Source organism: Nicotiana sylvestris, chromosome 11 (genome assembly GCF_000393655.2).
Source record: "Nicotiana sylvestris chromosome 11, ASM39365v2, whole genome shotgun sequence".
Lineage (NCBI taxonomy): Eukaryota > Viridiplantae > Streptophyta > Magnoliopsida > Solanales > Solanaceae > Nicotiana > Nicotiana sylvestris.
In genome coordinates this window covers 44,692,804-44,764,892 of record NC_091067.1, presented here as the reverse complement: position 1 = coordinate 44,764,892, position 72,089 = coordinate 44,692,804, and the positions used below count along the sequence as shown (strand labels likewise).

The following is a 72,089-nucleotide window of genomic DNA, read 5'->3' as shown; positions in this document are numbered from 1 at the left end:
GCTCGTGCGGTAACAAGTACATATTGGTAGTAGTTGACTATGTCTCCAAATAGGTTGAAGTTGTGACTCTTCCAACAAATGATGCCAAAGGAGTAATAGGATTTCTAAGGAAAAATATTTTCACACGGCTTGGCACTCCAAGAGCTATAATCAGTTATGGTGGAACTCATTTATGCAATAGAGCATTCGCAACATTGTTAGAAAAAGTATGGAGTTCGCCATAAGGTTGCCACACCTTACCACCCGCAAATGAGTGGGCAAGTGGAAGTGTCCAATAGGGAAATCAAAAGTGTCCTGACCAAGATAGTGAATGCAACTCGAACTGATTGGGAAAGGAAGTTGGATGATATGTTATGGGCTTATCGCACATCCTTTAAAACTCCAATCGGTATGTCTCCGTACAAGTTGGTATTTGGAAAAGCATGCCATCTTCGGTGGTGCTTAAGCATAAAGCCTTATGGGCACTACGACAGTTGAATTTGGATATGAAAACTATGGGCACAAGTAGAGTTACAGAGTTACATGAACTTGAGGATTTCCGATTCCAGGCATTTGAGAGTACAATATTGTATAAGTAAAGGATGAAGATGATGCATGATAAGCACATTCTAAATAGGAACTTCAAACCCGGAGATCTGGTGGTGTTATACAATTCGAGATTGAGATTATTTTTGGGTAAGATGAAATCTAGATGGTCAGGATCATTTAGAGTTGTGCAAATATTCTCAAGTGGAGCTATAGAAATTGAGTCTGAAGATGGGACAAACAGGTTTAAAGTGAATCAGCAAAGGTTGAAACACTACCTTGGAATGATTTAAGAAAAAGGGGAGAAGATGTGATGTACTTGGAAGAGCCCCAATATGTGACTGAAGTGTAATCTTGAAAGCCTACGTCTACGTCGTGCCACGACGTTAAATCAGGCGCTTCTTGGGAGGCAACCCATGGTCGTGTTGTATTCGTCATGACATGACGTTAACTAAGGCGCTTATTGGGAGGCAACCCATTTCGTAGAGTAGATTTAGTTTAACTTTTGTTTTTTTATTTTTGATAAGGAGGCGAACTAACAAGTTAGCTTTATGTGAATCTTACATGTGTTGCTAGGTGTTTAAGCTACTTGGAGAAAAATATGTGAACGGGAGTCATAACAAGAGGTAAGAGTGTGAAACTTATTGTATATCGGGCACAAAAACACCTTGTGGGCAAGCCTCATAAAGCGAACATCGGAAACACGTCGCCTACAACTTTGCCCCGCATACAAATTGCAGCGCCCCATAGTCTGCCTCGCCATACCTATAACGCCAAGGTTGGCGCATTGGTGTGTACATTGAAGCCTTCAAATTCTCCCTCTCATGCAACCCCGCACCGTCCAATGCGCTAAGGCTTGCGCGCCTCACAATGCATCACGATGTCTAGCCCCTACGTCTCACGCTACCTCACGCAGCCCGGTGCCAAGAGGCCTAGGTAAGTCCCTCTTTTTCTTTTTCTTGTGTTATTTTTCCCTTACACCTAAAACCCTACACCCCTCTTAATTAATTACCCAGCCCCATAAACACCCATTCCCTTGTAAAACCCACACGACCCCAGCATCTAAAACAAAATGAAACAAAACCTTCTACCTAACTCCCAGCCCAATTTTCCCGTGCCCAAGCAGAAACCAAAAATCCCAACTCCTCAAGCCACCACCTCACCACACTGCCTCGTTCTCTCTTTCTCAATTTCCAGGTATGTCTTTCTCTCTCTCTCTTATATTCTATCTTTTTCTATGTAAATTCTTGTTGTTAGGTAATATGCTCTATAAGGTGCAACAATGGTGCAATTGTGCTAAATTCCCAACCCCAAATACCCCCATAGGATATCTTTTGATTGTTGTAGTGAGTGCTTCACACTCGATTCCCAAGCCGATTTGGGAGGGTGGAGCAATCCTTCACCCACGAAGAGAAAAAGACATACCTGGGAATTGAGAGAGAGAACGAGGCAGTGGGGTGAGGTAGTGGCTTGAGGAGTTGGGATTTTTGGTTTCTGCTTGGACACGGGACAGTAGGGCTGGGAGTTAGGCAGAAGGTTTTGTTTTAGATGCTGGGTCGTGTGGGTTTTACAAGGGAAGGGGTGTTTGTGGGACTGGGTAATTTATTTATTTATTTATTTTGGTCAGATACAAGTTTTTATGTTGAGGGGAGAATTGAAACTTTCTATATAAAAAATAAAGAAGGCAACTTCTAGTTTTGTACAGTTTTGGTTCTTTTCAACTGTTTTCTCAAACTCATCTTTTTCTTTTGCTTTTATGGTTGAATGTAATTCTCTTCACAATCTTGTCATATTCGACTTCACTCGCGATTGTGCTCTAATAAATGATATATGATGAAAATGAAAATAGTAACTAACCATGCTATGTATGCTGCATCACTTTCTAATTAAAATAAGAAACAAATTTAAGGATTGTAATACATATTAATATGTCAAAATAGAGTGGCATGATTAGTTTTTGGATTGATAATCGAAAAATAAGGGGCATTTGCATCTATACCCAATTTTTGGGTCACGTTTTAACTTGTGCCCGCATTGTAAAAAAAATTGCAAGTGTACTCACTTTTTCGCGTAACTTCAGCATACGGGGCTGAAGTAGCAAAGGCAATCACGCAAAACTTCAGCATTCTAGTAGACGGGCCTGAAGTAGCAAAAATCACTGAACCAACTGTGCTGAAATTTTTGTTTGTAATTGCTAAACTTAAACATAGTAGCTGAAGTTTTGTTCTCTATTTGCTGAAGTTTTTGTTTGTAATTGCTGAACTTAAGCATAGTAGCTAAAGTTTTGTTCTCTATTTGCTGAAGTTTTTGTTTGTAATTGCTGAACTTAAGCATAGTAGCTGAAGTTTTGTTCTCTATTTGCTAAAGTTTTTGTTTGAAATTGTACTAAATAAGCTGAAGTTTTTTTGTCCTAGATTATTAGTTGTCATTAAGCTTTTTCAAAAATTTCAGCAAAAGATGCCGAAGTTATTTAGTTCATTTATAAAAACTTCAGCACTAAATAAGCTGAAGTTTTTTTGTCCTAAATAAGCTTTTTCAAAAACTTCAGCAGAAGATGCTGAAGTTATTTAGTTCATTTGTAAAAACTCCAGCACTAAATAAGCTGAAGTTTTTTTGTCTTGGATTCATTAGTTTTGTTATAAAGCTTTTTCAAAAACTTCAGCAGAAGATGCTGAAGTTATTTAGTTCATTTGTAAAAACTTCAGCACTATATAAGCTGAAGTTTTTGAAAAAGTTTTCTAACATACTAGATAAATAATCAGATTGCCAACAGTATCTAAATCATAAATTTTGCAAAGAATAAACGTGAAAAAAATAGAATTATCATGAAAAGAATCACTAAGTGTGACCTTAAACTTCCCGTACGTAGAAATATTCACAAATTATTGTCTACTAACTTACGTAATTATTTATAATTTATTTTTAAATAATCTGATAAACATACTTATGGCAATCATCCAATAAACTGAAGTTTCATAGCAGCACCAACAGCAGCAGCAGCAGCAGCAGAAGAGGAGGAGGAGGAGGAGAAAAGGGGCTGAAGTTGTTTAAAAAGTGGGTATAAGTTAAAACTTTTTTAAAAAAATGGGTATAGGTTAAATGTGGGCGACCAAATAGGGCGCCCCGTGCAATTTTACGAAAAATAACCCGTGTTTGTAAATCAATTGAAAAATAGCCACTATTTAATAGAGATAAAATTTGAACAAAAATATCCTTAGTTAAAACACGAAAAATCCAGCATAAGGTAGTACAAAACTCCAGCATATTATGTTGAAATTCCAGCATATTATGAATTCCGGCATATTATGTTGGAATTTTCTAAGTAAAAAATTTGTATTTCAGCATATTATGCTGAAATATTTTCGGATTTTAACTAAGGTTGGTTTTGTTCAGATTTTATTTTGCATGAAAAAATGAATAAATTTTTGATTAATTGTGAAAATTATGGTTAATTTTTAACTAGTAGTAGTCAATCATGATAATTCTGATTAATATTGTAAGAGTGATGATTGTATCTCGAATTTATAAATTTTTGTTCTATTAGTTATTTGGTCTTTTTGGCTTATTAGCAAAAATGCCTATATGATGCATGTGAAATTTGATTAGTGTCGACACTTCAAAAATATTGTGATTCCTTTAATTTCCTCCTGCAAACGAACAATGGTCTAGGAGCACTTCTCTCTTTGAAATTGACTTTCAATTGCTCTATCATCTCCAACATTTTAATCTAAACTTGACTTATATTATAGTACAACAGTTCAACCTTTACTAGAAACACACAATATTTATAGCATGCTAACACACACCCTCAACACTTTACTCCGTCCGAGTTTATATCTCAATATCTTGGTGTTTTCTTAATTTCCAAACGTTAGGTACATTAAACTTAGAAAGGGAATAGAGCTACTAAGTGGAAAAATATCAAATATGTTATGGAATAAAAGCAATTTAGTAAAACATAAACAAGAAATAAAAAAGCAATTTAGTAAAACATGAACAAGAAATAGAGATAGAGAGAAGGAAGAGATTTTCTTCTTCAATTGTGTGTATTTTCCTATTTATTATAAGACCTTTATATAGGCATGAAAAGTGAAGAAAATATGTCATGGAATATGTCATTGAACATAGAAAATATGTCATTGAATATGTCATTAACCATTTGAGAGAAAGATCATGGAGGAAGAGCAGACATCCACCATATTTTAATTTTTATCATAACACTCCTCCTTGGATATCCATAAATAATGTGCCTCGTTAAAACCTTATTAGGAAAAAACCCTATGGGAAAAAAAATCCTAATGAGGGAAAAAGAGTACACATATTTATACGCCTTTTGGTTGCCTTGTTAAAAACCTTGCAAGGAAAACCCAATGGGACAAAACCTTGTAAGGAAAAAGGAGTACAACGCGTAGTAACTCCCCCTAATGAGATCATTAGTTCACATCGTTGAGCCTTCGTATCCCAATCTTGTACACTAGTTTCTTGAAGGTTGACGCCGGTAGATATTTGGTGAACAAATCAGCCATATTATCACTTGAACGGATCCGTTGCACATTAATATCACCATTCTTTTGAAGATCATGTGTGAACAATAATTTAGGTGAAATGTGCTTTGTCCTAACTCCTTTATGAATCCTCCCTTTAATTGGGCTATGCATGTTGTATTTTCTTCATACAAAACTGTGGGTAGTTTATCACACTTCAAACCACATTTGTCTCGAATAAGATGTATAGTAGACCTCAACCATACACATTCTCGACTTGCTTCATGAATAGCAATTATCTCAGCATGATTAGAAGAAGTAGCCACGATTGATTGCTTAGTCGATCGCCAAGATATGACAGTGCCACACATGTAAACACATAACATGTTTGAGATCAAGCCTTGTGTGTGTCAGATAAATACTCCACATCGACATAACCAACAAGATCGGTATTGCAATCATTGCCATAAAATAAGCTCACACTGGTAATTCCCCTTAGATAACGCAATATGTGCTTGATTTCATTCCAATTTCTCCTTGAACGGAGCTATATCTTGCTAAGACATTAACTAAAAAAGTTATGTCAGGCCTTATAGTGTTAGCAAGATATATTAGCGCACCAATTGCATTAAGATATGGTACTTTAGGACCAAGAAGCTCTTCATTATTTTCATGAGGTCGGAGTGGATCTTTATTTATATCGAGTAATCTCACAACCATCGGGGTACTTAATGGATGTGCTTTATCCACATAGAAGCTCTTTAAAATCTTTTTAGTGTATGCTGATTGAAGGACAAAAATTCCATCTTTCATATATTCAATTTGTATACCAAGACAAAATTTTGTCTTTCCAAGATCTTTCATTTCAAATTCTTGCTTTCAACAGTCTACTGCTTTAGGAAGCTCTCCAGGAGTTCTAATGATATTTGAATCATCAACATACATGGCGATTATAACAAATTCAAATTCATATCCTTTTATAAGGACACAAGGACAAATTAAATTATTCTTATACCCTTCTTTCAACAAGTACTCTCTCGGGCGATTATACCACATGCGCCCTGATTGTTTCAATCCGTATAAGGATTTTTGAAGCTTTATTTAATAAATTTCTTGGAAACCTTAATATGCTCCAAGACAATTTAAATCTTTCAATGATATCCACTATACGCATATCAAGTTTTTCATATATTGCCAGATTAAAACCTGAAGTGACTATATCCACTATAAGAGAACATGTCTCCATATAATCAATGTGAGGATATTTACTAATTTTCTTGTGCCACAAGTCGTCTTTATGTCTATCGACTTGAACCTTTCGCACAAGAACACATTTATACCTCAATTGACTTTATACTTTCAGGTGTTGGACTATCCGTCCAACTTCACATTTTTCAAGTGAAGTCAATTTCATTGCGTATTTTTTATTTGGCCAATCTTTTATCCGTCCAAATTTCATGACAGATTTGATCTCAAGATCCTCGTCAATATTAATCATATTGAGCGCTACATTATATTAACAATATCGTCGACAATCATTTTATGTCGGTTCCATTATTACCCAATAAAGACATAACTTATTGAGATATCTTTATTTCATTATTTTCAGGTACCTGAGTCTCTCACATGAGGTCTTATGAAGTGTTATGTCGTGGTGCTCTTCTAGAGCACTTGCCTCCTTATTATGACCATTTTGCCCCTCTCCTTCTTCAAGGAGTTTTATCTTTGGAACCGATTGGTCTGTTACGCTTCATGCGTGCCATAGACTTTGTCCCTTATGGACTTTATTCTATTTGGAGCATTAACAGCTGAAATATGACATTTAGCTTTGGGTCAGCAAATGCGTCTGGCAATAATTTATAAATTAATTATCACTTGAACTTCAAGTTCATATTTTCTTGTACGAGGATCTATATGTATTCATAATAATTCATTTCGCGTATCACTTTCTTAGCTATCCATTTTCTCCCCCTAATATTGGGATCACCAACACATTTCCCAACCTTCTTTGGGAACCTATCTTTGTGCATTGTGGTGGCATAATTAAATCATATAGCACATTCATATTTCTATATAGAAATTATTTGGTTCCTGACCCTGAACCGATTGTGATAGGGAGAAATTTTCATAACTTGGCTAGATGCGTACAAGTGCTGGTGTATATTAAATAATACATCTCATACCAAATTTTATTTTTGGGAGTTTTGTTCTCATAACCAATGATTTAGCTATAATTGGAGGCATACAATTTCCGCTAAACTAACTTGGATTTAAACCAGTATTATCAAGATAAATCATCATAATTTATATTCTGGAATTGTGCTCTAATAATTTGAGCAAGCAATCTTGCAAAAACCAAACTGCAAGTTGATAACAAATGCACATGTGACCATAAAATAGATGCATTTTTTAAAATCATATAATAGTAAATGTCCACATGGCAGGTGACTGAGCCCATATATATATATCACCTTTTATTCCTTTCAGAAATCAAGGGATTCAATCTCAACCTTTAACTGATATATCATGAGAATAAGCAGCACAAGAGAATTCTTGAAGAATCTTCTATTCTTCAATATATGTCAATGTAATTCTTAATTAATTTTTCGCATCATAATGAACCGAGATGGTCAACCGGTCATGCCAATTAATATTTGTTTTAGTAAACCTCTAGTTTACTTGTGGCATATGATTCCAGCATCATGCTTATATTTGTGTAGTACAAATAGAAAGAAGATCGGGTAACCTTTCATATTTACCCGGTATGATTATAGAAATATGAAGATATTCAATCTTCCTTTCATTTATAGTCTCAATATGCCAATCACTTTGACTTATATATTTGAAACTCAAAAAGTTTCTTTTGAGACTTTACAATATCAATGTCATGAATAAGTTTATTCATCCGGGTAGTAACAAATTAGTTTTTCAGAGTTCTTAACAACTTTTGTACTACAAGATCTTTTATCATACCATTCATATGGTAAATGTCTCCTTCATGGATAAAATTATATCATAATAAATTGTCATGGTCAAAATCATCATAAGCAAAATTATTTCTTGCTTTAATTTTGACTTTAATAACTTTTATAAGGCATGGACAAAATAATATTTGGCGTACCACATGTACACGACCAATGACATATTCATGTAACCACACAATAATATTTATTCTCTTTATTTTACTCAAACCTCACTTAGAGGTGAGTTGTGTGGTACTCATATAATCATGAATTGCATGTCTTTATTCATTGCTTTTATCACATATTACCACATTCAACTTTAGGAATGAGTTTGCATTCTCAATGCTTACACAAGTCACATTCTCTTCAAGGAATGGATCATAATCAGCGACGTGCTTTATTATTTTCATACCAATTTGATGGTAAGCATTGCCTTCACATTTTGAAGGACTATTTTGAGAACCCTTATTGTTCTCCTTTTATAATCATAGTGATGATTATTATTATTTTGATATTTGGAACACCCACGTTCATTGTTCAACCACTTATCTTCATTGAAACTTATTATGCACTGTTATCACATTTACTTCAAGAATGGAGCAAATCAAGTGGGACAATTTTCATGCCTTTTCATGAAAAATATATTATTTTTCTTTAGTCATTATTATATCATCAATATGGTACATTGGGACTCAAACCCAATGTCTTACCAATATAAAGGCATGTTAGGCCATAATAAATTGGGACTCAAACCCAACTTTTATCATTATGGAGCATCAGGACTTGATCCTGATGTCTTACTCTCAATCAATGGCATAATAGGCTAAACAATATTGAGATTGATTCTCAAGCCTTAATTTCAATCACATGCCAAGAAAGTTATACACAACTAATTTGCAACTTAGCAAATCAAATTTGATTTCTTAAATAAGTGTACAAATCTCAAATCAGCGTAAAGCTTTATTAATTATTTGTAGCATCTATATGAAATACAACTATTTGTAGTCAGAATATTTCTTCTAAATTCTATTAGAGTTTAAAAGGATCATAAAATCATTGTCATAATATTTATTGAGTCTCTCTCAAAAATATTGTTGTTTTCGGGGTATACCTTACCTATTGGATTTGATTTAACGCCATGACTTTCCTTCACTCAATTCAACCAAGCAATTAGTGAATAAATTTATCGAAAGTACACCTAACACATATATAGTACTAATACATAAATTCAGCATTTATATTACCTGAAAAGTGACATTATAGGTAACAACTTACCAGTTGTAGCTTGTGCATCATTCATATAAAATACTTAAAAATGGTAAGTCAGTAGCAAGCATCAAGTAGGTCATGGATACTCAAAAATACCTCTTCTAGTAGTCATACTAATCATTGTTTGCTTTCAAATGATACGACCATAAATTATGAAGTATACTTTCTCAATAGCTGGTTTGTTTTCCAAACTTCAAAGAAGTAATTAATCAACCTAGATAAAGATGTGAAGTATTTCTTGTTTTCTTCAAGATGATTTATGCAAGTCACGAGCATCTAAAGACATCCTGAACACAACTACAGGGCCAATAATATACAAAATTAAATTCTGAAATTCCAAAGACAATGTCCGGTGCCGCGAACGCTGGCGGTAACCTTGCTCAGCTACAATAGTAATACCTTCAATGAGCTAATATCTTGCTACCGGGTGATCAATACCTGCAGCTGCACGCGAGGTGCAGGGAGTAAAGTGAGTACTCCGAACCAGTGAGTAATAAAAGTAACTACAGTCCGAAGATAAGAAAATCCAGTAAATACACAAAGTAAGCTAAAATCCAAATATACAGCAACATATGGAACTGAGCAGCTAAACAACAGTATAAATACAAATACATGAATGCAATGCAATGCATATGATGGTACATTCCAGTACCCACTGCGGCGTGCAGCCCGAGCCATCCATATTTATTTATCGTCGACGGCGCTCACTGGGGGTGTGTACAGACTCCGGAGGGGCTCCTACAGCCCAAGCGCAATATCTTGGTCAGTCATTGTTACCTGACCGGTCAGCCATTGTTACCTGACCAATTTATATCATACAGTGCCATTGTTACCACTGTTCAAGTATATCATCCAGTGTCATTGTTACCACTATTTCAAGTATATCACACAGTGTCATTGTTACCACTGTTTCAAGTATATCATACAGTGTCATTGGACTCCGGAGGGGCTCCTACAGCCCAAGCGGAATATCTTGGTCAGTCATTGTTACCTGACCGGTCAGCCCATTGTTACCTGACCAATTTACATAATACAGTGCCATTGTTACCACTGTTTCAAGTATATCATACAGTGTCATTGTTACCACTGTTTCGAGTATATCATACAGTGTCATTGTTACCATTGTTTCAAGTCACTTTATAATCAGTCCAGAAAATAATATAATAAGCCCATTAGGCATTTACAAAATAGAAGTTTCCCGCCCGAAATACATTTAAAATGTCATTTGAGTTTTCAACACTTAGAATTACGGCTAAGTTTGCAAAACAGTAATTAAAACCTTGGACTGAAATTAAATGATATTAATCCCCGAAGGATTCTACAAGTCGGCACAAGGCCCCCAAACGTGGCATTAAGCCCAAATATCATCAATACATGTGTGTATCAGTCGCCAACATATTATAAGTATCAATACAATGTGCGAATCAGTCGCCAATATACTATAATTATCACTCGGGGTGGACCAAGTCACAATCCCCAATCATATACGACCCTGCACCTGCCATGGGATGCGTGTCACGCCTCAATATAGCGTTACTATGTGAAAGTCCGGGGTTTCAAACCCTCAGAACAACAGTTGCATCAATTACTCACCTCGAACCGGCTACTTCTTTAGCTCGCGACGCCTTTGCCCCTCGAATTGGCCTCCACGTGCGTCGAATCTGCCCAAAATCGCAACGAATATGTCGCATTATGCTAAAGGGACAATACTCAATCGAAATCAATCGAAAAATATCGAAATTCACGAAACTTGCAAAACCCGAGCCCCGGGCCCACTTCTCAAAATCCAGAAATTTTTACATCAAAATGTTCCTTATATCGCCACAAGTCTATACATACCAAATTCACAAGAATCGGAGTCCATTTGACCCCTCAAATCCCAAATTTAGAATTTCAATTTCAAGCCCTATTTTCTTACAGTTTGGCTATATTTTCATGAATTTCAAGGATGATTGCACAATATAATCATGTATTTAGTTCATAGGACTTACCTTCAATCACTTTCCGTCAAAACCCCTTCAATTCCCGTCCAAAAGCTCTCAAGGTTGCTCAAAAATGGTGGAAAAATGGGTTGGGTTCGCGGATGAAATGTTAATATTTCGGAAGTACTATTCACGACACTGTTCATTGGTCACTGTTCACCCACGCGGTTATTGTTCATGCGCGGTTACTGTTCACTGCTGCAGAAAATACAGCAGTTTTTTATGAAATTTGCAGCACAACTATTGTTTTACTAAAATAGCTCTAACTCCATCATACAAACTCGTAATTAGACGATTCTTGTTCCTATGAGTCACAAATAATAATACGAACATAACCCTTCAATCGAAACTCAATTCGGAGCTCATTTGGCCAGTTCAATACCCATTTCGCTCGTTAAACAATTAACTCACATTTCACGTCAAAAACCCAATCGCGACTTGATGAAATTAAACCAAAATTTTCAGATCAGTCCTATAATTCATGATTTAAATTCTGGAAGTCTCGAAATCAAATTTGGATCTCTAGAACTACAAATGAACCTTTAGATCATTACATTTATGCTCAAAACGGCAAAAATCTACCAAAAATGACCCGTTGGGCATCCGAAACACACCCGAGGCCAGTGGGACCTCAACCAATCATGCCCACATAATTCATAACATCATTAAAACCTGCTCCAATCATCAAAACACCTCAAACAATATCAAATTATCCAAAACTCATCGAATTCAAGCCTAAGTTTCCAAAAACTTCCGAAAATACACTTTCGATCAAAAACCCGACCAAACGATGTCCGAATAACCTGAAATTTTGCACACACATCACAAATGACATAACAAAGCTACAACAACTCCAGGAATTCCATTCTGACTCCCGGATCTAAATCTCACCTATCAACCGGAATTCGCCAAAATACTAACTTTGCCAATTCAAGCTTAATTCTACCCCGGTCATCACAAAAATATTCCGGACACACTCCTAAGTCCCAAATCACCTAACGAAGCTATCCGAACCATAAAATTTGCATTTCGAGCCCTCTAACACATAAGTCAATATCCGGTTGACTTTTCCAACTTATGCTTCCTTAAGAGAGACTAAGTGTCTCAAACCTTACCAAAACTAGTCCGAATGACTTCAAATTTTGCACACAAGTCACATTCGATATTACGGACTTGCACCAACTTTCAGAATCGCATTCCGAATATCAAAATTTTCACTTCCGGTCGAATTTTCTCAAAACCCTTCAAATTCCTATATTTAGCCAAATGACTTCAAAATGACCTCCGGACATCCGAATTCACTTTCGATCACGCTCCCAACTCCAGAATCACCATACAGAGCTATTCCCAGACTCGGAATCCCAAACGGACATCTATAACTCTGAAATGCCTTCCAACCCAAGTTTATGAAATTCTTCTAAAATACTAACTTCCACAATATACGCCGAAATGCTCACGGATTATCCAAAACCAAATCCGGACATACGCCCAAGTCCGAAATCATCATTCGAACATGCTGGAACTTTCAGATCCCAATTCCGAGGTCGTTTACTCAAAATTCCAATCTTAGCCATTTTCTTCAACTTAAGGTTGCCGCAATGAAAAGTTTCTTTCCAATTTGACTCCGAATTTCTTGAAATTCAATTCTGACCATACGTACAAGTCAATATACCTAAAATGAAGTTGTTCATGACTTCCAACTGCTGAACGACGCGCTAGAGCTTAAAACGACCGGCCGGGTCGTTACAGATACTAATCATTGTTTGCTTTCAAATGATACGACCATAAATTATGAAGTATACTTTCAAATAGCTGGTTTGTTTTCCAAATATCAAAGAAGTAATTAATCAACCTAGATAAAGATGTGAAGTATTTCTTGCTTTCTTCAAGATGATTTATGTTTTTAATCAGTATGACCTATTTTATTTTATTTTTTATTTCTTTTTTTTTGGTACTATATGCAAGTGTAAAAATCCAAAAGGAAAAAAATATTCATCCAAGTAAAAGAAAATGTTTAAAGCGGCAGGACAGATTGAAGATAGTTAACACATAAATATGCATAGGACAATTTATATAAAATATCCTTGGTTACCATGTCATGCATCATATCAACAATTAACTGCTACTATGATTTTCACATATAGAACTTCAAATTTTATTCCATTCATGTGATATAAAAGATGTAATATTAATATGTGCTTATGCAATACAGGTGTAGTACGAAGTTGTGTGCATATGAGATTTTAAAGGAATGACAAGTATAAGATAATCATACCTTCTTACATTTCATTACTTACCATATGTAGTTTCTCTTTACATTTAACCATGTGATGATATGTATGGCTTCTAATTGTAATCTTTCCGGATGTAGAAAAAATTTTGTAGATATATATATACAATTAGTAAAAGCAATTTAGTAAAACATGAACAAGAAATAAAAGCAATTTAGTAAAACATGAACAAGAAATAGAGATAGAGAGAAGGAAGAGATTTTCTTCTTCAATTGTGTGTATTTTCCTATCTATTACAAGGCCTTTATATAGGCATGAAAAGTGAAGAAAATATGTCATGGAATATGTCATTGAACATAGAAAATATGTCATTGAATATGTCATTAACCATTTGAGAGAAAGATCATGGAGGAAGAGTAGACATCCACCATATTTTGATTTTTATCATAACAAAATGTATTTAATTTAGTCGTCAACTTAAAAAACAGTTCTCACCATGAATAACTACACTTGAGTAGGACCCCGATAATTAAATCACAATAGTCATTTTTTGCATATCCTTAGATCAATCATTGGTCAAAATCAAATCACAAGTGGAAATGAAAGAAATATGCAAAAAAATCACTTCTTTGGATTCTTATACTTAACTGGAATTCGTTTTATACATATATATATATATATATATATATATTAAATTTTATATATATATATTAAAGTTTGAACATTCTTAACGAAATTTCTAGTTTTGCCATTGCAATTGAATGAAATGCATGAATATAACCCTAAATAACGAGGGATCCCTTTCTTTATCCTAGTGAAGCAGTTGACAACAGGAATCCTATTCCTTCAGGTTTTCACTAGAATCATGTTTGTCTTGTTAACGTCATAAGACGACTTCTTGGGGTCCTATCAAAAGAACATTTCTGCCAAGCAATAACCAATATAACATATTTTACTCAAATAATAAACAGTGCTGTCAAGGCAACTCAAGAAAATAGTAATCCAAGCACAATTCAATTTCATTTTAGTGGAGCTACCACCAGCGATCTTATCAAATTTCAGGCTGCGTGTGACTAGATCTCTTCTTTGAAAATAATGAAGAGGAAACAGAGAATTTCGAGAATCCATGATTAATGCAATAGAACCTTTTAATTTTGATGGTGACGTGAAACATCATACACGGTCCCATATAATTGAATTATTTGAATGTCTTATCACCTGAACAGCTGCAATAATAAGTTGGACGCAATTTGCCGTATACTTTGTCTGGCATAAAATGAGGCAACAAATGAAAGAAATTTCACCCCAAATCATTAATTCTTTACAGTGCTAGCAAACAACAATGTTCACATCATCTGGAAATCAATTCTTTTTCTCTAAAAATAAACAAGGGGAATCAACATTGTGAGAACTCCATAAGAGCATCTCGTATTGATTTGGACTCATTATCTTAATGGCCTTCATCCATGGGATCACTTCTGTTGCACGTTTGAGATCTTAAATCCTTCTCATCCTGCCTTGACTCGTTGGATCCTGATGCAGCGGAAACAGAATCTTCCAGTGCCTCAAGAAAAGATGGGACAGTTAACTTATCTGCACAAAGTGTACATAAATATTAACCAATTTCAACACTCAAACAGCACTGACAATTTGATTGTCCCAGCATGATTCAGTGCATCAGAAATGACTTAGAAACAAAGTTCTGGTACTAAATCAGCAACGACCAGTTGAAATGCTAGATCAGAGGTATCACCAGCGGGACTAAGATAAATAGAGTTACACTCACATGAACTGGAACTCAAGGTGCCAAAAGGCAAAGGTTTGATACTTTACCCACTTTGGCATGATTAAGAAATTGAGTATGGCAGGGTAAAGTAATGGCTTAAAATTTACAATATCGAACTTTCGTATTATATCACATCATATACGGGTCATCCCAGATTAAAATCAGTTTATATTAGTAAAAATTTATGGGGGGGGGGGGGGGGGAGCAATCTTCCATTTAAGGAAAAAGTTCAATCTTATTAAGGACGGAGCCAAAAAAGGAGAGGAAGTCAAAAGTATTTCGGCTCAGAGGAAGAGTAAACATCATCCACAAGCAAACACAATTTAACAGAGATGAGAGGGATTAGACAAAAACTTGATCATTTGGAAAAATTAAGTAGTTATTGGAAATTAATCTATTAGTGTTTCATTCCTTTTAGCTACCAAGATGAATTATAACGCAATGCTTGCTTACATTGACTGGGATCAATTCCAAACTGAGCCAGATCTATTTGTCCAGTTCGAAGAACCTGCAGTGAGAAGAGAGTCAAATTACAAACACAACCTGCAAGCAATACCTAAAAAGCTGAAGCGGCAGGACAGAGAATTTGATCACTCACATAAGTAAACGAGTCTAGTTGCTGGCGGAATGGGGGACTCTGCAGCAACTCCAATAATTCATGTGGTGTCCAATGGCCCTGCAAACATGACAATTTTCAAGATAACGTCACCACTGCAATTCTTGTAGTTTGGGAAACAATGGAGCCAAATTTTTACCTCAGGCAAGTATGAAGCTAGCTCTCCTTCTAGTGGTATTTCTTCAATCAGTGGTAATATGAGCTCAGGCCTCAAAATATCTCCCAATCCCAATCCTGGTACAGAAGCAAGATAAGTTAAGAACAATGGTGTATATGCTATATTGTTTGTATTACATGAACGACCAGATCTGGGCTTTATTCAAGGGAAAAGTATTGCTGTACTCGTACTCGTTTGGCATTAAAATTTCTAGATGATGTTCTCCAATTGCAAGGGGAAAAAAAAGAGGTAAAGGAGAACCCTCATAAGATAAATAGAAGGCAGCAAATGAAGCAGATTATACATCAAGCTTTAATTCCTGTATACCAAAATATTGCAAAATATTCTTCACTCTAATTTTAATCAACATCTCAACAACAGTTTAACTGCGTCAAAATCCTTTTAACTTAAAAATAGTGAATTACAGTATGCCGTCACCAAGCATAAAAATGCTCAAACAAATTATGAGTCAACCAAATGCCTACCTGCATCAGGATCTACAGCCTCATCTGCACCAACCATAAGAAAAAACATTATGTCCAAATGGAGATTAAATGATAAGAGATTGTTAGTCATAACAAAATTGAAGGGAAGCAGTCAACTAAACCTGTGGATCCTATGTTACTCAATATTCTTTGAAGATCAGCCAACTTTACAGGACCCGAAGACGTTACATCACTACTTGCTTCAGTATTCATGCTTGCACTAACCAAATTTCCCGCCCTGAAAGAGCTCAGCCAGATATTTAAATATTTCCAGCCTCCAGCAATTTCATAGAGATAAAGATGGTCGTGTACTACTACTTATAAGGAACACCAAAAGGAAAACAAATCAATCAATTAATTAACTATGCCACTTGCAGGCCTTCGGAGACGGGTAATATGTTCGGCCTAAAGATTGAAGCAGCATAGTCAGTGAGGAATAATATAGCCGACCCCAACTTGCTTAGGATTGAGTCGTAGTAGTTGGTGCTGGCTCAACCTCGAACTAGTCGCTTTGTTCTTAAGTAAACATGAAGTGAGACAAACCCATTTGCACGAGTCCTTAGAAATCTTTGTTAGCATATAAATCTTCCCAATTTTTGTAGCAAGATGCAACTTCAAAAACAGATCTTATACTGCTCAACTATATTAGCATTACCTCGATGAAATATCTTCCTCTACCATATCTTCAGAATTTGGTAATGGAGCTGAAGCTTCAGGCTCATCTTCACCAGGGAACTCTATTCAAACAAGTTCAAAATATACCAAAGTTAAAACAGGTATGTTAAATAATCTTCCAACTTTGGGGAATAATAGAAGCTATACAGATAAAAAATGTCAATTAACATCATCCAAATGTAGGTACTGTAACAATATATTAGAGTGCATTCTCCAAATTAGAATTCCATTTGCAGCCCCTTTAGGTTGTTACAACGAGTACTACACCTCAACCCTAAACTAGCCCCCTTAAAGTTCTTAAAGGTAAGAGATTCACACTTGACACATAATAAATCGAAAATGTTAAGAGCCAAACAACATGACACTTGATGAATAATATTTTCATGAATTGGTATCAATCTAACAATTTAAAAAATTAATAAAAATAAAAAATAAAAATAAAAACATGAAATACACACACAAAGCTCAGGAAGAGCCTGCCACATTGCAAGTGCATGATGGCTAGTTGACAGCTAAATTCGAGTCTGCAAGATCAAAATAGGCAGACAGGAAAGAATGAAACTTAAGGCAGAGAGACATTGGACTGATATCTTGAAAACTCTTAATATTTGTTGCGCTGATCCTCGTATAATCATAAATTAAGTTGGTAGAAGATGTATTATTCTTTTTCCAAATCAACTTTCAAGATATTTAACTTTAAAAAGGAAATAAAGTAAAATTAAAAGGGAAAAAATAGTAAGAATTAAAAACAACAAAAACAGGAATAAATCTTGACTACCAAGTGGTTGATTCAAGTGGAAGTTGACTGAGCTACATATTTGTGCATCATTGTCAGCTGCAGGCTCCTGCACGGAATGAAAGGATAAATTATCACAATGCATGTTCTTGTAACTCAAAAGCATACAGAAATATCCATGGCAGCAGAAGTGACCTGTATCCAAAAGAAAAACTTTCTATCGTCGGTACAGAACTTCAAGATGTAGACCCTTCCAGACGATTGATTGACCTGAAGAGTATAAGACAACAGTGGATTAATAACAGATATTAATTAATGTGAGAACCTCTGAATGACAAATTTAAGGAAAAATATTCAAATGGGAGAAAGTTTGGACCTCCTGTAGTAAATAATGAATATTTAGATCGAGAGTTAATTCCCATGGTCACCCAACTTATGCGAATATCCTACCAAAGTCTGGTTTGGGACAGCAAAGTCACCCAACTATTGCTTTTTTTATTTATTTAAACTCAAAAATAAAGAACACTCATTTGGCATGCCATGTCATATAAAAATATACCTTTTAATGATAAACCATTTAACCCACGTCCCTTATACCCATTTACCGCACCCAATAAGAAAATCGATCTATATTAAGAAAGATGATCTATTATATTAATGTTGAGAACTTTCCAAAGCAGTGCCAATTATATTCTTTTCAAACTATCTATATATATATTAAAGCAAGAAAGTTACCATATATAATTGCATTGTGGTTAAGCCAAGTGGCAAGCTAATAAATACAAATTGTATATGGTAACTTTATTCTATATTTAACTTTGTTAGTCATATATATATATATATATATCCGAATTTGAATTAAAGAATACTTTTGAATTTATAGATAAAGTTTTTAAATTTGAATTAAAATAAAAAAAGAAATTTATCTTTTTTTGGGGTCAAGTTATCATACTTAATTCGATTAATGATCATATGCTGCTAGGAACTTTTGTTATCTTTTTTGATTATTTAAATACTATTGCGCCTGTGAAAAAAAAAATTATTTCATATAACTATAAAACTTTCACATTTAAAACCCTATAATTATAGTTCTTTAAAACAATATATTTGAATAAATAGATTTCTTTTAAAATAAATGTAACATATAGGGTACATGTCTATGGTTATGGCCAGATAACAAAAAAGAGTTTAAAAATCGAATAAAAGTTTACTTACATATATAATGAAGTAAACCTACATGCTGGAGAAAGAAACATCACAAAAATCAGTCAATATACAAAACCATTATTTTTTTCATTTTCTGAAAAACGTTTGTTTGAAGAGTCAATTTGTATAAATGGACATCAAACACATAACAAAATTTTAGCTATACATTTGCTATCATTAATTTTAATTTAGCACCTACTAGGAATTGAAGGGTATAAGCTGAAACCTCTTCATTTAGATGCAGTCAAACCAGCATTGCAAGGGTTTAATATTTTTTTGTTAAAAATATCAATTTTGAATCACTAGATTATGTGAAAAGTTATTTTTCTCGAATTCAACAAGGGGGGCATTTGTTTCTAATTGATAGTTTCTTAGCAAATTTTTAAGTGTAATTAACAAAAAGTATATTTATAAAAAAAAATTGGTATGACATGATTTTTTTTTAAATGTAAACAAATTATTTCAAAATGGGATTATTTTTTAAAATATAATGTATTTTAAAAATAAAAGGATAAGATATTTTTGAATTTTAGTAGAGTTTTTAAGTTATTATAATAGAAGTCATATCATGGATAAAATCAAGAAACTGAAATCTTATGGAATATTTACATAAATATCGGGCCAGATTTATTGCTTACTTTTTTATAGCTAATATCCATAGATGATATACTGGCAACACACGATTATACACATATTATATATGGATTATATATAAATTACACATTCTTGAATTTTTTAATTTAAGTGGTAATGCGAGCATTTATTTAGGTTGATTAGATAAAGCAAAAAGAAAAATATAGAAGAATTTCAACTAAACACTAAAAATATAAATAACATTCTTATGTAGACAATTTCTATTTAAACTCATCCTTTTATAGAGAAATAAAAAAAAATTGTAAAAAAAGAAAGAAGAAAGACATAAAAAATAAGATAAAAGAAAATAAATATAGAAAAAATGTATGAAAAATCTAAAAACCAGAAATAAGAGATGACAACGAATTTCTTCTTATGTTTCATCTATATTAAGTATAAAAAATTTGGAAGTTGATATCATCGATTTTAAATACTTTTTTCAACTCGAATGCATAGATTACAAGACAAGGATATCTTAGAATATTTTTTTTAATTTACATTGTATGTCGTTTTTAAAAAATCATTATTACTAACAAACTGATATGATATCTGAATTTGAATATAAATGCAATTTGATTAGTTTGCATTGAGGTTAAGCCAAGTATGGTGTCGAGATAAAACTACTTGGCAATTTCAAGACAATATATGCAATGTTATATAATAACAGTCAACTAATTTAACATTTAATGATTCAAAGAACAAAAAAATTGTGTATATATATATAGGTAGAGGCAGATATAGAGTGTTGACAATAGGTTCAATTGAACCCATAACTCTAAAAATATAACGAGCTCAATGCTAAAAACTTAAAAATTGAATCCATAAAGTATAAATCCTAGATCCACCTCTGTATATAGGGTATTCCAAATTCAAAATATGTGGCTAGATATTGATAATCTCTAAATGACGTCATAATGATATAAAATTTCACCGGCTAAAGAATCATTTAAATTCTTAGATAGCCGACTAAAATGAATTTTAAACTAAGGATAACATCTTCACTTGCATCATTATAAAGATAATAATTATTGAAATATATATATAAAGTTTTAGAAATTGGAATTTCAAAATAGAAATATTTTTTGAAAGATAACAACATACCAAATAAGTGTTCAAGTAGTAGTAAAAGAGTCATGTCGTAACCAAAGAATCGTTCATATTGTGCCAACATTTGTGCTTTAAATACGAGTTATTATTTCACTTTTTGGCTATTTTTAGGTTCCAATGACACCAATGAGAATAGTGCAAAAATAAAATTATCACTACGAGATTTGAGAAAATGTTAGTCTTTTTTTATGTACTGTTATCACTACGAGATTTGAGAAAATGTTAAGTCTTTTTTTATGTATTGTTTCGTAATTGATATCTAACGATTATCTAGAAGGTTTATATGTTAAGGTTATTTACATATCATTCAAATAAATCGGATATTTAATATGGTTAATGTCAAATATCAAAATGGAGTCATACTAGAAAAAAAAATTACTGGCTAAACAAATTTTAAAATTTTTAGATAGCCGATTAAAATGAGTTTTGAAAATATTTCCACTTACATTATTATAAAATAAATTATTATTTTTTTTAAAATAATAATTTATTTTAGAAACTGAAATTTTAAAATAGAAATAATAAATTATCATGTACTGTTTCGTAATTGATATCTAACGATTATCTAGAAGGTTTATATTTTAAGGTTATTTACATATCATTCAAATAAATCGGATATTTAATATGGTTAATGTCAAATATCAAAATGGAGTCATACTGGAAAAAAAAAATTTACTGGCTAAACAATTTTTAAAATTTTTAGATAGCCGATTAAAATGAGTTTTGAATTAAGGATAATATTTTCACTTACATTATTATAAAATAAATTATTATTTTTTAAAAAAATAATAATTTATTTTAGAAACTGAAATTTTAAAATAAAAATAATTTTTGAAAGATATCAACACACAAAATAAAAGTTCAAGTAGTAGTAAAAGAGTCAAGTCGTATCCAAAGAGTCCTTCATAGTCTCAACTTTTGATTGTTTTGTCATAAATATGAGTTATCATTTTGCTTCCAACTAATTTTAGGATCCAATGACACCAGCGAGAATGGTATCAAAAAAGAAAAATTAAATTATATCTAGGAAATTTGAGAAATAGTTAATCTTTTTCATGTAGTGTTTCTTAATTAATATCCAATGATTATCTATATTTAATAGAGAAAGTTTAAGTTTTAAGATTATTTACATATAATCAAAATAACCCAAATATATTACATAGTTAGTGCTCGCGCATTCGCGCGGGTGATAAAACTAGTAATATACTAAAAGATTAAAGTCATTTACAGTTTTACAGTGATTTACAGTCTCTACAGGCCAGATAATAGTGTGACAGAGGGTGGTGGAAGCCAAAACATTACAAATTATAAAGTTAATTACTCATTTCTTGAAAATTTAAAGGTTAAGTAAATAACCTATTTTAATTTGACATAAACTGCACTGCATGTATACTTCCCTATGGAGACACTGGACTCCCGGGTTTGGTTTTAAAATAAGGTTTTAAACATAATGCTGAAAAAAGATTCGTGTATTTAGCTTTCGTACACTGATTCTGGATTAAAAACAAAATTTTCATTGGTTTTGGATTTCTATTCTAGATTTCTAAAGCCTCAATTTTTGGATGTAAAAGCAATTGAGTCGAGAACCAAAGAAAAGAGCTTCTACTCTCGGATTTGGTGGGAATACAACAGGAGCAAGCACAGGTATTTAATTACCTCATGGATGTTTCTGAGATTGGAAAGAAGCTAATTTAATGACTTTGAAAAGGTGAAGTACTTCCTCCGGTCAAAAGGTTTGTCTATCTTTGTTGCTTCGATCCTTTTAACAAGAATTTACTTTGTTAAAAACAAGAACTTAGAGCCCGTTTGGCTTAGCTGATTTGATTTAAGTAGGTGATAAGCATTAGGTGCTGAAAAGCACTTTTAAGTGCTGAAACTGATTTAAAAAATAAGCAGTTACGTATTTTGATAAAAGTGTTGAAATTAATAATAAGCAGTTGAAGAACTGGGTATACGAAGAGTTTTGTTTAAAAAGAATTATTTTAGGGATAGAATAGTAAATATTTTTGTCAAACCTAAAGTGCTTATAAGCTGAAATTTGATAAGTTGGGGGAGACCAACTTATGGCTTTTGGCTTATAAGCACTTAACTTATAAGCACTTTTAATTTTATCAAACGCGTAGATACGCCAAAAAGTACTTATAAGCCAGTTTGACCAGCTTATAAGCTTAGCCAAACACCCTCTTAGTCATTTTAAAGTAGACCCATTTTCTTATCGGATGGGTTAAATGGGTATAATAGACATTTGGTTAAATGGGTTTTATCATTAAAACATATTTTTTAATATGACATGGCATACCAAATGGGTGTTCTTTATTTTCTTTGGGTGACTTTATTGTCCCAAACCAAACAAAAGTGACATTGATAGGTTATTTCCATAAGTTGGGTGACAATTCGGGGAATAAACTCTTAGATTGACAATCATGTTTAGAGTCACTCATTAGTCGTTAGACAATATTGATTCAGTATTTTGTGAAGAACATCTTAAACATTACAGAAATCTTTTGTTGCAATTGGATAGTTCTTCAGTGATTAAAGTATAAAGCAACGGGTAATAGAAATACCTTCTCAAAAACTGCCTCCTCTGGGAAAACAATCTGATCCTATGATCAACTTTTGTCAAGAAACAACTCTCAGATTTTTATTAATCGCTGTAAATGGGACTATTTCCAGAATAAGAGCAATGATCAATAAAATAAAAGTGAAGCAATACCAAAGACAGAATTCACTATGATTTGGCGGGAAAAAGGATACATCTTCGACAATGTTGAGATTACGGTCAAGCCACTGAAAATGGAGTAGTCCCTCTTCACCCTAAAATATAAAAAATGACACCGTAATTTCACAACAGATATTTAGACATTTATAAAGCAACACTTTTGTAAGATCGCCACCATTTAAGCTAGACGGGGTCAAACTTAGGCGAACAACAAAAATGACAAACCAAATCAAATATGCTTTCTTTTGAATTCCTCATACCCTGCCTATACGAACAAGTCCTTTCCGTGAATCAGGGATAACTTTTTTCCCCTCTATGATCATTTTACCGGCACGAAATTCCATCAAAGTTTCCTGCTCAAAATAATACCAATATATGTCATTTATATCACCAATAAGAACCAATGAAATGTCAAATGAACAAAAAAAATTACCATTTCATAAGGTAGACTACATGTATGCTGCACTTTTTTTTTGTAATTTTGTTTTCTTTAGAAAAGGGAAAAACAATTGAACAATGATACAGGAAAAATTAGCAAAGGTATTCTTATCTTTGACAACTAACAATTTTCATTATGGAGACAATCAGAAATTCGACATACAAGAGAGTAAGAGAATTATGCTATAGGAAAGAAGAAAAAAGGGGCAGAGCTCTCTGTGACTGTCATCCAATCTGTGCATATAAATTGGGATGTTCTGTATACTCCAAGATGAACAAAAGGTACTTGCACATTTTCCGTCAAAGAAGTGGCATCCTTGACTCCTTCAAATGTCTTCCAATTCATATCCTTCCATGTGTGGATGGATCACATCCGACGGCTTCTCTCTCTTCCTCTTTCCTCCTCCGCTCCAACTGGTTGTAAGCTCCTCGGCACATCTAGGAATAACCTAGCTAAGCATCTTAACAACAACGACAACATACCCGGTGTAGTCCTACAAGAGGGGTCTGGGGAGGGTAGAGTGTACGCAGACCTTACCCCTGCCTTTAGTAAGGCAGAGAGGTTGTTTCCGGTAGACCTTCAGCTCAGGACAGGGAAAGGGGAAGGGCAATAGCAAGAAAATTGATCTAACAACCGAAGCAGAAATACAAAACTAGCAGTAGGCAATGCAATCAGGAAACCGAGACACAATACAACAAGAAGTAGTAACAGAAGTCTAGGGGTACGAAAAAAACACGAAAGACACCAAGTGGTGTATCAAAGCTACTGGCTACTGCTAAAAACAAGGACAACACTCTGCCACCTAACCCTCTACCTTTATTCTCAACCTCCACACCTTCCTATCCATGGTCATGTCCTAGCTGGAGCAACGCCATATCTTGCCTAATAACCTCTCCCCAATACTTCTTCAGCTGCCTCTGCCTCTCCGTTAGCCCTCCCATGCCAGCCTCTCACACCTCACCGGAGCACCAGCTAAGCATCTTATTCTACAATATTGATGGCCATCATAGTGTATCATGAGGATCCAGTATTTTAGCAAGAAAAAACACCAAATCCTCTAAGCCTGGAATAGATGTCTTACCCAAGATATGCTACAAAGAAGAGGTTTTGCCTTATGCAGTAGATGTTTTTTCTGTGAAGAAAGCCTGGAGTCTGTAAATCATTTGTTTCTTCATTGCCGGCAGACCAGACAGATTTGGGACCTATTCCTTAACATCTATGGTGTGAAGTGGGCAATGCCAAACAGTGTTAGAAGCCTGCTGGAAAGTTGGCAGGGTCAATCAGTAGGCAAAAGGAAGAAAAAGATGTGGATGACCATTCCCTTATGCATCATGTGGACCATCTGGCTAGAAAGTAATAAAAGATGCTTTGAAGATCAGAGGACCCACATTCCTACGCTGAAAAATAATTGTTTGCAGAAACTATATTTTTGGTGTAAGGAAAGGGTAGTAGGAGACTTAGTGCAGCTGTTAGATTTTATGGAATTGTACAATCTTTATTTGTAATTTTTTCCTATGATGTTTTGCTTGTACTTTGAAAGTACCCCCTTGGTACTTTTTTGAAGCTTCTTAATAAAAGTTAGCTTACCTGATCAAAAAAAAGCAAAAAAACACCAATTTTATAAAGGATCTGCCTCTTTCTTACATTTTTCTACAGTTAAGTTGGGAATCCAAGACAATCTATGCGAAAAAATGGTAAGTTAGGAAAGCAAAGTAGCCAGACAGACTCTATGAAGAAGTCACACCCCTTCCTCTTCAGAGGAAGATTAACAAGGATTTCACCAAGAACCTGCCCCCGAACCTCAGTCCACTTCCAATTTTTCCGAAAGTCATCTCAAACACTATAACCTTACACAATCATCACAGAAGGTTTTTAAAGATCCAAACTCTGCACTTCACTTCTGTCCTCATGACATCCATCCAACCCTTGCACGTGCTTATTGAATGATACATGCTCCAACCTGCCTGTAGCATCCAACTTCTCCTTACCCTCGCTTAACTGATGCCGCTCTTTAACAGTCATGATAACTTTCTGAGTTTCTCATAGCTAATGGCATGAATGACCATAGACTTCTCATCTTCCGATACCTGACCACAACTATGAGCAACTTATCATGTTTGATGCCAAAATTAACGTGCCCGCTGCTTAAATGAATCGTGCAGCGAATTTCAAGACTTTACCAATCTTATTTTGACTAGCATTGCAAAATTTGCAGAATCTATGAGACTGAGAAAACAGCCGAACTTCATAATTATCCCCATGAGAAACCAGCTCATAATTTACATTTTGTACTAAATCTTTTGTTTTCTTATGTATTGGTAATATCTTTCTAACTTAGACACCACAAGCATCACCCCTTTGATTTCCTAAACAAAAGACCAAAAACAATGGATAGCTTTTCATTATACTGTACACTATGCTTTCTCAAACAAGAATCATATGTGGCTGCTTTTGGACTATTCATTCTTCATTTGGAACAGTGGAAAGAGTCTAAAAAGTGATGAATTCAGCTCTGACTTCATCGTAGTTGCTTTTCATCCATATAAACCAAAACAACATACTGGGAAAAGTTACACGCATCGCTTCCTCCATGACCTGCTGGTATCAAAAAGACAATGCAGTAACGGTAAAGCAAAGCATTGCTTAATAAAAACCAGTGGTGAAATTAAGTGGCCACAAATAAGCTACTGGCAGCATGCTTTCCTCCTCCACTGGGGTTGGCCTCCCAGACCAAGATAGCAACGATATTACTTCTGCTGGACATCCATATATACTGAAAATGGATGGAGCTGTTTTTTGGAACAATTAAAATCTTAGGAAAGCCAAAAACAGTTAATGATCAAGTTAACATATTTGCAAACCTTCCTATCACTCCCTTCACCCTTGAGACTTGATTATCAGAAGACAACTGAGGAAGATGCACAACACTGGCTAGCTCCGAATCAGAATAAACCTCCAAATATTGGCTGAAGGTAAAAGGTGAAAAGCAAGAGAAAGGGCTTTCATTATTTAAAAATGTTTTGAGAATACAATATCATTCAGAAAATAGGGAATTAGATATATTGAAGTGATGGGACGTTATGTCGCATTTTCTTAAAGTTAGATAGAATTGAGTTGGTTTGGACCAGCCCAAAATCCAAGCAAAGAATCAACAAGACAGTTTAATAAAGTACAAAAGATCATAGAACCGCCAAATAAATAGCCTAGTCTTACTTATCAAAAAATAAATAAATATCCCAGGCAAGAACCCAAACTGCTTAACATAAAATGTAACTATACTTAGTAACAATCTCTCTAACACCCCACCCCCCACCCCCCTTGTCTGGCAATTTCTGTCCCGCAGTCGATGCTAATAATCCTTTTCAGCAAATGATTTTCACCGATCCAAGTAAGAATCTGCTTTCAAATAGAAGAAAGACAATGCTAGAAATCTACCACACTGGAAAAACATAATAAACTAAGCATGATTCCAAACTCCCTCACATTTCTGCTGATTATGAGAGAGACCTTAACAAAAGAAGATTTCCAGCAGGGGAAACATATAAGCACTAAAGCATAAAGTACAAATCATATCGGACTGACAGAAAATCAAATATAAAATCAAAAAATAAATAAATAAAAATAGCTCAGACAAGAAACCGAAACAACCTAAAATAAAATCTAACTATATTTAGCAACAACCTGTCTCACTCTCACTCTCTCCCCTCACCCCCCCCCCTTCTTTTCCCCGTTCTCTCTCCCTCTTGCCCCTTCAGCCAACCTCTGGCAATTTCTGTTGCACCGTCAATTCTAGTGATCCTTTCGGCGAATGATTTTTCTATCCAAGTACGAATCTGCTTTCTAATGGAAGAAAGACAATGCTAGAAATCAACCACTCTGGACAAAAACAAATCAAACTTAGCATGATTCCAAACTCTCTCATGTCTCTTGCTGATTATGCTTACCTAAAGAAAAGAAGATTTCCAGCAGGGCAAACACATAAGCCACTAAAGCATAAAACATGAAAGTACAATCCAATTTGGATGAGAGTGCACCCGCCTGGACAAGCACCCTCCCTTGACTATCAGGGAGCTTTGCTTTGCCTCATCCACAGGTCAACTTAAACGATGCCTTTGAAAACACTAGTTGCAGGTTGCTGTACCATTCTTGTAACCATCATTTTTTATTGGTACTCTTATAACAGCCATTGATTGTGTTATTGTGATTTTCAACCATTTAACATCCTCCACATCAACTATTGTATTTTCCTTCCTATCTTGCACTCAAGTAAAGGAGGGAAAATGTCTGCTGCTACCGCCACCACGACAGTTTTAAAGCTTTTCAGACATATGCCAAATGCCCAAGAAAAATCTATAATTATGATGTGTGCTACTAACTACAGGTTGCCACCCACACAAAAGTTTCTCTTTTTCAGTTAGGAGAATACCTTTAAAAGAGAAGTTTTCTTCAAAAGTATGAAATGCTTGCACCCAAACCTTATTCTATTTCTCTTCAAATTATAAACACTTAAATAAAGAAGCTTGACACTTCAGGTCTCTAGGTTTATTTTACATCTTCAGATATGTAGTTCAGTTCTTTCTACCACAACTTTTGTGTTAAGAGCAGGAAAAACGCAACACCTATGCAGGTTGTTTACACTGCATAATGATCTGCATCGTACTAATTGCAAAGATTGAATTCCCTGAACTTCTCCAGGTCCTGATCATTGTACAGTGTAAAAAAGTAACAGGCCTGAATGGATTATCTATGGGATTCTATCAACATTACTGGGAAGTCATTAAAAGTGATCTGTTGAATGCCTGGAACTTCTTCCATAGTCATGATCAATTTTAAAGGTGATTAGATGCATCCTTCATTGCTTTAGTCCCCGAATAATGGAGCTAAAGAGCTTATAGAAATCATTTCATACCATAAGATGTATATATCTCAAAAGTACTAGACAGTCAAAACACCTTTTTAAAGCACTTATGCAAGTTTCTAAATCATGCTTTTAGAAAAGAAAGCAATCAAGAGGTTAAAGTCCCACTTAGCTCAAAGCCAAGCCAAAGCATATAGCCTCTACTTATCTAGGCAAAATATGCAATAACAATGTTAATTACCCATAAATGACGACTCTCCATCAGCAAGGTCTCGTTAGAGCTACTACGTTTTCATATTCAGTGAGTCAAAAATGTGATTTATCCATTCTTGGTCCAATTACCCATTCAATTACTCAAAATTTTTTTTGTTTGGACTTTAGGCTCGTTGTGGGATTCTACTGGGTTGTTGTTGTTGTTGTTGTTGTTGTTGGACTTTAGGCTCAAATTCATGAATTTTCTATGTCTGAATCCTCAATCTCAAATCAAAGGATACATAGAGTCATAGATTCATGTATAAAATCTTGAATCTATAAAACCAGTCAATTCCAATTGGAAATAACTTAATCTCAATGCTAATAATACAATTTAAACTTAAATCTAAACAAATTTTATTTCAATTCCAACAATAATTGTATCTATAAATATTCCTGGTAGATAAAAAAAATAATTATATCTAATAATATTAATTAAATGGAAACAAAAAGGATTAGAACCTTGAATCATTGCAAACCAAGCTGGGGTTTCTCTCCCTTTTTTTCTTCTTCCTCCTCTCTTTCTACCTCACTCTCAAGGTAAGGAATTGCTTCGGATGAATCTTATTTGCCTTGTCTCGGTACAGCTTCTAGAGAAGTGCACCCCAATCTTTTGGAAGCCCCACTACATGTTTTAGCTTGTAGTATAGATTATATTAAAACTTTCATTCACGTCAGAAAGCTCCTAAATGAGCTCACTTGATGAACTTCACATAGAGCTAATACAGCAGAAGCTTAGACGGTTGTGATGACTCTATAAAACCCTTTGCTCCTCAGTTTTGTTTTGTGGGCTTTGACTATTCACTTATTTCATTCTCCTTTTTAATGCTCAATGACAAAAGGAGTCCTCATTAACTACGGGTTACTACATCCAGTCTGACAATCAGTCTTCTAGGCTTTTCACTTTTAGAATCATCTTTCTCTCTGATCTTCATGCGTTCTTTATCCTATTCCGATTCGATTTAGCTTTCTTTTAGTTGCTATATGAGGATGAACGTGGCTAGAACCATACTCCAAATGTCAAACAGCTACGGGTATTTTCTATGCATGTCCTTTCTTATACTCCCAAGTAGCCTCCTCGAAAGGATGGTTCTACCACAATGCTTTAACCAAAGAAACTTAAGCGACCCCAACTAGCGAACCTGTATGTCTAATATAACTATCGAGACCCCCTCATAAGTCATGTCCTAGGTTACCTAGACAACCTGAATGACATGTCTAGTCATGAATATACTCTCGGAGTATCAACATGTAGAACTCTAAATTAACCGTTGACAACTCTAGTGGCAATCCGAGTTACAATGCACCAACCCGTTCCAGTATCTCCTACAGGCAAATATACCTCGAATTTGTGTTTGCCCTTCTTCTTGAACCTCATCACTCCTTTCGTGTGAAAAACCTTAAGAAGTACTCGATTTCCTTCCACGAAAAATAAGAGTTTGCCCCTCTTCCAGAACCTCATCACTCCTTTCATGTGAAAACCCTTAAGAAGTACTCTATTTCCCTCCACGAAGAACAAGAGTTTGCCCCTCTTCCAGAACCTCATCACTCCAGTCTCATTTATGTGGTTCTTTGATCTTGAAAAATAATTTATATTGATATTTCATTTTATGATTAAATATTTCTTTGTTTACTTTTTGGATAATACTATCTATATGAATCGTTTACACTATTTAAGTATGTTTTTAGTTAAGAATTTAGTCAAATTATTATTAGTATATGCTCAAATTAATCTGTATCGAAATTAATTATAACTTAAAAAACACATAACTTTTTATTCATAAAATTATCTCCAACACTTAAAAGTCCTATTCAGCACTTGGTACTAAAAGTCATTTAAATTTAACTTAACCAAACAGCCTTTTAATTTTATGATAATATGTTCTCCATGTCATAAGATATAATTACCAGTTATCAATTAATCAATCAACTAACCATCAAGGTCCTGACTGTGGCATGTAAAAGGTGGCCAATATAGTATAACCATTCTTTAAAGACGAACCTCTGTAGAAGCTTTTGTTCACATTGCTAGAGTCCTCAAGATCTGCAAGTCTTCTTGTGTCTGTTCATATGTTTGTATCAACCAAGTCTTTACCTCTAATAAAGGCTTTTTCTTTTAATTAATGATGGTATTAATATCAGTTGGCGCGTAGCTCTACTATTCCATCAGGTAGCTTCTATCTTCCACTAACACATGTAGTCGTGTACCGAGTAACTCTACCACCAAAGTTAGGTGGCTAGGAAGAAATCACCTAAAGTTTTTTGTCTCTGTTGGAATTTGAATCCTAATCCTGAGATTTTCACTTATTTTATTGACGGCTTTGTGACACCCTTAGGTAAAAAAGGGCAGCCCGGTGCACTAAGCTCCCGTTATGCGCGGCGTCCAGGGAAGGGCCAGACCATACTAAGCTCCCACTATGAGACACCCTAGGTACTACATATTTAATCTATTTTCTTAACCTAATACCTTTACAGCTATATCTCAACCTTGCTGGCATAATTCCTTATAGCATAAGTAGCAACCTGCGACAATACGACTAATACACCTTAACTCTACATATGCCCTGGACCTCTTAGCTTTTCTTTCTTGTCCTACTGACACTACTTACGTCTAAATGACTTGTCTATCTAGTTGAGCCTTCTATGCACGATAATCTAGTCAAGCGGCAATTTGCTTTTCCTAACTCCTCCTCCAAGGAAAACAATAAAAATATTAAATGAGCTGATACAAGAGAGTCCTTGAATAAGGACGAAGTTTAAGAACATAATCTTCTAGCAGGTATTAACAGTGCTAAGGTGTTGCAGAACAATAACAATAGAAGCAAATTTAGCGGGTACCTGAATTTGGGGAAAAGCATCCGTCGATGAAGAACCCATGAAGGCTATTATGTGTAAACAGAGAACTGAAAGCAAATTGGTAATTTGGGAGACGAAAAAATAAAGTACTTCACTATATATTCATTTGAAGCACATTAAATTAAAAGGAAATTCAAAATAAAAAAGCTATTCAGATCTTCAAGGATTGAATATAGTTTAGAGAATAAGCCGTAAACCCTAGGTAAGCCCCGCCTTAGGCCCCACATATTTAACAGAAAAGGGCCTAAGTACCCATGAAGTATTGAATTTGGTACAATAAAGTCCTCCTTCCACATTTTAAAGTAAAAAAACATTTACTGTTTAATTTTATGCTCATCTATGTCCTTATTTCTAACCGTCTTCTATTTAAAAAAATTAATTCACGTGTTATATTTTTATTGGTTGAACTTAAAATATAGCCCTAAATACTAACCCACTCGTGACCCTCTCATTACCTACCCGCTTTCTTTAATTCATTTTAACCCAAAGAATTCATTCTTTAAAGACACAACAAAGTCTTCTTCTTCTTCCTCTTTTCATTAAAGTTCTTCAAATTCTCCATCTCCCATCTCCAGTTGCTGAACTTTGTATTGACGAGAGACAAAGAATTGCTTCTGATAGTATTATAGTGGTCAGGTAAACTTCTTAAGCTTTTGATGCATGACATACTTGTTTGTTGTGTGATACTGAACTTTGTAAGGTATTTGTAATGCAGTATAAAAATATTACATCCTCAATCCACGGATGGTACAATAAAGAAAACTTTGAAAGGAAAAATAAGAATCAACACACGTTGCTTGTGGCTTGACAAAGGGAAACTTCTGCATGCGCTTTATAATGCTGCACATGTTACACTGTCAATATGTCCACTGAGTTGCCCGCTGCCGCACATGGAAAGAACTGTGCCTGAAGTTCTAAGGAAAACGGTCCGAAAATACAGTAGTAAAAGACCTGAGGTTATTTCCATTGCCTTTGAAAATCCTGCGGAGGTTCTGGCTGATGAAATCAATGGAAAACGTTCTGAAAAATCACATGTTGGTTTTGGAGGTTCACCATTAAAAAAAGAGGAGGAAGAAGACGTTGTTGTATCTTTAAAGAATGGATTCTTTGGGTTAAATGAATTAAAGGGAGCGGATCGGTAATGGCGGGCTACAAGTGGGTTAGTGTTTAGGACTAGATTTTAAGTTGAGCCAATGAAAATATAATACGTGGATTAAAAAATTTAAAATAGAAGGATGTTAGAAATAAGGAGTCAAAAGTGAAACGGTAAATGCTTTTTTATTCGAAAAGGTGGAAGGAGGGCTTTATTGTACCAAATTCGATGCTTCAGGGGTACTTTATATCCTTTTCTGAATATTTAAGGCCTCGAAAATAAGAAGCACTACTATATTATTATATAATATATACTCCATAATTTATATTATATAATTATTAATAAAAGATTTTAAATTTTAATAATTTTTAACATTTGGTAAACGCAAGATTGAGTGAATTAATTGGATAAATTTTTCTCACTAAATTAAATAATATATTTACCTTCTCATCAATTTTATTTTTCTTCTTTTATGTATAGCCTTTTTTTATGGTTCTCATGATTTTAGTTTCTAATTTCAACTCAAATTCTCTAACTTAATTTTTCCTTTTTGTCACATATGATTGATCCACACACCAGAAAACAAGTTCTTTTGTATCTCATCTTTTTTAACTAAGAAATTTTCAAGACAAATGTCGCAAAGTTCAAAATACAATGGATAATGGGCTCACCATTTACCATTTTCACTTAAGGGAAGAATTCAATACCATATGACGTGCGTCTAACTCATACGTCATGAGTGCCATAAACCCTAGGTAAGCCCCTGCCTTAGGCCCCACATATTTAACAGAAAAGGGCCTAAGTACCCATGAAGTATTGAATTTGGTACAATAAAGTCCTTCTTCCACATTTTTAAGTAAAAAAAACATTTACTGTTTAATTTTTAGCTCATCTATGTCCTTATTTCTAACCGTCTTCTATTTAAAAAAATTAATTCACGTGTTATAAGAATGAGAATCTTTAACGGGTCATTGACTCCACTCACGAATAAACACGTGAGTTATGAAATTTAAGGAAAGCTTTTTGATGAAAACGCACAACGTGGGAGAAATTCGTAAGGGAAGCACAATTATTCCACGGCTAATCAAGTAGTTGGTAGCAAGTCTATCACTCTACGTAAGCCTAGTCTCAAATCATAACGCGAAATAAAGGAATTAAAAAGGCAAGGATAACTCAAATAGTACAATTAAAGCATGGCGTGAACCTAAGTCTACCAGGGGATAATTAGGAATTCTAGCATACACACAGACACTAGTCAGCTCATACGTGCGTAGCTCCCACAACATGTAACACATAATAATATAACACTTACGAGGTAAATTCCCCCTTCACAAGGTTAGACAGGAGATTTACCTCGCTCTGAAGTTCCATAACTGACTCAAATGCTCTAACACCTCCAACCGATGTCCATCGACCCAAAACTAGTCAAACAACATGCAAATCGATCAAAGTATACTCCAATGCTTATAATTAATTAATTTATAACAATTCCCAACTTCGGTCAAAAAGTCAACAAAGCCAACCCTCGGGCCCACGGGCCCTAATTCCGAAACTTTTTGAAGATAAACATTACCCATAACATTACGAACTCAAATATATTTAGTCCCAATTCCATGTCCAATTTCGTGGTCAAAATCCAAAATACCAAATTCTAGGTTTCTTTCAAAATCTCACAATTTCTACTATGTTTAAATCCTTGTAGAATCCATGTAGTTAGTTAATAATATGCGGGAATTACTTACCTTTACATAGATGATCAAACTCTTCTCTCCATGAGCTCCAACCCATTCGAGACCTCCGCATTCGCGGAGCCATTCGAGACCTCCGCATTCGTGGAGCCTTCTAACCTCTTACCTTCGCGGGCCATGAGCCGCGTTCGTGAAGGCTTAATGCCTGTCAGGCCCCAACTCCCCTTCCTTCTTCGCGTTCGCGATCTCCAAGTCACATTCGCGTAGTCTACCCCAGCCTCTCCTATGCGTTTGTGTCTCCTTCATCACGTTCCCGATGAGTAAATCCCAGTAGCCCCAAAGTCCTTCTTCGTGAACGCATAAGACCATTCGCGTTCGTGAACAACAAAACCAGACACCAGCAGTTGCAAAACAAGGAAAATGGTCTGAAACCACTCTGAATCACACTCGAGCCCCCTCCCCCCCGAAAGCCCATCTAATCACACCAACAAGTCCCAAAACATAAAACAAACCTGCTCGAGGCCGCAAATCACACCAAACAATATCAAAACTATGAATCGACAATTGAAACCTTCTTTCAACTTTCAAACATTCAAACTTCGATAAACGCCTCCGACTCATATTTAAACATTTTTGAATGACGCCACAATATTAACAAGAATTCCTCCAAATTTGAAAGTATCAAATCTCGGTCGTAGGTAACACAAATACTAGGCTAAAATGAAAGATCACCCCTTCATCTGGTGACAATAATAGCCCACTCGAATACGCATAGAGAAACATCTTGCACCACATCTGTGGTACCATTACAGCTCATCGATACCCAATTGATAGCAAGCACTCCACATCACATAAGAATGAATAAAAAGGAAACAAAAGCATACGCCTCAATGGAATCAAATCGCACGACGAGGAATCAAGAAGGGAGGTGCTCCTAACAGCCTTGTAGCCTCTTGAAGATAAGTACAGACATCTTCGTACCGATTTGTAAGACTTTACTAGACTTTCTCATGACTCGTGAGACCTAAGTGTCACACCTCCTTTTTCACCTACACCCCTAGAAGGGTATAAATATAAGGGAGTTTTTCTAATTAAAGAACAATCGAAACGGGATTTATTTAAAGATTCAGAGTCGCCACTTGGGATAATTTATGGTGTCCCAAGTCACCGGTTTAAAATCCCGAATCGAGGAAGTTGACTCTATTATCGGTCTGCGAACACAGAAATCCGGGTAAGGAATTCTATTAACCCGGGAGAAGGTGTTAGGCATTCCCGGGTTCCGTGGTTCTAGCACGGTCGCTTTGATCATACTTGGCTTAATCAAATTGTTTAGTTACTCAATTTTAGATCCTACGTGCATTAGCCGCTTTTAATTAGGAAGTTATATTGAAACAGGTCACGCGTACATGTACCTATTTGTTTGGCGTGTCAAAAATCCTGTCACGCGAATGTGTCCACAATTAATAACGCTTTGTTATTAGTAAGAAAGTTTGGCCGAAGTTGCACGAACGCATACCTCAATTTATTTTGGGCATCTAAATCTAGCTGTAGCAAATCAAATCGAATTAACAAATAATGACAATAGAAATCTTATAGGCTATAACCAATAGCAAATTCACATAGTGTTAAATACACTAAAATTATCCAAATTAGTAGAATAGTTGAAATCTAATATACAAAAAAAAACGGAAAAAAACAAAGAAAAGACAATACCACATAGACGGGATTAGAAAAAGGAAGAAAATGTTATGATATCAATTAGTTAGTAAATAAAACGCACAAACCTTTCCAGGGAATCAAATTGGTTTAATTTGAAATTTGCAATAGCTTCTTTCGCAAGGTGCACCACACGAACGGAGATTAGCTTTTTTACTCGTTAACAACTTGTAATTCAACAACTATCACGAGAAAACTGTGTGTGTGCGTGTTTTATGTATGTGCACAGGCGGAAGGAGAAAAGAAGGGATTTTTCGAAGAAGAGAAGAAGCCACGACTGCTAATCTTTTTTAGTCTCATCTAGGTCTACTCATTGATTTATTTATTTTTACACAAAATGGTCTTGCATTTGCATCAAGTCAAATTTCAACAAAATTTCAGCAATAACATATTTGCATTCATCAGTATAGAACACAAAGGTGAAGGATATGGACCTCAAAGTGGATCTCCAACAGAAATGGAACGAGCCGTTGATGACCAAACAGTGGTTGGAAGCCTCGACGAAACTACGACCTATATCCTGAAGCTAGCCGGGAACGTGACAACATTCAACGACGGACCTCGCATCGGCAACCAAAATCAACAGACTTCCGGACCTCAAACAAACACCATGATTTTGAATCCAAAACCGAAATCAAATGAAGAACAAGAAAAACAGAAGCTCTTTTATATATGTACACATATATTTTTCAGTTTCTTTTGCGTTTTTTTTTTGGTTTCATTCTTCTTTATCCCCTGTATTTATGTATGTGTGTATGTTGCTGAGTAGTGACGGACGAAGAAGAAGCAGCAGCAATGAGTGGCCGAGGCTCTGGTTCGATTTCCGGCTTGGTGAGGGTCGTTTTCTTGGTGAGGCAGTGACGTTGGGGTGGAGCTTCTTTCATGGCTGTTGCGGCTGAAACTCCATTAGAGCTCTATGTTATTATTTCATTCCTTGTTTTGTTTGTCAAGTGAAAAGGAACTCACACACACAAGATTGAACTCGAAAGAAGATGAGGACGACAGGGAAGGGTCTGTTCGTTTTGGTCTTGAGAACGAGGAAGAAACCCGGCGTCGATGGGGAAGGTCGTTTGGTTCCCGGAGAAACAGAACGGTGGGGAAGGATCTGTTGATGTTTGTGGTTGGTTCTTTGAGAGGATGAGGTGTGTGGAAGGAGATGGAAAACCAGGGGGGGTGCTTGAAGACGACGACACGGGGGGGTGCTTGAAGACGACGACACGGGGGGGGGTCGTTTTTGTCTGCGCAGCCCTGCGTATTTTTTCCTTTTTTTTCAGAATGTTATTGTCTCTTATAATCATCAATGTTAGTGTCCTTCCCACTACGAATCATTTCTTCATATTAATTGTATCCACTTAACTTAGTGCCTTTTTTTTTAATTTAGCTATTGCATTTCCTAAACCCTACCATTATAGAAACTTCTTAAGTTAGGTAAACACTTCTCCTAAGCTAGACTACCCAAATTACCCTAAAAAATTAATTAACCCTAATAATTATTACAACTAATTAAATACCAAATTAAAAGAAAATTGCCAAAATTAGAAAATTAGAGTAACATGCAACATGACTATTTTTTATGATTTTTCTATTTTTGTCAAACAACAACTTACTTAATTAATCTAAAAATGTAAAATAAAATCCTAAATGCAGATCAATATATATTTTTTATATATTTTTATGGTTTGAAATAAATGCCAAAACTAATCCTAATTAATTAAACTAAACATGAAACTATTTTTGTGTTTTCGAAATTATATAAAGATAAAAATGAGGTACTATTCTTTGTATTATTATTATTATTTTCATAAAAAATTTATGAAAAATACATAAACTAATTTTTTTTTTTGTAATTTTCATTTTTCTTATAATAAATAAAAGAGTCAAAATGAGTTGAAATAACTATATTAGGCCTAAATTAAATATTTACATGCTAAAATATAAAATATTGGGGAGGGTCAAAAATCACATGTCTACAGCTGCCCTTCTTTGACTGGAACGCGAAGAGTTTTCAGAAAAAGAATGACTTGACTAGTTTTTTGACCCGACCCTTATTTGGAGGGACTAAAACTAAGAAGAAAAGGGGAATGTGACCGAACCCTGGTATTTGAGCCGCCTACATATTCTTGGTTATAAAGGAATCAGGCCACGTGTAGTTCAGAGATGAGTGAGATGATGGAATATACCAAGGTGGAGAGCCGATCGAGGTGCCGTTCCGTCGAGGTTCCGGTCCGCGGTCCTGTTATTACATCAAAATGAAAAAAATGAAAAAGACTTACTAAGTATGTCAACTATGAGTTACAAGATTCCTATCTATAAGTCTTCTGAAGTTTGATCTTGAGTCTTGAATGGTTTTTCATGCAGACTTCGGGTTTGAACCTTGACGCTTGCTAGTTGCAGATACTAGTTCGTTCTTCTTTAGATTTTCGGATCAAGACCAGACATGTAGTGCTTGTGACCTCAACCATGTCTTGGGCAACCCACATCTTTCATCAACTTCTGCATTTGGATTAACTTCTTGCCCTTCTCCTTTTTTCTTTATTGTGACTAACTTCTGTTGACTCACATTTTTGCCGCGAGCTCCTTTTGTTGCTGACTTGAATTGTAATTTGAAATGCTTTCCCTTTCTCCAGGTGGATGCCTGATTGCTGAACTCGAATTGTACTTTGAGATGCTTTCCCTTTCTCCAGGTGGGCTTCTGACTGCTGAACTTGAATGTATTCTCTTGCTCTCCAGGTGGGCGCCTGATTGCATGAACTTGAATTGTATTCCCTTGCTCTCCAGGTGGGCGCCTGATTGCTGAATTTGAATGTATTCCCTTGCTCTCCAAGTGGGCGCCTGATTTCAACAAAATAGACAAAAACAAAGAAAAATTTCTGCCCCAGTTTGGTAGCTGGGCACATATGTGAGTGTAAACTGAATCATGTTACCAAATATCAATAAGAACTTGAAAGCTGAAACTTGAACTGTACTCCCTTGCTCTCTAGGTGGGCGCCTGATTACTGAAACTTGAATTGTATTCCCTTGCTCTCCAGGTGGGCGCCTGACTGCTGAAACTTGAATTGTATTCCCTTGCTCCCCAGGTGGGCGCCTGATTGTTGAAACTTGAATTGTATTCCCTTGCTCTCCAGGTGGGTGCCTGACTAATGAAACTTGAATTGTATTCTCTTGCTCTCCAGGTGGGCGCCTGATTTCTGAAACTTGAATTGTATTCCCTTGCTCTCCAGGTGGGCGCCTGATTGCTGAAACTTGAATTGCTTCTCCCTGTTCTCCCAGCGGGTCCCTGATTTCAACAAAAATAGACAAAACAAAGAAAATTTTCTGCCCAGTTTGGTAGTTGGGCGCATATGTGAGTATTAGAAAGAATCATATTACCAAATATTACTAAGAATTTGAAAGCTAGGTCTCATTATCCGGGGGGTCCGGACAACTCTTAACTAAACGACAATTTTAAATCTAAGCTATATCTTTTAAAGGTATGACTTCCGTTAAATCTTGTTATCTAAGAGGGTCTTAAACTACTCCCCATTATCCAGGAGGGTCCTAAAAATCAAAAGTCAAGTTTTAATCTAAGAGTGACATTTCTTTACGGCTGAATTATATTACTCTATAACAAAACTTACGCTAAATCTTGTTATTTAATGGAAATCTTAAAGCTGGGTCCCATTATTCAAGAGGGTCCTGACAACTCTTAATTAAACGATAATTTTAAACCTAAGTTTATATTTTACAAAGGTATTATTTCCGCTACATCTTGTTATCTAACAACAATCTTAAAGCTAGGCCCCATTATTCAGGAGGATCCTAAAAACTGCTAATTGAATCCTATCTCCAACGTGCGAACTTTAAAACCATCTTATATTCCTTGGGATACATTTATGCTAGATTTTACTACTCATGACTATTTTGAATTTTAAACTAGGTCCCATTTTCCAGTAGGGTCCTGAGAATTTACGATCAAACCTGTCTGGTGCTTTGGCTTTCCTTACGGAGGGTTCTCCGAAATGAATGAAATTTTCTGCCCCTGTTTCAATCAAAGAAAATCTTGTCAGTTTAAAAATATGGTGGTTGGTTTGTGGCCTTGAATTTTGAGGGCGATTGCTCCTTCACTTCCCATGATCACTTTGATTCCCACTCGAAAACCTTGCTTGTTTATTGACTAAGCACTTTCTCTGTCACCCTTATCACGGAAAATACCTCTGATCCATTCAAACCCAATACCATTGACACGTACTGAACCTTTGTGTTTCCCATGAATCCCAAAGCACATTAATTATCATCCACTCAGTGCGCATGCTATTATTTCCTGACTTAAAACACCAGCCTTGGCCTTGAGGTCTATTGCTCCATCGCTTGCCATGATAACTTTGACTTCTGCTTGGAAGATCTTGCTTATCACTGATTTACCACCCTTTTCGTCAATTTTGTCACGAAAAATACCTCTGATCCGTTCACCAAACACCCTCCATCTTGTTGCATTGTTCATGGATTGATATGTACCAAACCTTCGTGCTTCACCGAAAATACCTTTGATCTGTTTTCCTAACACCCACCATCTTGTTGCATTGTTAATGAATCGATATGTACCAAACCTTTGTATTTCACAAGGATCCCAAAGCATGTTGATTGTTACCACCTCAATGCGCTTGTTGTTTTTTCCTGACTTATGATATTTTGATGTGTTAGCCAGACCCCGTTTTGTGCAATTAGAAAGCTGGTGGCAAATTTTGAAGTCATTTCTCACTTGTTTCAACTGCACAGACTCAAAGAGAGGAAGTAACCTAGACAAAAGGCACAGAGTAAAGGACAAAAGTAAAAGATGATTCCTAACAAGAGAACTATAAAGTGGAAACCTATCAGATGTGGATACCAACTATAATGACCATGACATGCACCTGTGGCCTATTCTGTCAAGCAAGTCTGATGTTCAACTCTTGTTGTACTTTCAAACCGTGAAACTAGGCTTCAATGCTCTAATTATCCAATCTGATTCACAATCCTTATTCGACTTGTAGTGCCCGAAAGGTTTTTACCATCAAGCCTCTCTCATTTTGTTCTTTCTCTCAACTTACAGTCGCCTCCAGGTGCCCGTGAAGGTTTTCACCAATAAGACTCTCTCATTTTTGATTTTTCCAGTTTGGATCAGAGTGTCGCCCTTGATATGAATCACCTATACTTGCTCGACTTGGCATCCCTTGAAGACTGATCAGAAGGTCTTTCTTTGGACCGTAACGTGGGCTTTTGGATAATGTTAGAAAGAAACGGTATCAAAGGCTCAAAACAATTCAACATGGGTTCAAAATTACAACTTTCGGAATTAGATTTCTTACAACAACCACAACTTCTGCCCCAGTTTCTTGCTTGGGGATTCTTGGATTGTATTTTGATGGGACCGAACCGTGAGACTGTCTACGTATCCTTAAAAGGAATCAGGTCGAACGTAGTTCATGACATAGGAATTGCTCTGTTGTGATTTTTCTTTTCTTTTCCTTTCTTCCTTTTTCTCTTTTTGTTGTTTTGTTGTTTTTTCTTTCTTCTTTTTCCTCTTTTTTTCTTTTCTTCTTTTCTCTTCTTCTTTTTGTTCAATTTTCATTTTTCTTCTTTCCCTTTTCGTTCTATTCTTTTCTCCTTTTCCTTTACTTATCTCTCACGCTTCTGTTTATGATCTTTGCTACTGATCCCGAAAGAGGGGTATGAAAGAAAATAAATAAGGCTCTAAGGGGTAGCGAAGGATAAGGTGTTTAGATAGCAGAACAAAATGCTTTCGTCATTCCAACCTTCAAAACATGCCAAGTACAAACAACCCAATTAAACAAACCAAAGAAAACATTCGTAACATCTTTTGATTGAGCCAGACTTGATGATCATATCCACACATTCGCCTTCTACATCTGTTACATACAAAGCACCATTGGACAACACTCTCACTCTCATTACCACGAACGACTCCTGTCAATTTGGGCAAACTTGCCTTTAGCTTCAATCCGATGCGGTATGATACATTTCAATAAGGTTTCTTTATGCTCTATCTGCCCCAGTTTCACACAATTCGGGCTTGAAGTGATCTCAAAATACCTTTACTTATTTCCCTCAAATGTCCCTACATCTTCAACATTGTTTCATTGCTTCGTGATTAAACTAACTTTTAAAACCAGGTCGAGAATTATGCGTGCATGTCATGTGTCATACCTCCTTTTTTGCCCGCACCCGCAAAGGAAAGGGACGTAAAGGGAGTTTTTCCAATTAAAGGACAATCGAAACTGGATTTTATTTAAAGATTCAGAGTCGCCACTTGGGAGATTTGTGGTGTCCCAAGTCACCGGTTGAATCCCGAATCGAGGAAAAGAATGACTCTGTTTAACAGTCTGCGCACCAAAAATCCGGATAAGGAATTCTGTTAACCCGGGAGAAGGAGTTAGGCATTCCCAAGTTCCGTGGTTCTAGCACGGTCGCTCAACTGTCATATTCGGCTTATTTATCTGAGTTTTAATACATGTTGAATCTATGTGCAAATTTTAACTTTTAGCCGCTTTTATTATTATTATTTTAAAAGAGAATTGCAACGTCGTTAAAGCACGTCTCGAACCAAGTCACATAAATGCACCCGTAGTTTTTAACATATTTTAACGTCGTTGAGATTTGATTTGGGTCACATAAATGCGCACCCGAATTTAGGAAAGTAATTTTATTAAATACGCGCCTAAAGAGACTATCGTGTTATTATTTCGGTGAAGGCCGTGGATATTCGCTAAACGGCCTCTCCCTAAAGCTAGATAGTTATTAAAAATAGAGGACCTCGCCACTTATACGTTTTATTTTTGGCGAGGCACGCCTCTTTTATTTTTAAAAGGACATTCCTAAAGTGTCTACATTTTTTGTTTAAGTTTGTCTCTAAAATAAAAGAAAATAATCCTAGTTAATTACATGATTGAAAAGGCCATCACTTATTTATCGGATTAAAGCAAGCGCAACTGGAAAACTGCAATCAAACTTGTGTAAAAGGAGATTATTTCATGCCTTATTCTATAAGTCAATACTATTGAAATTGAAATACGGAGTTGACAAACAATATATATATTCAAAAGAAAACTAATTATCCTATAACTAATTTAAACCCACATTGTTAGATGAAATGAACCATTGGAACTAATTATTTTCAACTACTTGAAACTAAGCCAACCTTAATTACTAATGATTACGAAAGTTTGCTTAAGCTGTTCTGATTCAATGCACAAGAAAGTTATGGCCTTGGTTTTAACTCTTACGACCAGATTTACATACTATTAGGTGCGTTATTGCATTTTTTTTAGAAAGTATCAGCTAAGATGAAGCGCTATTAACTAAATGAAGCTAACACATTCGAAATTTGCTGATTTTAAAGAAACATGAACATTGGCTAACTGATTATTCCCAACACTACACTCACCCGAGTGTTCATTCAAATTACTATCTTTCTAAGTTTAAGGCATCACTATGTTCACTCAAAAGTTATCTGTTAATAGAAATCTATTATTTGCTATCGTCACTGTGAATATAAACAACGGGAAAGCTGGAAATAAACTACTACACCAAAGTACAGTCCGTAGTCTGTTACTAGTCTAAATGGTTCAAAATGATAAAGACGATCCTAATTGACCAGTTCTTGACTCAATATAATTCAAACAAACGGAAAATGACAACATTAGACTGACTATCACTACAAATATTCACGTGAACATAGGCTGGAAATACTACTTCATTTCATTCCAATTCGAGGTTACACCAATGAATTCGAGCGTGTACATGGTATTGAAAATATAAGAATAGGAAGAAGGAGTGAGTAGCAGCAGTGGTGACAACAAAGCAGTAGCAAACCAGAAATAGATTAAAACCAGCAGAAATCCAGCAAACAACCAATGGAACAGTTTTGTTTAACCAACAGCAAACTCAGGACCAAATCCAGTTGCAATTTCAGAAGTACCAAACAGCAACACAGATATACCAGAATTAGCAACAAATAACCAGTACAGACCAGAAATAACAAACTCGAAAAACTACTTGAAACCTCAATGAAATCCCAGAAACAAATTAGCAATCACAAATAGAACAATATAACCAGAAGTGCAATAGAACAACAAACTTTGATTTCTATTTTTTAAACTCTCCAAGAAAGAAACACTTTGAACTTTTTATTAAACACTTAACCAAACTGATTCTGATTTTCAGAAGTGAAAGAAAACCAACTCTCCAACTTTTTTTTCTATTTAGTATTTTTCTGAAAGATCGATTTTCAGTCTTCTTCTGTCCTCTTCTTATACAAGTCTGCCTTCCTTTTAAACTACTGCCCGACCCTCTTTTTCCACTAAATCTGAAATTTTTCACTTAATATCCACTAAGGAAACTTTTCCTTATTTTCAGCCCCCCATTCTCTTTTGTTCCCCATTACCAAATTAATTAATATCCCACTAACAAAATACTAACACTAAAATATTATCCTAACTGTTTCATTCCTAAATCACCCCTAAACCCCTACTGTTATCACTTCATTACCCTAAGCTTTACAAGTCTGAAGTTACATTTATGTAAGTTCAAACCTGAAACTCATTTGGTTAAACACCTAAATAACTACAGCTATATCCAATTCACAATCCTATTCAGACACAAAGATTTAGGGCAGAAGAGCAGAAAAAAATCGAAATGGTATTAATCAGGGCAATGAGATAAACTAGTAACAAGACTGAAAACAAAAGGTTCAATTCATTATACATTTAACACAGAAGACAAAAGAAATGGTAAACCTACTGGAAAACAAACATGAACTACTATCCTATTTTCTCTAATTTTTCAAGCAAATTACTTGACGACACTTGATTAATCGATCATACAGGCCATAATGTACAACAATTATCGACAAACAATCAGAAAAAAAACATGTGATTCAAGTAGCATTTGACAGAAACAGTGAGTTGTAATACAACCAACTAATCGATGAAACTAATCATATCGATTATACAAATTATAACACATAACAATTATAGCAAATAGAAGCAAATGATAGAATTGGACCAAATAAAAGGTCTACTGAAGATGAATAGAATTAATTAAAAGCAAAGTAGAAAAATCACACAAACTACTAAAACATGCAAAGAGATACAAATAGAACACATGAACAGAAGGAAGGAAAGAAAAAATACCTCTGAATCTTAAGAACAAAATGACCCAGTCTCGAACCGGACTCGACCTCTTTGAGGTCGAACGGACTTTAATCGAAGTGTTCTCAATTGAGAACACCTCGTTTAAGGTCTATTAGACCCCAACCCTTTGTTTAATTGGAAAGACCCCAAGGTTCTGGATTTCTAGGGTCCATACAGTCGAATTGGGGCTTGAAGATTTCTGGTTAGATTCGAACCAAACCAAGCTTGGTTTGGTTACGAGTGAGGTCAGTGGAGTAACTGGTATGAATTTGGGGTGGTTTGGCATAGATGGGGTTTTGGCTCGAATCTTCAAATGAAGATTCGAGAAGATGGGGATTGATTCGAGCCAAGAGAGTAGTGGATTCGTAACCAGGGTGTTGAGGTGGATCTATGGTGTTAAGGAGGTGGCCAGCGGCGTAGTTGCCGTCGGGTTTCAGGCGAAGGGGAGCTATGTCGGCTAGGGTTTGACCTAGGTTCTGATAGAGACGAAGTGAGGAAGGGGGGGCATTTGGCTATGGGGGCGTGGGGTGAGAGATGGGGTCTTATATACGAAGGGGAGGGATGGATCCTGGCCTTTGGATCAGGTGAGATTGATGGACAGGATCTCTTCACTTAAGGGAACGGTGCCATTTTGATTGAGTGGGGATTGGGTCGGTCTCAGACGGGAGTGGGTCGGGTCATGAGGGAAAGCATGGGATCCGTTAGATCAAAAGTAATGAACGGTCTCGATCAAATACAACCATACGACGTCGTTTGGTTTAATGAAAGAACTAAACTGGACCGTTAGATCTGTTTGATCAACGATCCAGATGGAAAGTGCCAATACGGTGTTGTTTCCTTCGTCTGAGAGACCAGCTAACCGGACTGGGTCAAATGAGTTGATTTGGGCCTGGTTTTTTGTCTCAATTTTACGCCCACATCTGAATTCCTTCATTTTTTAACTCTTTTTCTTTTCCTTCTTTAATTTCTAATTTAAACACAATTCCTAATTAAATTGTAAACTCAAAAATAAAACTACACAAATATTAATTAACACTTACAACAATTAACACACAAATTAAAACCTTAAAATAAAATCACATAATGACAACAAATAGAGTAAAAATGCATATTTTTGTGATTTTCCTTTTAGAGCCAAATAATGGTTTAATTAATTCCTAAATGCATAATTAAATCCTAAATATGCATGCAATATGTATTTTTGTATTTTTCAATTAACTATAACAAGGTAAACATTTATGGACAAAATAATTACCAAAAATGTCACGCAAACTCTCAAAATTGTACCCGAAGGCAACTTGCTTTATTTCTCGATTTCTTTTGGAGTAATTTCCGTGAAGCAAAAATCACGTGCTCACAGCTGCCCCTCTTTGTCCGAAAACACAAAGAGTTTTCGTGTAAAGATAAAGTGAGCGGATACGAGCGATTTTTGCCCGTTGGAGTACTCCGTGTGAAGCATTTTTTGAAAAAGATTTAATCGAACCTTTGCTTCAAAGGTTTCCTACATATCCCTGGCTAGAAAAGAATCAGGTTAATGTAGTTCAGGAAATTTTTGTAGCTGGGACTACCATGGGACTGCCTTTTGCTGTTACTGCAGCTACATGCTGTTGCTACTGCTTTTCGACCTCCTTATTACACCATTGCTTAAAGATAAAGAAGTTATACTAAGTTATGAGCTATGCATTACAAAATTTTATTCTCAAACTTGGTCATGTGACTGGTGTTGCCTTATTGCCTTGTATTTCCTTTGATGTTGCCTTTACTTCTGAATTGACTTGTATTCTCCCTTGATCGCCGATCTCGGACTGTTTATTTCCTTCTTGTGAGCTTCGCGTTATTTTCCTTCGAATCTTGAACTGCCTTCCTCTGCCGGGGATTTTGTCGTTTCCCGATGCTTTACTGACTTCAACAACCATTACTTCTTACAATATAACACCTCCATTCTCCAGGCGGGCTCCTGACTTCAATAACTTCTTAAAACGTAACACCTCCGTTCTCCAGACGGGCTCATGACTTCAGCAACTTCTTAAAACTTTAACACCTCCATTCTCCAGGTCCAGGCGGGCTCCTGACTTCAACAACTTTTTTTTTAAAATTTTAACACCTCCATTCTCCAAGCGGGCTCCTGACTTTAACAACTTTTTTGAAGTAGCTCAGCCTCCATTCTCCAGGCGGGCTCCTGACTTTAACAACTTCTTCAAAATAGTTCAGCCTCCATTCTCCAGGCGGGCTCCTGAATTCGACAACTTTTAAAAATTTTAACACCTCCATTCTCCAGGCGGGCTCCTTACTTCAACAATTTAAAAATATAACAACCTCCGTTCTACAGGCGGGCTCCTGACTTCTTCAACTGCTTCCCTCAAAACTGGTGTTTTATTCCTCTGAAAACTGCTGGGGATAACACAGATATTTTATTCCACAAATATGTCATTTTCCTTCTTCAAAGACTACTTCCTTTAAAGCTGGTGCTTTTATTTCCCTGAAACCTGCCGGGAATAATACTGCTAGGGAATTATCTTCCTCCTTTTAACAATAGTGGGGATGATATTGATTCAAAGGTCATTACTTTTAAAACTTTGGGTTATCTTGCTTCTTCCAAGATTGCTTTTATTTTTAAAACTTGTATCTCCCTTCTCGTATACTGCTGAGGATTTTACTTCCTTCAAAAACTTGTGTTATCTACTCTCTTTCCCAAATGTCTATCTGATTTCAAGAAAATTTTTGTAATGAGAGAAAATTTTATGTCCCAGTTTGATAATCTTCTTTGTGACCCTGTCTTTCTGTTGTCAATAATATTTCCTTTCCCTGCTTTAAATCAAAGAAAAAATTGTTAGTTTAAAACGAGGCGAGTGGTCGTGCCACTTCTGCTGGGGATGGTTTTTTCCCTTTTCTTTTCCCTGCTTTGCTATAAAACTTGTTGGGGATGATATTATTTGCTGGGGCTGATATTCCTGCTGGGGATGGTTTTTATTTTCTCTTCCTTCCCCGCTCTGTATTGTCCGACCATTGTGGAGCTTTGTCGAGAATCTGTCGGAGTTGTTCCTGTATCTTGCAAATCTGCTGGGGATCCTTTTGGAATTTGATCCATAACTTTTTGACTGTTGTTCTTTCTGTTTTTCTCCGACTTCCCCTGGAAATTTAGTCCTCTTGGGATCTAGACCCATTCGTCATTTGGTCTTGCGACAAACTTCTTTTCGCTTTGTCGCCTTATCTTTGGCCTGTCCTATTCGCATTTTGCTTTGCACCATTTTGGCCACTGGTAGTAAGCTCTGAAAATCCTTTTCAAAAACAAACTGCTGGGGAGGTAAAGTCTTTAAACCAAGAAATGAAAAAAATAATGATTTCAAAAAAATAGAAAAAGAAGAAGTCTTTCTGAACGAATGCTGGGGAAAAAGAAAGAAAAGAACTTATCTGAATGATATAACCGATCCTTAACGATCATGTCGTGCATTCTAGATTAATCAACCCAGTCTATTCGTATCAATCAATCTTTCGGACAACTTCATCTTGCTGGGGATAAACAAGCACTCAACTTTTGCCAAATGCGGACCTTTTCCGCCAATCTTGCCTTGTCGCCTCATAGTGCCCTTCGAGGGGTGTTTACTAATAAGACTCTCTCATTTCTCTCAACTCCCGTCGTCTTATGGTTCCTGTGAAGGTTTTCACCGATAAGACTCTCTCGTTTTATTTCTCTTATCTTTCGTTGCCTTATGGTACCTGTGAAAGTTTTCACCGATAAGACTATCTCATTTTATTCTATTTTTCAGCTGGGGATTGAGTGCTGTCGATATTACCCTCTTTGCTGGGGATTCTTTCAGCTATCAATTCATTTCCAGCTTATGATCTTCTTCTTTACTGGGGATCAGAGTGTTATTCCCGACTTCCATTTGCATTGACTTGGCACTTCTCAGATACTGATCGGGAGGTCTTTTTTGGACATCCATATGGGTTTTTGTGTATGGTTAAAAAGGAAAAAAGGGTATCAAAAGTTCAAAATAATTTTGATGGGTAAAACAATACAACTCTTGGAATCAAACTTTCTTACCAAAATTACAAACGCAAACTTCTGCCCCAGTTTTGCTTGGGGATTTTTATTTTGTTACACTATGTTACATTATGCACACTATGACCGAGCCGTGAGGCGCCTACGTATCCTTCTTTGAGGAATTAAGTCAAACGTAGCTCCCAATTCCTTTATTTTCTTGTGACTTTCTTTTGCCTTTATTATCATTATTTTTTTTTCATTTTAATTACTGATTCCAAAAGAGGGATATGAAAGAATAAATAAGGCTCAAAGGGGGAAGCAAAGGTTAAAGTGTTTGGATAGAAGAAAGAATTGCCTCAGTCATTTCATTCTTCGATAAATGCCAACTACAAACAAACAACAATTACAATCAAAAGAAATCATACATAATATCTCTTAACTGCGTCGAAATTGATAGCCATGTCGACACATTTCCCTTCGATATATGTTAAACATAAAGCGCCATTGGACAACACTCTGGTTATAATGAATGGTCCTTGCCAATTCGGGGCGAACTTGCCCTTTGCTTCTGCCTGATGTGGCAGGATTCGTTTCAACACCTGCTGCCCCACTTCAAATTTTCTGGGGCGCACCTTCTTGTTGTAGGCTCTCGCCATTCTCTTTTGATATAACTGGCCATGACACACAGCTGCCAATCTCTTTTCATCAATCAGGTTCAACTGCTCCAACTGAGCTTTGACCCACTCATCATCATCAATCTCAGCTTCAGCGACAATCCGAAGGGATGGAATTTCAACTTCCACCGGTATTACTGCTTCAGTTCCATATACTAACAAATAAGGAGTTGCACCTACTGAAGTCCGAACAGTAGTGCGATAACCCAACAATGCAAATGGTAATTTCTCATGCCATTGTCTGGACCCTTCTATCATCTTCCTCAGTATCTTCTTTATGTTTTTGTTGGCTGCCTCAACTGCTCCATTCGCCTTGGGACGATATGGGGTGGAATTGCGGTGTGCAATCTTAAACTGTTGACATACCTCTTTCATCAAATTACTGTTAAGATTAGCACCATTATCCGTGATGATCACTTTTGGGACCCCAAATCTACAGATGATATGGGAGTGAACAAAATCCACCACTGCCTTTTTGGTTACCGACTTGAAAGTTTTAGCTTCAACCCACTTAGTGAAATAGTCGATGGTTACCAGAATGAACCTATGACCGTTGGTAGCTGTCGGCTCAATAGGTCCAATGAAATCCATGCCCCACGCAACAAATAGCCATGGTGCTGACATTGTATGCAATTCTGTCAGCGGAGAATGAATCAAATCTCCGTGTATCTGACACTGATGGCATTTTCGCACGAAATTGATACAATCACGCTCCATAGTGAGCCAATAGTGCCCTGCTCGAAGAATCTTCTTTGCCAATACATATCCGCTCATATGTGGCCCACAAACTCCAGCATGTACTTCTGTCATAATTGTCGTGGCTTGACTGGCATCTATACATCTCAGCAATCCCAAATCTGGGGTTCTTTTGTACAACACTCCCCCACTAAGGAAAAATCCATTGGCCAATCACCGAATGGCTCTCTTTTGATCTCCGGTGGCCTGCTCCGGGTATATCCCCATCCTGAGGTACTCCTTGACATCATAAAACCATGGCTCGCCATCCATTTCTTCCTCTATAATGTTGCAATAAGCATGCTGATCACGAACCTGGATATGCAACGGGTCAACATGAATTTTGTTTGGGTGATGCAACATTGATGCTAAAGTGGCCAAAGCATCGACAACCTCATTGTGAACTCTTGGGATGTGTCTGAACTCCACTGATCGGAATCGCTTGCTCAGATCATGCAAACATTGTCGATATGGTATAAGCTTCAAATCCCGTGTTTCCCATTCACCCTGAATCTGATGCACCAAGAGGTCCGAGTCTCCCAAGACCAAAACGTCCTGGACATCCATGTTTGTAGCTAGTCGCATACCCAAAATGCATGCCTCATACTCAGCCATGTTGTTGGTACAATAGAAATGCAGATGAGCCGTAACAGGATAATGACGTCCTGTTTCAGAAATAAGTACCGCTCCTATTCCAACTCCCTTCGCATTTGCGGCTCCATCAAAGAAGAGCTTCCAACCTAGTTCCTCAGGTAATTCCAACTCATCTATATGCATCACTTCTTCGTCAGGAAAATACGTCCTCAACGGCTCATATTCTTCATCAACAGGATTCTCAGCCAAGTGATCGGCCAGCACTTGGGCTTTCATGGCCGTCCTTGTCACATAGACGATGTCGAACTCCGTGAGTAATATTTGCCATTTCGCTAACCTCCCTGTGGGCATAGGCTTCTGGAAAATATACTTTAGTGGATCCAAGCGTGAAATGAGATAAGTAGTATATGATGACAGATAATGCTTCAATTTCTGGGCCACCCAAGTCAGGGCGCAACATGTCTTCTCGAGTTGAGTGTACTTAACCTCATATACTGTAAACTTCTTGCTGAGATAATAGATGGCTTGCTCCTTCCTTCCTGTAATGTCGTGTTGCCCCAGTACGCAGCCAAACGAATTCTCCAGGACCGTTAGATAAAGAATTAACGGTCTCCCCGGCTCAGGGGGAACCAACATAGGTGGATTTGATAAATATCCTTTGATTTGGTCAAATGCCTCCTGACATTCTGTCGCAGCATCTTTCTTCAGTAGCCGAAAAATGGGTTCACAAGTTGCTGTGAGTTGAGCAATAAATCTGCTGATGTAATTTAACCTTCCCAACAGACTCATTACTTATGTCTTGTTCTTCGGTGGTGGCAAATCTTGGATAGATTTGATCTTCGACGGGTCCATTTCAATACATCGCCGACTGACGATGAATCCCAACAACTTTCCATATGGAACACCAAAGGCACATTTGGTCGGGTTGAGCTTAATATCATACATTCGAAGTCTTTGAAAAAACTTCCTTAGGTCTGCTACGTGGTCTTCCTGATGCTTGGACTTTGTGATCACATCGTCCACGTACACCTCAATCTCTTTGTGTATCATGTCATGAAACACAGTGGTCATTGCTCTCATGCACGTTGCCCCAGCATTCTTCAAACCAAATGGCATTACCCGGTAGCAATAAGTCCCCCATGGCGTGATGAATGCCGTCTTTTCCGCATCTTCTTCATCCATCAGAATCTGATGATACCCAGCATAGCAATCTACAAAAGATCTGATCTCACGTCCGGCACAATTGTCGATCAAGATATGGATGTTGGGTAAAGGAAAGTTGTCCTTTGGGCTTGCTCTGTTCAGATTGCGGTAATCGACACACACCCTGATCTTCCCATCTTTCTTCGGCACTGGCACCACATTAGCCAACCAATCAGGATATCGAGTGACCCGAATAACCTTTGCTTGTAGCTGCTTGGTTACTTCTTCTTTAATCTTCACACTCATGTCTGTTTTGAACTTCCTCAATTTCTGCTTGACGGGAGGGCATGCCGGGTCAGTGGGCAATTTGTGAACCACTAAATCCGTGCTTAACCCCGGCATGTCATCGTACGACCATGCAAAAACATCTTTGAACTCAATAAGTGTTTTGATTAGTCCTTCCCTGATATTTGGTGCAATGTGGATACTTATTTTAGTTTCCTTGATATCGTCTGCATCCCCTAAATTGATGGCTTCTGTGTCATTTAAGTTGGGCTTGGATTTCTCTTCAAACTGGCTTAACTCTCTGTTTATCTCTTCGAAAACTTCATCCTCATCGTATTCCGATTCATTATCGTAATCGACCTCTTGTATAGTTAGTTCGGAATCAGATTGATCTTTTAGACTAGGTTGAATATCCGTTATGCATGCCATGTCGTTAGAACCAGTATGAAAAGAACTGTTCAGAAAAAGAAAAGAAGGAAACAAAAATTAAAAATAAAAATAAAATAAGGAATGAAGAAGAAACTTTTCATTTTATTGAATTATGGGATAACAAGGTTTCACACTTTGTTGAATACAATAAAAATAAACAGGAATCTGGATTACAACCCTGGAATAATCCAGAAAACAAGAAGGAAAATCAGAGCCAACTACCAGGACTCCCTCTGAGTAGGAAGATGAGTAGCTGTCCAATTGTTGACATTGGCCCTAGGCCCCACAAACTGTATGTCTGCCTTACTGGAACTCTCTCCAGCTTCTATCATGTTGACATCAGCGAACATCCTTTCAAATCCCTCATTCAAATCTCCATCTAGCCCGATCAGGGGTCCGAGAACTTCCGGGACCGACAACTTTCTGAACGCTGCTCTGACAAATGATCTGGATAGGTGCGGGATTGGCTTAGGAAGGACACAGACTCTTTTCTTCAACTTGCGGGCCCGCTTTACATCCGCTGCGGTAGGCTTGAATCCTAGCCCAAAAGTATCCAGGTTCTTGGGCAAAGAAACTGGCTGGACCATTCCCTGCAGATCAATCCCCAAACCTTTTCCTGGTACAAACCCGCTGTTCAACATCTCCGAGGCTATCATGAAAGTCGTAGCTGCGATTCTGGGAAGTGGAAGGTCCCCACCCTCAGGAATTTTGTCTACTGAGACTACGTCAAAAAACTGATAAACCCATGGGCCCTTGTCATCGTTAGTTTCTATGAAGGGCACAATGGCATCACTGACGGCATGTGTGCCGTCATCCCCATGTACCACAATCTCTTGTCTATCCCATTCAAATTTGACCATCTGATGCAGTGTAGAAGGCACTGCTTTGGCTGCATGGATCCAGGGTCGTCCCAACAAAAGATTATACGACACCGCCACATCTATCACTTGAAATTCCATGGTGAACTCGACCGGACCAATTGTCAATTCCAGTATGATATCACCCATTGTGTCAGTACCGCCCCCATCAAAACCTCGGACGCAAACGCTGTTCTTGTGGATCCTATCATCAGCAACCTTCAGTTTGTTCAGAGTGGCCAAAGGACAGATATTGGCAGTTGACCCATTATCAATCAGTACTCGAGTGACCACCGATTCTTCGCATTTCACCGTCAGGTAGAGTGCTCTGTTGTGTTCTGTACCCTCTACCGGTAACTCATCGTCAGAGAATGTCACTCGGTTTACCTCGAAGATCTTGTGCACTATTTTCTCCAAATGGTTCACTGAGAGCTTGTCTGGGACATGGGCTTCATTCAGAATCTTCATTAATGCCTGACAATGATCGCTTGAATGGATCAACAAGGATAGCAACGAAATCTGGGCCGGGGTCTTCCTTAACTGCTCTACAATGGAGTAGTCCTGTGCCTTCATCTTCTTCAAAAACTCCTCTGCTTCTTCCTCCGTCACTGGCTTCTTTATTATTACAGGATTGGCCCTTCTCAATTCTGCGGGAACAAAACACCTTCCCGAACGAGTTAAACCCTGGGCCTCACATACTTCTTCCACAACCTCTTTCCCCTTATGCATCACTGTCACTTGACTGTAGCTCCATGGCACAGCTTTCTCACTTGTTATTGGCAACTGCATTACTGGCCTGATAACAACTGGTTCTATGCGGGCCCCCTTTACTACCAATACTGGTCTACTTGATACTCCTTGCAGCACTACCCTGACTGACTCTGGCTTCTTCGTAGCAACAGACGAACCTTTCCCCACTACCACAACTGACTTGTCATCTACCTTTTCCAACTGTACCACTGCCGTTCCATTGGTCGGCTTTTCGCTTGGACTGGCACAAATCGTCATTACCGTTTGTGAGGGTTTTTTGGGTTTCCCTCCTTCGTGCACTAGTTCGATCATGTGGGCCTCATGGTGCACCGGTAACGAGTTTTCATTGATGTTGGGTGCCTCTGGTGCCTGAACCTCGATCCTATTTGTGTCAATAAGATCTTGTACGGTAGTCTTCAACTTCCAACACTTCTTAGTATCATGCCCGGGAGCCCCCGAACAATATTCACAGCTTACTGAGTGGTCCAGATTTTTGGGAAGGGGATTTGGCAATTTGGGTTCAACAGGACTTAATAGGCCTATCTGCCTCAACTTGTGGAACAGAGTAGTATAGGTTTCTCCCAACGGAGTGAATGTTCTTGGCTTCTGCATCCTTTCGTTCTTGAAAGCCTGATTTCCGCGGAAGATTGGCCCTGAAGGATTCCTGTAGGCCCTTGGTGGTGGATATGTGCTTTGCGAAGGTGGGTATGTGTTTTGTGGAGGTGGATATGTATTCTGGGGAAACGGCGTACGCCATTGCGGGCGAGCCGGAGGCTGGGTGTAAGTTTGAGCATGATGGACGGAGAAATGTGGCTCTTGTGGTGGATAATAGGGTTGTGGAGGGTTGTATGGAGTGTGTGGATAGTTTGGGTAATGGGGTCTGGGTTGGTAGCGAGGGGAAGGACCTCTGGATTTGGACCAAGTACCTGCTTCGACTGTTGCGACCTCCTCTCTCTTCTTTTTCCTGAGCGCACCTCCCGTGTCGCTTTGGATAGCCTGAGTTGTGGCCTTGATCGCCGAATAACTCATTATCTTGTTGGACCTGAGTCCCTCTTCAACCATGCCGCCCATTTTTACTACTTCATTAAAAGATTTACCAACTGACGTCACGAGGTAACCAAAGTAAGTTGGCTCCAAATTTTGTAAGAGGTAGTCCACCATTTCACCTTCCCTCATTGGCGGATCGACTCTTGCTGCTTGTTCTCTCCAACGGAATCCGAATTCCCTGAAGCTCTCTCCAGGCTTTTTCTCAAGTTTTAACAGTGTGAGACGGTCAGGGATGATCTCAAGGTTATACTGGAAATGACCTGCAAACACTTGTGCTAGATCGTCCCAAGTATACCACCTGCCAGGATCCTGCCTCGTGTACCATTCTAATGCGGACCCGCTTAAACTTTGACCGAAATAAGCTATCAGCAGCTCATCCTTTCCACCTGCCCCTCTCATCTTACTACAGAAACCTCGTAGATGCGCCATGGGATCACCATGTCCCTCATATAGATCAAACTTTGGCATCTTAAAACCTGCTGGCAATTGAACATCGGGGAAAGGACACAGATCTTTATAGGACACAGTGACTTGACTGCCCAATCCATGCATATTCCTGAAGGATTGCTCCAGGCTTTTCACTTTACGGAGCACTTCGTCCTGCTCCGGATTCTTAGCTGGCCTCTCAGTTTCTGTCGGGAGCTGAAGGTGAAGGGTGTAAGTGTATGGCTCGGGTGCTTTGAAGGTGAGTTCAGGAGGATAGTATTGGTTGTCGTGAACCTGAAACACTGGTTCATCGGATGATTTTTGCAATATGGCGGGTGGAGGTGCCACGAAAACAGGAACAGCTGGTGGAGGAGGGTTTTGTTTGGGTGGTGAAGCTTGGGGATTATAGGAAGTTTCCCCCTGATAGTATTGCTCAATGGGGAAGCTTGTTGATGGACCAGTGGAAGGGTGTTCCGGAGTCCGAGCTGGTGAAAGGGTAGGAGTAGGGGGAAGTATTGGTGATGTTTGTCCCTTAGCCCAGGCTAGGTGCATCCCAGCTATCTCTTGTCTCAACCTGTCTACTTCCTCCTTCATTATTTGTATCTCTGTCTTTTCCTCCTCAACACTTTTGTTCGAACCAGACATACTTTCCGAAATGGGCCCTTTTGATCTTGTGTGGTAATGGTAATCTGCCAGAACATTCTAACGAGCTAACTGTTTTGAAATCTTTTTCTCTGATAAAACAACAAACTTGTTAGCGTTAGAGTTTAACACATATTGCAATTTTACATTGGGGAATGCAATGTTCCTAGGCAGTTTAACCATTTCTAACATGTTTTTGCTTCGATTGCATGCGTCATTCCGGCTTATGTCCTTTCTTTATTCACTTTGCCTTTTCCCTTTTTTTTTAGTGATGGTCGAATCTTATGTGGATTGCCTATGTATCATGTCCCCGCATGAATCAGACCGTGCGTAGTTCTGCCACAAATAAAGACACAAAAAAAATTATTTTATTTTATTACCAAATTATGCTATTACAAGCTACCTATTTGAAAAAGGACAAACAAAATACAAACTCCACACTATTAACATGGTTTGATATGAAAAGAGAACAGAAGGATAGACAACAAACTTTTAGAAACAACAATGTAGACTTGAATTAGGGATACATTAAGGCCTTGAATTTTGGTGCCCGCGAGGCATCAGTCGGCCTTTCCGCGGGCTTTGGTGCAAGGCCTCTTTGCAAGCTTTTTAATTCCTCCATGATCCGATGGACATAACCCATGATTGAGGCAAAAAGGGTATCACAGGGCATTTCCTCACAGGTTAGGCACCTCGTGGTGATGTAGTGCCCAATCTCATTGATCCTACCCCTGATTCTATCCCTTTCCATACACAGTTGTTCTATTCGTTGATTCTTTAATCCCAATACTTGAGTGTTGTCAACGAGCCGATCTTGGAACCTCTCAATTTGTTCTTCCATTCGGGCTATTGAATCATAGCAGCGTCCCTGTCCGTTCTAGCATCTCGGGCTTGTTTAATGACCCGATCTCTGAGAGTGGAATTTGTTTCTCTTAATATTTCAATGCTCCCTTCATAATCCCTTCTCACTTGCCATAGGTGCTTTTTCCGCGCTGCTGCACATTTTGCCCATCTGGCCCGCATTCTTGCTATGCTAGCCTCGGATCTTTCCAAGTCCTTTCGGCTTTCAATGACCTGATTCCTTAACCCTGCTATCAGCCTTTTATCGGACCGGCTTCTCCGTTGGTTGTCGACATCCATTATGACTTGTCGGTTTTGAGCTCTAAGGGAGTCATTTTCTTGGGCTAATTTCTTTTTGTCCCCTTCATCGGCCGCGATCTGAACTTCTCTTTCAAACTGAAGATCTGTGACCTGCTGCTTCAACTTGCCTATTGTGGCCCTGTATTCTTCTTCTTTCGCCAACCAGTCCCAATGCTCTTGTGAGGACTTGGCAAACTCTTGAAGGTGAGGTCTTTTAGCCGGCCTTCCAGACGACACTTCCCCTTTGTACCAAGCCTGATATTCGGGTGAAACTTCCCCTCTTGCCCGATTCAGTACACAAGTATTTGCCTCCAAGTATTGACATTGGCTCCAAATCTGGCGGACCCTTGCTTTAGGAAACTGGCCATCGGAACTGATCTCAATCACCTGGGTGCTCAGGTCCTCATCTTTCGGCACTATCTGACACCTCCCAAGTTGCCTCAAAACCCGATAAGGCGCATAAGGTTGAATGCTCTTAAGCCCCATCAATAGGAAATGAGGCCTAGCTGCTGGCATATATATGACTTTGTTGATCGGTAACCATCCCAATGTCCATTGTATTTGACTGGCGTTGAGAGTCCGAAAGTATGAGGTCCATGCCGAGACTCCTTCAGGTAAGTGGACCTCATTAATTCTGGTGTAGAACTCCTCTATGCAGGTTTTCTCAGAAGATCCATGGCTCAGGAACTGGGCTCGGTGACATAGGTGTTCGGTCATCCACATTTGCAATAACAAGTTACACCATTCGAAAAAGTTCCCTCCGGCTTTGCAGGCCGTGAGATCTCAGAAGATATTAGATACAATCATGGGCGCAAGCGTGCTGTCATCTTGAGTGAGCAAAGTACTGACGACCCCAGCTACCTTTATGTCAATATTCCCGTCTTTTCTTGGGAACACTAAAAGCCCTAAGAAGGTTATCATGAAAGCAACCCGTCTATGTTCATCCCACTTTCGACGGTTACTTTTGCTGCACAACTTGTTTTCTGGCTTGTCGAATCCTCCTACGTGGCCGTATCTTTGGTATATGAAGCTTAGAGTGCAAAAACCTTTCGCCAAGTCTGGGTTATGGATCGTTCTGACTATCTTTAACGAGTCCAAAAACCGGTGCACCGCTACGGCTCTTGGAGCAACCAGGTATTTATGCCTTAACGGAACCTCAGTAATACCGATGTACTCGGCTATTTCCTCTAAAGTCGGGGTGAGTTCAAAGTTCGAGAAGTGGAAGAAATTCTGCGCCGGGTCCCAGTAAGTGACCAGTGCCCTTATAATATCCCCTCGAGGCCTGATACCCAACAAACCCGTGAGACCTTTCAGATGTTTCTTGACTTCGTCTCGCCCTTCTTTGCCTAAATCATTCCACCATAGCCGCAACTGGAGGGGTAATTTTATTCATGATTGAAAAAAGTTCATTTTGAGTCGTACTCATTCTGCACATTTATTAATGTGTTTAAACAAAAGAAAATTTATTTGACTCAAAACGATTTGATTATTTCTCATAAAAGAAAGACCCGATTTTCCGAACACGACCTTTCAGCACTTCAGGGACGAAGATTTTAAGGTTGTGTGAGTCAACCGATCAAAAATAAAAAAAAAATGACAGGAGTGGCCGTTTATGCAAAGTCAGCCTTCCGGCGTCCCTTTCGAGAACATTCGGTTATTTCTAACAAAACGGCATCGCCCGTCTCTATGACGAAAATTAAAAGTTGACATTTTTTGTCTATTTTTGCAATATGGGAGGTTGGACCCGACGAGGGTTGCCTACGTATCTCACGCCCTGTGAGAATCAAACCGGCGTAGTTCGCCCAACATAAACTAAACTTGTAAACGAGACTCCTTTTTTATTTCAAATATATCAAACTAAAAAAGACAAATTTTTTCATTTTTTTTGCAAAATTTTGACAGGGTTTTGACACTACTTGGACATTGGTTTTATTTTTTCAAAAAAATAAGTAGTTATCTCCCTACACTGCTATTTTTCTTTTTCTCTTTTTCACAATTTTTCAAAAATTCCCGATTTCAGAAACCGGTCAGCATGCAGATCTGAAGCAAATAAATGTGCAAAACAAACAGGATGCAGCAGGATGGTCTTTTTTCATTTCAGGTTGCTTGTCCTAGACGGACCCAACCCCTGTGTTGAGTCCCCTAAGTCAAATGCAACATGATGCAAATAAACGTTCCTACTAGGGATCCGGCATGAAGTCAAGTTATTCTAGGTTCAACCTGGGTATATGTTCTAGACAGTGTACCCGAGCGGACAACTCGAGTTGAGGAAGAAGCTCTTTTCCGGGAACCAAAAGGCCAGCCGGCTTAGAAACTTTCCGAGCCTCTTTTATTTCAGGGTATGACACTAACAGAATAGGGAGTCTCAACCAGTAAGCACATCCCCGGAGGTGAGAAGAGAAGGTTTCAGCATAGTTTATATGTACGGTTCAAATAATATCAAGGCGGTAAAAAAGCATCATTTTGCACATTTAGGTCAAAGCATGTAATAAGATCAAATAATAAATAAAGCCAAATATAACAATTCATCTAAGCTCGAATTCTGAACCCTGAACCAGAGATTCTGGGTTCGAAGTCCCCAGCAGAGTCGCCAGAGCTGTCACACCTCCTTTTTCGCCCGCGCCCGCAAAGGAAAGGGACGTAAAGGGAGTTTTTCCAATTAAAGGACAATCAAAACGGGATTTTATTTAAAGATTCAGAGTCACCACTTGGGAGATTTGTGGTGTCCCAAGTCACCGGTTGAATCCCGAATCGAGGAAAAGAATGACTCTGTTTAACAATTTGCGCACCAAAAATCCGGATAAGGAATTCTGTTAACCCGGGAGAAGGTGTTAGGCATTCCCGAGTTCCGTGGTTCTAGCACGGTCGCTCAACTGTCATATTCAGTTTATTTATCTGATTTTTAATACATGTTGAATCTATGTGCAAATTTTAACTTTTAGCCGCTTTTATTATTATTATTTTAAAAGAGAATTGCAACGTCGTTAAAGCACGTCTCGAACCACGTCACATAAATGCACCCATAGTTTTAACATATTTTAACGTCGTTGAGATTTGATTTGGGTCACATAAATGCGCACCCGAATTTAGGAAAGTAATTTTATTAAATACGTGCCTAAAGAGACTATCGTGTTATTAATTCGGTGAAGGTCGTGGATATTCGCTAAACGGCCTCTCCCAAAAGCTAGATAGTTATTAAAAATAGAGGACCTCTCCACTTATACGTTTTATTTTTGGCGAGGCACGCCTCTTTTATTTTTAAAAGGACATTCCTAAAGTGTCTACATTTTTTGTTTAAGTTTGTCTCTAAAATAAAAAAAAATAATCCTAGTTAATTACATGCTTGAAATGTCCATCACTTATTTATCGGATTAAAGCAAGCGCAACTGGAAAACTGCAATCAAACTTGCGTAAAAGGAGATTATTTCATGCATTATTCTATAAGTCAATACTACTGAAATTGAAAATACGGAGTTGACAAACAATATATATATTCAAAAGAAAACTAATTATCCTATAACTAATTTAAACCCACATTTTTAGATGAAATAAACCATTGGAACTAATTGTTTTCAACTACTTGAAACTAAGCCAACCTTAATTACTAATGATTACGAAAGTTTGCTTAAGCTGTTCTGATTAAATGCACAAGAAAGTTATGGCCTTGGTTTTAACTCTTACGACCAGATTTACATACTATTAGGTGCGTTATTGCGTTTTTTTAGAAAGTATCGGCTAAGATGAAGCGCTATTAACTAAATGAAGCTAACACATTCGAAATTTGCTGATTTTAAAGAAACATGAACATTGGCTAACTGATTATTCCCAACACTACACTCACCCGAGTGTTCATTCAAATTCCTATCTTTCTAAGTTTAAGGCATCACTATGTTCACTCAAAAGTTATCTGTTAACAGAAATCTATTATTTGCTATCGTCACTGTGAATATAAACAACGGGAAAGCTGGAAATGAACTACTACACCAAAGTACAGTCCGTAGTATGTTACTAGTCTAAATGGTTCAAAATGATAGAGGCGATCCTAATTGACCAGTTCTTGACTCAATATAATTGAAACAAACGGAAAATGACAACATTAGACTGACTATCACTACAAATATTCACGTGAACATAGGCTGGAAATACTACTTCATTTCATTCCAATTCGAGGTTACACCAATGAATTCGAGCGTGTACATGGTATTGAAAATATAAGAATAGGAAGAAGGAGTGAGTAGCAGCAGTGGTGACAACAAAGCAGCAACAAACCAGAAATAAATTAAAACCAGCAGAAATCCAGCAAACAACCAATGGAACAATTTTGTTTAACCAACAGCAAACTCAGGACCAAATCCAGTTGCAATTTCAGTAGTACCAAATAGCAACACAGATATACCAGAATAAGCAACAAATAACCAGTACAGACCAGAAATAACAAACTCGGAAAACTACTTGAAACCTCAATGAAATCCTAGAAACAAATTAGCAATCACAAATAGAACAATATAACCTGAAGTGCAATAGAACAACAAACTTTGATTTCTATTTTTTAAACTCTCCAAGAAAGAAACACTTTGAACTTTTTATTAAACACTTAACCAAACTGATTCTGATTTTCAGAAGTGAAAGAAAACCAACTCTCCAACTTTTTTATTCTCTTTAGTATTTTCAGAAGATCGATTTTCAGTCTTCTTCTGTCCTCTTCTTATACAAGTCTGCCTTCCTTTTAAAACTACTGCCCGACCCCCTTTTCCCACTAAATCTGAAATTTTTCACTTAATATCCACTAAGGAAACTTTTCCTTATTTTCAGCCCCCCATTTCCTTTTGTTCCCCATTACCAAATTAATTAATATCCCACTAATAAAACACTAACACTAAAATATTATCCTAACTGTTTCATTCCTAAATCACCCCTGAAACCCTACTGTTATCACTTCATTACCCTAAGCTTTACAAGTCTGAAGTTACATTTATGTAAGTTCAAACCTGACACTCATTTGGTTAAACACCTAAATAACTAAAACTATATCCAATTCACAATCTTATTCAGACACAAAGATTTAGGGCAGAAGAGCAGAAGAAATCGAAATGGTATTAATCAGAGCAATGAGATAAACGAGTAACAAGACTGAAAACAAAAGGTTCAATTTTATACATTTAACACAGAAGACAAAAGAAATGGTAAACCTACTGGAAAACAAACAGGAACTACTATCCTGTTTTCTCTAATTTTTCAAGCAAATTACTTGACGACAATTGATTAATCGATCATACATGCCATAATGTACAACAATTATCGACAAACAATCAAAAAAAAAACATGTGATTCAAGTAGCATTTGACAGAAACAGTGAGTTGTAATACAACCAACTAATCGACGAAACTAATCATATCGATTATACAAATTATAACACATAACAATTATAGCAAACAGAAGCAAATGATAGAATTGGACCAAATAAAAGGTCTACTGAAGATGAACAAAATTAATTAAAAGCAAAGTAGAAAAATCACACAAACTACTAAAACATGCAAAGAGATACAAATAGAACACATGAACAGAAGGAAGGAAAGAAAAAATACCTCTGAATCTTAAGAACAAAATGACCCAGTCTCGAACCGGACTCGACCTCTTTGAGGTCGAACGGACTTTAATCGAAGTGTTCTCAACTGAGAACACCTCGATTAAGGTCTATTAGACACCAACCCTTCGTTTAATTGGAAAGACCCCAAGGTTCTGGATTTCTAGGGTTCATACAGTCGATTTGGGGCTTGAAGGTTTCTGGTTAGATTCGAACCAAACCAAGCTTGGTTTGGTTATGAGTGAGGTCAGGGGAGTAACTGGTATGAATTTGGGGTGGTTTGGCATAGATGGGGTTTTTACTCGAATCTTCAAATGAAGATTCGAGAAGATGGGGATTGATTCGAGCCAAGGGAGTAGTGGATTCGTAACCAGGGTGTTGAGGTGGATCTATGGTGTTAAGGAGGTGGCCGGCGGCGTAGTTGCCGCGGGGTTTCAGGAGAAGGGGAGCTATGTCGGCTAGGGTTTGACCTAGGTTCCGATAGAGACGAAGTGAGGAGGGGGGGCGTTTGTCTATGGGGGCGTGGGGTGATAGATGGGGTCTTATATACGAAGGGGAGGGATGGATCCTGGCTGTTGGATCAGGTGAGATTGATGGCCAGGATCTCTTCACTTAAGGGAACAGTGCCGTTTTGATTGAGTGGGGATTGGGTCGGTCTCAGACGGGAGTGGGTCGGGTCATGAGGGAAAGCCTGGGATCCGTTAGATCAAAAGCAATGAACGATCCCGATCAAATACAACCATACGGCGTCGTTTGGTTTAATAAAAGAACTGAACTGGACCGTTAGATCTGCGGTTTAGATGGAAAGTGCCAATACGACGTCGTTTCCTTCGTCTGAGAGACCAGCTAACCGGACTGGGTCAAATGAGTTGATTTGGGCCTGGTTTTTGGTCTCAATTTTAAGCCCACATCTGAATTCCTTCATTTTTGAACTCTTTTTTTTTCCTTCTTTAATTTCTAATTTAAACACAATTCCTAATTAAATTGTAAACTCAAAAATAAAACTACACAAATATTAATTAACACACAAATTAAAACCTTAAAATAAAATCACACAATGACAACAAATAGAGTAAAAATGCATATTTTTGTGATTTTCCTTTTAGAGCCAAATGATGGTTTAATTAATTTCTAAATGCATAATTAAATCCTAAATATGCATGCAACATGCATTTTTGTATTTTTCAATTAACTATAACAAGGTAAATATTTACGGACAAAATAATTACCAAAAATGTCACGCAAACTCTCAAAATTGTACCCGAAGGCAACTTGCTTTATTTCTTGATTTCTTTTGGAGTAATTTCCGTGAAGCAAAAATCACGTGCTCACATCATGTCACTAGAGACAATCAGGAAAAGAACTATAAAAGAAAAGAGAACTAAATGAAAATGACTAGAAATTACAGAAAACAGAAAATTGCATTAGACAGATGGTGAAAGGGTTTGAACAAAACAAACTAAATTGGGGTCACAAACCTAGAACAAACCTAGACAACACTAGATGGGCTACCATGACTAAACAAACTAGGCAAAATAAAAGGATAGAAGAGTTTGAGCCACGAGACAATGTCTGGATTATAACCCTAAAATAACCCGGACAACAGAAATGACAACAAAATAAACCACCAAAACTCCTCCCTGGCTAACCAAGACAGGAGCGTCTTTCCAATTGCCAAGCTCGACATCTTAGCTACTGAATTCCGCATCAACATTACTAGGATCTTCACAAACTTCCATCACATTGTTCTTAACAAATTGCTTTTGGGTTCCATTTGCTGGCTCGTTCTTAAGATCAACCTCTGATAGCACTGAAAACTTTGCAGCGCGTAGGCCTTCGAGGATCTCAGAAGAATTTTCATATTCCTTTTCAAAACAAATCATACTCACCAGATGCGTCTCATTATGCATAGGCGATGGACTTTGGCTAGTGTTTGCTGCATTTGGATTTTGTACGACAATGCCGCCTACATCAATAAGCTTCTGAATTGCTTTCTTCAGATTCCAGCACTTCTCTATGTCATGCCCCGGGGCATCTGATCCATATGCGCACCTTTGAGAAAAATCAAACTTCTTTGGAAGAGGGTTTGGTATTTTTATCTGGATCGGCTTCAACATGTCCAATTGCTTCAACTTTTGGAACAAACTGGCATATGACACTCCTAATGGGGTGAAAGCCTTTTCTTTTTTCAGCAACCTCTCATTCTTAAATGATTGATTGGGCCGGAAACCTGATCCAGGGGGTTTTCGATAGGCTCGTGGGGGTGGATAGGCATTTTGTGGAGCTGGGTACTGAGAGAGTGATGTACGATTTTGGGAGTTCCGTGGAGAGAAGTGGCATTGGGGAGGATCACTTGGTGCATCATGATATCCATGGGGACGATGTCGAGGCTGGAAGTGTTGATCGGGAAAGCCCATCGGATCATCTTTTCTGTTTCTCTTTCTTCCACCCAAGCTTACTGGGATGTTCTGAATGTCTTTCGAACAACTCATGATTTTGCCTGACTTGATTCCCTCTTCTACTAGCTCCCCCATTTTTAACACATCTTTGAAAGGCTTTCCCAAGGCCGGGATCAAATGACTGAAGTAGGTGGGCCCTTGGGCTCGTAGGAAAAGCTCAACCATTTCTTCTTCACCAATCGGGGTATTGACTAGAGATGCATGTTCCCTCCATCTGAGCCCAAACTCTCTAAAGCTTTTCTCCGGCTTCTTTTCCATTCTAGATAGGGAGGAGCAGTCTGGGGTAACGCCTGATCTGTACTAAAAGTATCGAATAAAATCTTGAGCCATGTCTCCCAATGTAGGCCACTTACCAACATCTTGACGAATATACCAGTCCAAAGCTGCCCCAGTCAGGCTCTTACTGAAATACACCATCAACAGGTCATCTTTCTCTCCAACGCTTCTCATTTCACCGCAATAGACCCTCAGGTGGGCTACCGGATCTCCACACCCATCATACAAGTTAAATTTTGGCACTTTGAATCCCGCGGGAAGGCGAACGTCAGGGGACACAGACAGTTATTTGTAAGTCATGCTACCTTGGTCTTCCCTTCCTTGTTTGTTTTTCAAGGATTGTTCTATGCCTTTCTCCTGGGTATCCCATCTTTCCCTTCTCTTCCTGTGAACCTTTCATTTTCAACATGAAACTTATCCCGAGGGCCCTGCCTGTATGAGTTAGGAACCTTGTGGGCAACCTCTGATGGGTAATATTGGGCATCATGAGCTTTGAATGAGTATTAATTGTCGGGGATAGTAGATGTGACAGGAGGGAAATTTTGGGGAGAGGTAATTGGAGGATGAGTGATGGAGCTACTAAGACGGTTGGGAAAGCTGTGATAAGCGGGTAGATCTAGAGAGTATGGAGGATCATCTGGCATTGTGTTCGGAGCTTGGGTAAGGACGACATCTAGGAGGCTAGGTGGTGGCGGGGGTGGTACCTTCCCAGTCATCCAAGCCTGATACATGTCAGCCATGTATTGTTTTAATATCTTTATCTCTTCAACCAACCCATTGTTCTGTTCAAACAACTGCTTTCGAGCGTCGGTATCAACCAAATCAGTTCCGTTGTCATCTGCCATTGCCTTTTGACCTTATGTTGTAGAGAAGAGCTACCACTTTAAAACCACAAACCAACCACCCTTTCTGATATGAATATAACAAAATGAAACCATCACGTTAGCGTTAGGGCATTTAACATAAGATAATCTCACTTTATGTGCAATGCACCTAGCCACAGTTATCGGTTCTAAAATGACTTCGAGGGTACAAAGATCAGTTGGCATCATCCCAATTTGTTCATTTCAATCCTCTCTTTTCTTTGCTTTTCCAACACTTGCTTGATCATTTTCCTTCCTCTTTTCTTTTTGATTATCGCTCTTTTTTCCCCTCTCATTTCTTACATCCTATGATTTCATCTTATCCTTTTTTTCATATTCTTTTAATAAAAATAAAATAAAATAAAATGATTCGATCGAACCCTATGTGGGTTGCCTACGTATCATGACCCCGCATGAATCAGATCTTTGCGTAGTTCTGGAAGAACGAGAATAAAGTAAACAAACTGACATTCTTCTTTTTTTTCCTCCACGACTACTCTGATGAGAAAAGATAAATAAAACCAGCAAATCCTTTTTTTTTTTGAATTTTCTAGACTTAACGTTCTATGACCTATTCTAAACTCAAGCTTAATGGACATGTTTTTTTATCCTTTTGATACAAATATTCTAATAAGAAAATATCCTAGAAGAGAAAAATATTTTTTTTTGATTCTTTTTTTTTAGGAAGAAAATCTAAAGAATAAACCACAGAAAAATATTTTGAATTTTTATTTGATATCTTGACGCAAGATTTCGAAACAAGCAAAAAAATATTTTTGGGTTTCAATTTTGATTGCCTAAAAAGAGAAACTCTGAAAATAAATCAAAGATAAAGTATGTTGTCTTTTTTTCTTCTATGTACAATATCCTAAAGTTCTAATGAAAATAAAAAGAATTTTTTTTCATTTTTCACTAATTTCCCAAAGAAACTTCTCAAAAGAAAATCTTTTTAGATTTTGAATTAACACCTTAAATAAAGCTTTTAAAGAAGTACTAAAGGAAAATTCTCTTATTTTTTGAATTTTGGTCCTAATCTACTTAAAGGAAACATAAAAACAATTCATTTTAAGTCCTAGATATTTATTGCCTAAAGGAAAAACAACCTCAGAAATTTTTCTTTTTTTCATTTCTAGAATTAGTAATCTAAAGAAAACTTATAACGGAAATATAAAATGAAATATCTCTTTTTTTTGGATTTTTGAGTTACAGCACATTTTTCAAATACAAAGATGAAAATACAATAACAAAAGACTTGACATTACTATACAAAACTAAAAAGTAAAGGACGACATAAAATGAAGAACGGACTCAAAACATAAAAATAAAACAAATCTCCTTAAGCAACTCCAGATTTAGCGATCCTGACTGGATGGCCACGGGGTGTCTGTCATGCTCAAACTTCGATAAATAAATCTACACATGTATGAGAAAACTTTAAACCAACACTATGTGAGACAATAACACTCCCTACTAGACACATGTAAGACATGATTGAGACTATTTTTGCAAAATGGCTTATTTGGCCAAAAGGTGGATAGAAGTACAAAATTTGGCTAAGACCCCGCAAAGCCAAGAAATGGTGCCTACTCGAGAGACGAGAATCAAGTTCGCGTAGTTCGGACAGCTTAGATACGGGCGATAATTAAAAAAATAACTAATTTAGAGAAAACATATTTTTTTTTGCTATTTCTTGAAAAATGATGAAACATGCAAAATCTTTTAGGATTTTTTTTTCTTTTTTTTTTGATTTTCTGATTTTCGGAAAATGATGAAAAAGTGCAAAATCTTTTTTTTTTTTCCTGAATTTTCAAACTCTTTTTTTTAACAACATAACCGGGCCAACTTGCTTTATCTCCACACTTCACTTTTTTTTTCATTTGCCCTCAACTATCATTGGTCCACCAAATGACCCTTTTACCCTTGAATAAATGCAACATGTGGCACATAGGATGCATCAAGATGGTCTGTTATTTTGGGTGCACCTTTCCTAGACGGACCCAACCCCTGTGTTGAGTTCCCAAAGTCAAAATGCACATGATGCAAGCAAGCGCTCCTACTAGGGATACGGCATGAGGCTATGTTATACTAGGTTTGAAAACCTGAATTTATTGTTCTAGACCTGGCTTACCCGAGCGGACAACTCGAGCCGAAGTGGGGGCAACGTACCGGGAGCACGAAAGTCTACCCGGTCTAGTTACTTGACCCAACCTCGTTCTACTTGGTATAACTTCTAACAGAAAAGTGGGCCACACACACGCGCACCATAAATTCAGAAGACTCAGAAAGAAGGGGGGTTTCGTAACAGTTTATATATACAGTTCAGATAATATCAAAGCGGTAAAAAGCAACATTTAGCACATTAAGCCCACACATGTGAATAAATACGATAATAAATAAAGCCAAATATAACAATTATTCTAAGCTCAAATTCTTGAACCGTGAACCAGAAATTCTGGGTTCTTGTCCCCAGCAGAGTCGCCAGAGCTGTCACACCTCCTTTTTCACCTACACCCCTAGAAGGGTATAAATATAAGGGAGTTTTTCCAATTAAAGGACAATCAAAACGGGATTTGTTTAAAGATTCAGAGTCACCACTTGGGACAATTTATGGTATCCCAAGTCACCGGTTTAAAATCCCGAATCGAGGAAGTTGACTCTATTATCGGTCTGCGAACACAGAAATTCGGGTAAGGAATTCTGTTAACCCGGGAGAAGGTGTTAGGCATTCCCAGGTTCCGTGGTTCTAGCACGGTCGCTTTGATCATACTTGGCTTAATCAAATTGTTTAATTACTCAATTTTAGATCCTACGTGCATTAGCCGTTTTTAATTAGGAAGTTATCTTGAAACAGGTCACGCGTACGTGTACCTATTTATTTGGCGTGTCAAAAATCCTGTCACGCGAACGTGTCCACAATTAATAACGCTTTGTTATTAGTAAGAAAGTTTGCCAAAGTTGCACGAACGCATACCTCAATTTATTTTGGGCATCTAAATCTAGGTATAGCAAATCAAATCGAATTAACAAATAATGACAATAGAAATCTCATAGGCTATAACCAATAGCAAATTCACATAGCGTTAAGTACACTAAAACTATCCAAATTAGTAGAACAGTTGAAATCTAATATACAAAAAAAATGGAAAAAACAAAGAAAAGACATTACCACATAGACGGGATTAGAAAAAGGAAGAAAATGTTATGATATCAATTAGTTAGTAAATAAAACGCACAAACCTTTCCAGGGAATCAAATTGGTTTAATTTGAAATTTGCAATAGCTTCTTTCGCAAGGTGCACCACACAAATGGAGATTAGCTTTTTTACTCATTAACAGCTTGTAATTCAACAACTATCACGAGAAAACTGTATGTGTGCGTGTTTTATGTATGTGCACAGGCGGAAGGAGAAAAGAAGGGATTTTTCGAAGAAGAGAAGAAGCCACGACTGCTGATCTTTTTTAGTCTCCTCTAGGTCTACTCATTGAATTTTTTTTTTTACACAAAATGGTCTTGCATTTGCATCAAGTCAAATTTCAACAAAATTTCAGCAATAACATATTTGCATTCATCAGTATAGAACACAAAGGTGAAGGATATGGACCTCAAAGTGGATCTCCAACAGAAATGGAACGAGCCGTTGATGACCAAAACAGTGGTCGGAAGCCTTGACGGAACTACGACCTATATCCTGAAGCTAGCCGGGAACGTGACAACATTCAACGACGGACCTTGCATCGGCAACCAAAATTAGTAGACTTCCGGACCTCAAACAAACACCATGATTTTGAATCCAAAACCGAAATCAAATGAAGAAGAAAAAAAACAGAAGCTCTTTTATATATGTACACATATATTTTTCAGTTTCTTTTGTGTTTTTTTTGGTTTCGTTCTTCTTTATCCCCTCTATTTATGTATGTGTGTGCGTTGCTGAGCAGTGACGGACGAAGAAGAAGAAGAAGAAGCAACAATGAGTGGCCGAGGCTCTGGTTCGATTTCCGGCTTGGTGAGGGTCGTTTGCTTGGTGAGGCAGTGACGTTGGGGTGGAGCTTCTTTCATGGCTGCTACGGCTGAAACTCCATTAAAGCTCTATGTTATTATTTCATTCCTTGTTTTGTTTGTCAAGTGAAAAGGAACTCACACACACAAGATTGAACTCGAAAGAAGATGAGGACGACATGGAAGGGTCTGTTCGTTTTGTTCTTGAGAACGATGAAGAAACCTGGCATCGATGGGGAAGGTCGTTTGGTTCCCGGAGAAACAGAATGGTGGGGAGGGATCTGTTGATGTTTGTGGTTAGTTCTTTGAGAGGATGGGGTGTGTGGAAGGATATGGAAAGCCAGGGGGTGGGGGTGCTTGAAGAAGACGACGCGGGGGGGGGGGGGGGGGGTCATTTTTGTCTGCGCAGCCCTGCGTATTTTTTCCTTTTTTTTCTTCAGAATGTTATTGTCTCTTATAATCATCAATGTTAGTGTCCTTCCCACTACGAATCATTTCTTCATATTAATTGTATCCACTTAACTTAGTGTTTTTTTTTTAATTTAGCTATTGCATTTCCT

The 72,089-nt window shown here is 37.3% G+C and overlaps 1 protein-coding gene across 2 annotated transcripts; it reads right to left on the bottom strand.

Annotated features, from left to right (window-relative positions):
- Positions 1-14,584: 14,584 nt before the first annotated feature.
- Positions 14,585-32,153, bottom strand: LOC104243974 (26S proteasome regulatory subunit RPN13). Of its 2 annotated transcripts, XM_070162347.1 has the most exons (14): positions 31,962-32,130; positions 26,875-26,979; positions 23,835-23,927; positions 23,610-23,669; positions 23,420-23,458; positions 18,105-18,179; positions 17,952-18,018; positions 17,154-17,235; positions 16,621-16,736; positions 16,499-16,522; positions 15,996-16,090; positions 15,839-15,916; positions 15,694-15,748; positions 14,585-15,047 (listed from the first exon to the last, which is right to left on the bottom strand). In XM_070162347.1, exons 3-14 carry the CDS (start codon positions 23,916-23,918, stop codon positions 14,905-14,907), a joined length of 918 nt encoding a protein of 305 aa, XP_070018448.1. In that variant the 5' UTR covers positions 23,919-23,927; positions 26,875-26,979; positions 31,962-32,130; the 3' UTR covers positions 14,585-14,904. The 2 variants fall into 2 exon arrangements, with proteins under 2 accessions (XP_070018448.1, XP_070018447.1); XM_070162346.1 differs by lacking the exon at positions 26,875-26,979 and having other exon boundaries at positions 31,962-32,153.
- Positions 32,154-72,089: the final 39,936 nt, after the last annotated feature.

What these genes read in the sequence shown, in the direction of transcription:
- LOC104243974 (XM_070162346.1), bottom strand. Translation starts at nt 32,000, where the DNA reads ATGGGTTCTTCATCGACGGATGCTTTTCCCCAAATTCAG. An exon ending in AGGAGGCAGTTTTTGAGAAG is followed by an intron (nt 18,180 to 23,419) that starts GTATTTCTATTA and finishes TATACTCTTCAG; the next exon opens with GTCAATCAATCGTCTGGAAG. An exon ending in GGCTGTAGATCCTGATGCAG is followed by an intron (nt 16,091 to 16,498) that starts GTAGGCATTTGG and finishes CTTCTGTACCAG; the next exon opens with GATTGGGATTGGGAGATATT.